Genomic DNA, 72,089 nt, shown 5'->3' with positions numbered 1-72,089 from the left:
CAACGCCGTTAGGATGGTGGGAATGTCGCAATTAACTGTCAAATTTTCGTCGGATTTGAAAACAAGACTGACAAAGAGCGAACATCCGGTGACCGAGGTACCAATAGACCCTTATAGATAGTTACGCTAGACATCAATGTACTGAATCGCGACGCTATTTGTGTGTTCCGTCGACCATACCAGGATCTGACGGTGAGAATTAGCTGAGAGTTTTGAGTCTGAGACAATAAACTTGACAGCCAAATTGTACATCCATCTGGTATGAAGCAGCGTTAGACCCTCGGAGTTAGGTCGGCTAGTGACCAATGTATTGAATCGCGACGCAATTTCTGCGTTGCATCGTCATTAGGATGGTGGGAATGTCGCAGTTAACTGTCAAATTTGCGTCGGATTCCCGAAACTTTACTCGTAGGACAACGTTCATGTGGTGACCCAGGCAGTAATAGATGCTTGGAGATAAATCTGCTGGAAGACGATGTTCTGGAAACCATCGCAGAATGTGTGTTCCATCGTAATTGAGAGTATGAGAGGACTACAATTAACTGTCAGTTTTGCGTCGGATTTGAAAACTAGACTGACAAAGCGCGACCATCCGGTGACCGAAGCACAATTAGACCCTTGTAGATAGTTACGCTAGACATCAATGTACTGAATCGCGACGATATTTGTGTGTTCCGTCGTCCATACCAGGATCTGACGGTGAGAATTAGCTGTGAGTTATGAGAGGGAGAAAACAAACTTGACTGCCAAAGAGTACGTCCATCTGGTATGAGGCAGCGATAGACCCTCGGAGATAAGTCGTCTAGTGACCAATGTATTTAATCGCGACGCAATTTCTGTGTTGCAACGTCGTTAGGATGGTGGGAATGTCGCAATTAATTGTCAAATTTGCGTCGGATTTGAAAACTAGACTGACAAAGAGAGAACATCCGGTGACCGAGGCACCAATAGACCCTTGTAGATAGTTACGCTAGACATCGATGTACTGAATCGCGACGCTATTTGCGTGTTTCATGGTCGATACCAGGATCTGACGGTAAGAATTTACTGTGAGTTACGAGTCGGAGACAAGAAACTTGACAGCCAAATTGTACATCCATCTGGTATGAGGCAGCGTTAGACCCTCGGAGATAAGTCGGCTAGTGACCAATGTATTGAATCGCGACGTAATTTCTGTGTTGCATCGTCATTAGGAAGGTGGGAATGTCTCAATTAACTGTCAAATTTGCGTCGGATTCCCGAAACTTTACTCGCAGGAGAACGATCATGTGGTGACCCAGACATGCTTGGAGATAAATCTGCTGGAAGACGATGTTCTGAAAACCATCGCAGTATGTGTGATCCATCGTAATTGAGAGTATGAGAGGAATACAATTAACTATCAGTTTTGAGTCGGATTTGAAAACTAGACTGACAAAGCGCGACCATCCGGTGACCGAGGCACCAATAGACCCTTGTAGATAGTTACGCTAGACATTGATGTATTGAATCCCGACGCCACTTTTGTGTTCCATCGTCAATACCAAGATCTGACGGTAAGAATTAACTGTGAGTTATGAGAGGGAGAAAACAAACTTGACTGCCAAAGAATACGTTCATCTGGTATGATGCAGCGATAGACCCTCGGAGATAAGTCGGCTAGTGACCAATGTATTGAATCGCGACGCAATTTCTGTGTTGCAACGTCGTTAGGATGGTGGGAATGTCGCAATTAACTGTCAAATTTGCGTCGGATTTGAAAACAAGACTGACAAAGAGCGAACATCCGGTGACCGAGGCACCAATAGACCCTTATAGATAGTTACGCTAGACATCAGTGTACTGAATCGCGACGCTATTTGTGTGTTCCGTCGTCCATACCAGAACCTGACGGTGAGAATTAGCTGAGTGTTTTGAGTCGGAGACAAGAAACTTGACAGCCAAATTGTACATCCATCTGGTATGAAGCAGCGTTAGACCCTCGGAGATAAGTCGGCTAGTGACCAATGTATTGAATCGGGACGCAATTTCTGTGTTGCAACGTCGTTAGGATGGTGGGAATGTCGCAATTAACTGTCAAATTTGCGTCGGATTACCGAAACTTTACTCGTAGGACAACGTTCATGTGGTGACCCAGGCAGTAATAGATGCTTGGAGATAAATCTGCTGGTAGACGATGTACTGAAAACCATCGCAGTATGTGTTCTATCGTCATTGAGAGGATGAGAGAAAATAAAATTAACTGTCAGTTTTGCGTCGGATTTGAAAACTAGATGACAAAACGCGACCATCCGGTGACCGAGGCACCAATAGACCCTTGTAGATAGTTACGCTGGACATCGATCTATTGAATCGCGACGCTATTTGTGTGTTCCATCGTCAATACGAGGATCTGACGGTAAGAATTAACTGTAAGTTATGAGAGGGAGAAAACAAACTTGACTGCCAAAGAGTACGTCCATCTCAAATGAGGCAGCGATAGACCCTCGGAGATAAGTCGGCTAGTGACCAATATATTTAATCGCGACGCAATTTCTGTGTTGCAACGTCGTTAGGATGGTGGGAATGTCGCAATTAATTGTCAAATTTGCGTCGGATTTGAAAACTAGACTGACAAAGAGAGAACATCCGGTGACCGAGGCACTAATAGACCCTTGTAGATAGTTACGCTAGACATCGATGTACTGAATCGCGACGCTATTTGTGTGTTGCATGGTCGATACCAGGATCTGACGGTAAGAATTAACTGTGAGTTACGAGTCGGAGACAAGAAACTTGACAGCCAAATTGTACATCCATCTGGTATGAGGTAGCGTTAGACCCTCGGAGATAAGTCGGCTAGTGACCAATGTATTGAATCGCGACGTAATTTCTGTGTTGCATCGTCATTAGGATGGTGGGAATGCCTCAATTAACTGTCAAATTTGCGTCGGATTCCCGAAACTTTACTCGCAGGAGAACGATCATGTGGTGACCCAGACATGCTTGGAGATAAATCTGCTGGAAGACGATGTTCTGAAAACCATCGCAGTATGTGTGTTCCATCGTAATTGAGAGTACTTGAGGAATAATATTAACTATCAGTTTTGCGTCGGATTTGTAAACTAGACTGACAAAGCGCGACCATCCGGTGACCGAGGCACAATAGACCTTTGTAGATAGTTACGCTAGACATTGATGTATTGAATCCCGACGCCATTTTTGTGTTCCATCGTCAATACCAAGATCTGACGGTAAGAATTAACTGTGAGTTATGAGAGGGAGAAAACAAACTTGACTGCCAAAGAATACGTCTATCTGGTATGATGCAGCGATAGACCCTCGGAGATAAGTCGGCTAGTGACCAATGTATTGAATCGCGACGCAATTTCTGTGTTGCAACGTCGTTAGGATGGTGGGAATGTCGCAATTAACTGTCAAATTTGCGTCGGATTTGAAAACAAGACTGACAAAGAGCGAACATCCGGTGACCGAGGCACCAATAGACCCTTATAGATAGTTACGCTAGACATCAGTGTACTGAATCGCGACGCTATTTGTGTGTTCCGTCGTCCATGCCAGAATCTGACGGTGAGAATTAGCTGAGCGTTTTGAGTCGGAGACAAGAAACTTGACAGCCAAATTGTACATCCATCTGGTATGAAGCAGCGTTAGACCCTCGGAGATAAGTCGGCTAGTGACCAATGTATTGAATCGGGACGCAATTTCTGTGTTGCAACGTCGTTAGGATGGTGGGAATGTCGCAATTAACTGTCAAATTTGCGTCGGATTACCGAAACTTTACTCGTAGGACAACGTTCATGTGGTGACCCAGGCAGTAATAGATGCTTGGAGATAAATCTGCTGGTAGACGATGTACTGAAAACCATCGCAGTATGTGTTCTATCGTCATTGAGAGGATGAGAGAAAATAAAATTAACTGTCAGTTTTGCGTCGGATTTGAAAACTAGATGACAAAACGCGACCATCCGGTGACCGAGGCACCAATAGACCCTTGTAGATAGTTACGCTGGACATCGATCTATTGAATCGCGACGCTATTTGTGTGTTCCATCGTCAATACGAGGATCTGACGGTAAGAATTAACTGTAAGTTATGAGAGGGAGAAAACAAACTTGACTGCCAAAGAGTACGTCCATCTCAAATGAGGCAGCGATAGACCCTCGGAGTTAAGTCGGCTAGTGACCAATATATTTAATCGCGACGCAATTTCTGTGTTGCAACGTCGTTAGGATGGTGGGAATGTCGCAATTAACTGTGAAATTTGCGTCGGATTTGAAAACAAGACTGACAAAAAGCGAACTTCCGGTGACCGAGGCACCAATAGACCCTTATAGATAGTTACGCTAGACATCGATGTATTAAATCGCGACGCTATTTGTGTGTTCAATCGTCCATACCAGGATCTGACGGTGAGAATTAGCTGAGAGTTTTGAGTCGGAGACAAGAAACTTGACAGCCAAATTGTACAACATCTGGTAGGAGGCAGCGTTAGACCCTCGGAGATAAGTCGGCTAGTGACCAATGTATTGAATCGCGACGCAATTTCTGTGTTGCATCGTCATTAGGATGGTGGGAATGTCTCAATTAACAGTCAAATTTGCGTCGGATTCCCGAAACTTTACTCGCAGGAGAACGATCATGTGGTGAACCAGGCATGCTCGGAGATAAATCTGCTGGAAGACGATGTTCTGAAAACCATCGCAGTATGTGTGTTCCATCGTCATTGAGAGGATGAGAGAACATAAATTAACTGTCAGTCTTGCGTCGGATTTGAAAACTTGATGACAAAACGCGACCATCCGGTGACCGAGGCACCAGTAGACCCTTGTAGATAGTTACGCTGGACATTGATCTATTGAATCGCGACGCTATTTGTGTGTTCCATCGTCAATACCAGGATCTGACGGTAAGAATTAACTGTGAGTTATGAGAGGGAGAAAACAAACTTGACTGCCAAAGAATACGTCCATCTGGTATGAGGCAGCGATAGACCCTCGGAGATAAGTCGGCTAGTGACCAATGTATGGAATCGGGACGCAATTTCTGTGTTGCAACGTCGTTAGGATGGTGGGAATGTGGCAATTAACTGTCAAATTTGCGTCGGATTTGAAAACAAGACTGACAAAGAGCGAACATCCGGTGACCGAGGCACCAATAGACCCTTATAGATAGTTACGCTAGACATCAGTGTACTGAATCGCGACGCTATTTGTGTGTTCCGTCGTCCATACCAGAATCTGACGGTGAGAATTAGCTGAGAGTTTTGAGTCGGAGACAAGAAACTTGACAGCCAAATTGTATATCCATCTGGTATGAAGCAGCGTTAGACCCTCGGAGATAAGTCGGCTAGTGACCAATGTATTGAATCGGGACGCAATTTCTGTGTTGCAACGTCGTTAGGATGGTGGGAATGTCGCAATTAACTGTCAAATTTGCGTCGGATTTGAAAACAAGACTGACAAAGAGCGAACATCCGGTGACCGAGGCACCAATAGACCCTTATAGATAGTTACGCTAGACATCAATGTACTGAATCGCGACGCTATTTGTGTGTTCCGTCGACCATACCAGGATCTGACGGTGAGAATTAGCTGAGAGTTTTGAGTCGGAGACAAGAAACTTGACAGCCAAATTGTACATCCATCTGGTATGAAGCAGCGTTAGACCCTCGGAGTTAGGTCGGCTAGTGACCAATGTATTGAATCGCGACGCAATTTCTGTGTTGCATCGTCATTAGGATGGTGGGAATGTCGCAATTAACTGTCAAATTTGCGTCGGATTACCGAAACTTTACTCGTAGGACAACGTTCATGTGGTGACCCAGGCAGTAATAGATGCTTGGAGATAAATCTGCTGGAAGACGATGTTCTGGAAACCATCGCAGAATGTGTGTTCCATCGTAATTGAGAGTATGCGAGGAATACAATTAACTGTCAGTTTTGCGTCGCATTTGAAAACTAGACTGACAAAGCGCGACCATCCGGTGACCGAAGCACAATTAGACCCTTGTAGATAGTTACGCTAGACATCAATGTACTGAATCGCGACGATATTTGTGTGTTCCGTCGTCCATACCAGGATCTGACGGTGAGAATTAGCTGAGAGTTTTGAGTCGGAGACAAGAAACTTGACAGCCAAATTGTACATCCATCTGGTATGAAGCAGCGTTAGACTCTCGGAGTTAGGTCGGCTAGTGACCAATGTATTGAATCGCTACGCAATTTCTGTGTTGCATCGTCATTAGGATGGTGGGAATGTCGCAATTAACTGTCAAATTTGCGTCGGATTCCCGAAACTTTACTCGTAGGACAACGTTCATGTGGTGACCCAGGCAGTAATAGATGCTTGGAGATAAATCTGCTGGTAGACGATGTACTGAAAACCATCGCAGTATGTGTTCTATCGTCATTGAGAGGATGAGAGAAAATAAAATTAACTGTCAGTTTTGCGTCGGATTTGAAAACTAGATGACAAAACGCGACCATCCGGTGACCGAGGCACCAATAGACCCTTGTAGATAGTTACGCTGGACATCGATCTATTTAATCGCGACGCTATTTGTGTGTTCCATGGTCGATACCAGGATCTGACGGTAAGAATTAACTGTGAGTTACGAGTCGGAGACAAGAAACTTGACAGCCAAATTGTACATCCATCTGGTATGAGGTAGCGTTAGACCCTCGGAGATAAGTCGGCTAGTGACCAATGTATTGAATCGCGACGTAATTTCTGTGTTGCATCGTCATTAGGATGGTGGGAATGCCTCAATTAACTGTCAAATTTGCGTCGGATTCCCGAAACTTTACTCGCAGGAGAACGATCATGTGGTGACCCAGACATGCTTGGAGATAAATCTGCTGGAAGACGATGTTCTGAAAACCATCGCAGTATGTGTGTTCCATCGTAATTGAGAGTACTTGAGGAATAAAATTAACTATCAGTTTTGCGTCGGATTTGTAAACTAGACTGACAAAGCGCGACCATCCGGTGACCGAGGCACAATAGACCTTTGTAGATAGTTACGCTAGACATTGATGTATTGAATCCCGACGCCATTTTTGTGTTCCATCGTCAATACCAAGATCTGACGGTAAGAATTAACTGTGAGTTATGAGAGGGAGAAAACAAACTTGACTGCCAAAGAATACGTCTATCTGGTATGATGCAGCGATAGACCCTCGAGATAAGTCGGCTAGTGACCAATGTATTGAATCGCGACGCAATTTCTGTGTTGCAACGTCGTTAGGATGGTGGGAATGTCGCAATTAACTGTCAAATTTGCGTCGGATTTGAAAACAAGACTGACAAAGAGCGAACATCCGGTGACCGAGGCACCAATAGACCCTTATAGATAGTTACGCTAGACATCAGTGTACTGAATCGCGACGCTATTTGTGTGTTCCGTCGTCCATGCCAGAATCTGACGGTGAGAATTAGCTGAGCGTTTTGAGTCGGAGACAAGAAACTTGACAGCCAAATTGTACATCCATCTGGTATGAAGCAGCGTTAGACCCTCGGAGATAAGTCGGCTAGTAAACAATGGATTGAATCGCGACGCAATTTCTGTGTTGCAACGTCGTTAGGATGGTGGGAATGTCGCAATTAACTGTGAAATTTGCGTCGGATTTGAAAACAAGACTGACAAAAAGCGAACTTCCGGTGACCGAGGCACCAATAGACCCTTATAGATAGTTACGCTAGACATCGATGTATTAAATCGCGACGCTATTTGTGTGTTCAATCGTCCATACCAGGATCTGACGGTGAGAATTAGCTGAGAGTTTTGAGTCGGAGACAAGAAACTTGACAGCCAAATTGTACAACATCTGGTAGGAGGCAGCGTTAGACCCTCGGAGATAAGTCGGCTAGTGACCAATGTATTGAATCGCGACGCAATTTCTGTGTTGCATCGTCATTAGGATGGTGGGAATGTCTCAATTAACAGTCAAATTTGCGTCGGATTCCCGAAACTTTACTCGCAGGAGAACGATCATGTGGTGAACCAGGCATGCTCGGAGATAAATCTGCTGGAAGACGATGTTCTGAAAACCATCGCAGTATGTGTGTTCCATCGTCATTGAGAGGATGAGAGAACATAAATTAACTGTCAGTCTTGCGTCGGATTTGAAAACTTGATGACAAAACGCGACCATCCGGTGACCGAGGCACCAGTAGACCCTTGTAGATAGTTACGCTGGACATTGATCTATTGAATCGCGACGCTATTTGTGTGTTCCATCGTCAATACCAGGATCTGACGGTAAGAATTAACTGTGAGTTATGAGAGGGAGAAAACAAACTTGACTGCCAAAGAATACGTCCATCTGGTATGAGGCAGCGATAGACCCTCGGAGATAAGTCGGCTAGTGACCAATGTATGGAATCGGGACGCAATTTCTGTGTTGCAACGTCGTTAGGATGGTGGGAATGTGGCAATTAACTGTCAAATTTGCGTCGGATTTGAAAACAAGACTGACAAAGAGCGAACATCCGGTGACCGAGGCACCAATAGACCCTTATAGATAGTTACGCTAGACATCAGTGTACTGAATCGCGACGCTATTTGTGTGTTCCGTCGTCCATACCAGAATCTGACGGTGAGAATTAGCTGAGAGTTTTGAGTCGGAGACAAGAAACTTGACAGCCAAATTGTATATCCATCTGGTATGAAGCAGCGTTAGACCCTCGGAGATAAGTCGGCTAGTGACCAATGTATTGAATCGGGACGCAATTTCTGTGTTGCAACGTCGTTAGGATGGTGGGAATGTCGCAATTAACTGTCAAATTTGCGTCGGATTTGAAAACAAGACTGACAAAGAGCGAACATCCGGTGACCGAGGCACCAATAGACCCTTATAGATAGTTACGCTAGACATCAATGTACTGAATCGCGACGCTATTTGTGTGTTCCGTCGACCATACCAGGATCTGACGGTGAGAATTAGCTGAGAGTTTTGAGTCGGAGACAAGAAACTTGACAGCCAAATTGTACATCCATCTGGTATGAAGCAGCGTTAGACCCTCGGAGTTAGGTCGGCTAGTGACCAATGTATTGAATCGCGACGCAATTTCTGTGTTGCATCGTCATTAGGATGGTGGGAATGTCGCAATTAACTGTCAAATTTGCGTCGGATTACCGAAACTTTACTCGTAGGACAACGTTCATGTGGTGACCCAGGCAGTAATAGATGCTTGGAGATAAATCTGCTGGAAGACGATGTTCTGGAAACCATCGCAGAATGTGTGTTCCATCGTAATTGAGAGTATGAGAGGAATACAATTAACTGTCAGTTTTGCGTCGCATTTGAAAACTAGACTGACAAAGCGCGACCATCCGGTGACCGAAGCACAATTAGACCCTTGTAGATAGTTACGCTAGACATCAATGTACTGAATCGCGACGATATTTGTGTGTTCCGTCGTCCATACCAGGATCTGACGGTGAGAATTAGCTGAGAGTTTTGAGTCGGAGACAAGAAACTTGACAGCCAAATTGTACATCCATCTGGTATGAAGCAGCGTTAGACTCTCGGAGTTAGGTCGGCTAGTGACCAATGTATTGAATCGCTACGCAATTTCTGTGTTGCATCGTCATTAGGATGGTGGGAATGTCGCAATTAACTGTCAAATTTGCGTCGGATTCCCGAAACTTTACTCGTAGGACAACGTTCATGTGGTGACCCAGTCAGTAATAGATGCTTGGAGATAAATCTGCTGGTAGACGATGTACTGAAAACCATCGCAGTATGTGTTCTATCGTCATTGAGAGGATGAGAGAAAATAAAATTAACTGTCAGTTTTGCGTCGGATTTGAAAACTAGATGACAAAACGCGACCATCCGGTGACCGAGGCACCAATAGACCCTTGTAGATAGTTACGCTGGACATCGATCTATTGAATCGCGACGCTATTTGTGTGTTCCATGGTCGATACCAGGATCTGACGGTAAGAATTAACTGTGAGTTACGAGTCGGAGACAAGAAACTTGACAGCCAAATTGTACATCCATCTGGTATGAGGTAGCGTTAGACCCTCGGAGATAAGTCGGCTAGTGACCAATGTATTGAATCGCGACGTAATTTCTGTGTTGCATCGTCATTAGGATGGTGGGAATGCCTCAATTAACTGTCAAATTTGCGTCGGATTCCCGAAACTTTACTCGCAGGAGAACGATCATGTGGTGACCCAGACATGCTTGGAGATAAATCTGCTGGAAGACGATGTTCTGAAAACCATCGCAGTATGTGTGTTCCATCGTAATTGAGAGTACTTGAGGAATAAAATTAACTATCAGTTTTGCGTCGGATTTGTAAACTAGACTGACAAAGCGCGACCATCCGGTGACCGAGGCACCAATAGACCTTTGTAGATAGTTACGCTAGACATTGATGTCTTGAATCCCGACGCCATTTTTGTGTTCCATCGTCAATACCAAGATCTGACGGTAAGAATTAACTGTGAGTTATGAGAGGGAGAAAACAAACTTGACTGCCAAAGAATACGTCTATCTGGTATGATGCAGCGATAGACCCTCGGAGATAAGTCGGCTAGTGACCAATGTATTGAATCGCGACGCAATTTCTGTGTTGCAACGTCGTTAGGATGGTGGGAATGTCGCAATTAACTGTCAAATTTGCGTCGGATTTGAAAACAAGACTGACAAAGAGCGAACATCCGGTGACCGAGGCACCAATAGACCCTTATAGATAGTTACGCTAGACATCAGTGTACTGAATCGCGACGCTATTTGTGTGTTCCGTCGTCCATGCCAGAATCTGACGGTGAGAATTAGCTGAGCGTTTTGAGTCGGAGACAAGAAACTTGACAGCCAAATTGTACATCCATCTGGTATGAAGCAGCGTTAGACCCTCGGAGATAAGTCAGCTAGTAAACAATGGATTGAATCGCGACGCAATTTCTGTGTTGCATCGTCATTAGGATGGTGCGAATGTCGCAATTAACTGTCAAATTTGCGTCGGATTCCCGAAACTTTACTCGTAGGACAACGATCATCAAGGCATGCTCGGAGATAAATCTGCTGGAAGACGATGTTCTGAAAACCATCGCAGTATGTGTGTTCCATCGTAATTGAGAGTATGGGAGGAATAATATTAACTGCCAATCTTGCGTCGGATTTGTAAACTAGACTGACAAAACGCGACCATCCGGTGACCGAGGCACCAATAGACCCTTGTAGATAGTTACGCTATACATCGATCTATTGAATCGCGACGCCATTTGTGTATTCCATCGTCAATACCAGGATCTGACAATAAGAATTAACTGTGAGTTATGAGAGGGAGAAAACAAACTTGACTGCCAAAGAGTACGTCCATCTGGTATGAGGCAGCGATAGACCCTCCGAGATAAGTCGGCTAGTGACCAATGTATTGAATCGCGACGCAATTTCTGTGTTGCAAAGTCGTTAGGATGGTGGGAATGTCGCAATTAACTGTGAAATTTGCGTCGGATTTGAAAACAAGACTGACAAAAAGCGAACTTCCGGTGACCGAGGCACCAATAGACCCTTATAGATAGTTACGCTAGACATCGATGTATTAAATCGCGACGCTATTTGTGTGTTCAATCGTCCATACCAGGATCTGACGGTGAGAATTAGCTGAGAGTTTTGAGTCGGAGACAAGAAACTTGACAGCCAAATTGTACAACATCTGGTAGGAGGCAGCGTTAGACCCTCGGAGATAAGTCGGCTAGTGACCAATGTATTGAATCGCGACGCAATTTCTGTGTTGCATCGTCATTAGGATGGTGGGAATGTCTCAATTAACTGTCAAATTTGCGTCGGATTCCCGAAACTTTACTCGCAGGAGAACAATCATGTGGTGAACCAGGCATGCTCGGAGATAAATCTGCTGGAAGACGATGTTCTGAAAACCATCGCAGTATGTGTGTTCCATCGTAATTGAGAGTACTTGAGGAATAAAATTAACTATCAGTTTTGCGTCGGATTTAAAAACTAGACTGACAAAGCGCGACCATCCGGTGACCGAGGCACCAGTAGACCCTTGTAGATAGTTACGCTGTACCTCGATCTATTGAATCGCGACGCTATTTGTGTGTTCCATCGTCAATACCAGGATCTGACGGTAAGAATTAACTGTGAGTTATGAGAGGGAGAAAACAAACTTGACTGCCAAAGAGTACGTCCATCTGGTATGAGGCAGCTATAGACCCTCGGAGATAAGTCGGCTAGTGACCAATGTATTTAATCGCGACGCAATTTCTGTGTTGCAACGTCGTTAGGATGGTGGGAATGTCGCAACTAATTGTCAAATTTGCGTCGGATTTGAAAACTAGACTGACAAAGATAGAACATCCGGTGACCGAGGCACCGATAGACCCTTGTAGATAGTTACGCTAGACATCGATGTACTGAATCGCGACGCTATTTGTGTGTTCCATGGTCGATACAAGGATCTGACGGTAAGAATTAACTGTGAGTTATGAGTCGGAGACAAGAAACTTGACAGCCAAATTGTACATCCATCTGGTATGAGGCAGCGTTAGACCCTCGGAGATAAGTCGGCTAGTGACCAATGTATTGAATCGCGACGCAATTTATGTGTTGCATCGTCATTAGGATGGTGCGAATGTCGCAATTAACTGTCAAATTTGCGTCGGATTCCCGAAACTTTACTCGTAGGACAACGATCATGTGGTGACCAAGGCATGCTCGGAGATAAATCTGCTGGAAGACGATGTTCTGAAAACCATCGCAGTATGTGTGTTCCATCGTAATTGAGAGTATGGGAGGAATAATATTAACTGCCAATCTTGCGTCGGATTTGTAAACTAGACTGACAAAACGCGACCATCCGGTGACCGAGGCACCAATAGACCCTTGTAGATAGTTACGCTATACATCGATCTATTGAATCTCGACGCCATTTGTGTGTTCCATCGTCAATACCAAGATCTGACAATAAGAATTAACTGTGAGTTATGAGAGGGAGAAAACAAACTCGACTGCCAAAGAGTACGTCCATCTGGTATGAGGCAGCGATAGACCCTCGGAGATAAGTCGGCTAGTGACCAATGTATTGAATCGCGACGCAATTTCTGTGATGCAACGTCGTTAGGATGGTGGGAATGTCGCAATTAACTGTCAAATTTGCGTCTGATTTGAAAACAAGACTGACCAAGAGCGAACATCCGGTGACCGAGGCACCAATAGACCCTTATAGATAGTTACGCTAGTCATCAATGTACTGAATCGCGACGCTATTTGTGTGTTCCGTCGTCCATACCAGGATCTGACGGTGAGAATTAGCTGAGAGTTTTGAGTCGGAGACAAGAAACTTGACGCCCAAATTATACACCCATCTGGTATGTGGCAGCGTTAGACCCTCGGAAATAAGTCGGCTAGTGACCAATGTATTGAATCGCGACGCAATTTCTGTGTTGCATCGTCACTAGGATGGTGGGAATGTCTCAATTAACTGTCAAATTTGCGTCGGATTCCCGAAACTTTACTCGCAGGAGAACGATCATGTGGTGAACCAGGCATGCTCGGAGATAAATCTGCTGGAAGACGATGTTCTGAAAACCATCGCTGTATGTGTGTTCCATCGTCATTGAGAGGATGAGAGAACATATAATAACTGTCAGCCTTGCGTCGGATTTGAAAACTAGATGACAAAACGCGACCATCCGGTGACCGAGGCACCAGTAGACCCTTGTAGATAGTTACGCTGGACATCGATCTATTGAATCGCGACGCTATTTGTGTGTTCCATCGTCAATACCAGGATCTGACGGTTAGAATTAGCTGAGAGTTTTGAGTCGGAGACAAGAAACTTGACAGCCAAATTGTACAACATCTGGTAGGAGGCAGCGTTAGACCCTCGGAGATAAGTCGGCTAGTGACCAATGTATTGAATCGCGACGCAATTTCTGTGTTGCATCGTCATTAGGATGTTGGGAATGTCTCAATTAACTGTCAAATTTCCGTCGGATTCCCGAAACTTTACTCGCAGGAGGACGATCATGTGGTGAACCAGGCATGCTCAGAGATAAATCTGCTGGAAGACGATGTTCTGAAAACCATCGCAGTATGTGTGTTCCATCGTAATTGAGAGTATGGGAGGAATAAAATTAACTGCCAATCTTGCATCGGATTTGTAAACTAGACTGACAAAACGCGACCATCCGCTGACCGAGGCACCAATAGACCCTTGTAGATAGTTACGCTATACATCGATCTATTGAATCGCGACGCCATTTGTGTATTCCATCGTCAATACCAGGATCTGACAATAAGAATTAACTGTGAGTTATGAGAGGGAGAAAACAAACTTGACTGCCAAAGAGTACGTCCATCTGGTATGAGGCAGCGATAGACCCTCCGAGATAAGTCGGCTAGTGACCAATGTATTGAATCGCGACGCAATTTCTGTGTTGCAAAGTCGTTAGGATGGTGGGAATGTCGCAATTAACTGTGAAATTTGCGTCGGATTTGAAAACAAGACTGACAAAAAGCGAACTTCCGGTGACCGAGGCACCAATAGACCCTTATAGATAGTTACGCTAGACATCGATGTATTAAATCGCGACGCTATTTGTGTGTTCAATCGTCCATACCAGGATCTGACGGTGAGAATTAGCTGAGAGTTTTGAGTCGGAGACAAGAAACTTGACAGCCAAATTGTACAACATCTGGTAGGAGGCAGCGTTAGACCCTCGGAGATAAGTCGGCTAGTGACCAATGTATTGAATCGCGACGCTATTTCTGTGTTGCATCGTCATTAGGATGGTGGGAATGTCTCAATTAACTGTCAAATTTGCGTCGGATTCCCGAAACTTTACTCGCAGGAGAACAATCATGTGGTGAACCAGGCATGCTCGGAGATAAATCTGCTGGAAGACGATGTTCTGAAAACCATCGCAGTATGTGTGTTCCATCGTAATTGAGAGTACTTGAGGAATAAAATTAACTATCAGTTTTGCGTCGGATTTCAAAACTAGACTGACAAAGCGCGACCATCCGGTGACCGAGGCACCAATAGACCCTTGTAGATAGTTACGCTAGACATTCATGTATTGAATCCCGACGCTATTTGTGTGTTCCATAGTAGATACCAGGATCTGACGGTAAGAATTAGCTGTGAGTTTTGAAACGGAGACAAGAAACTTGACAGCCAAATTGTACATCCATCTGGTATCAGCAGCGTAGGACCCTCGGAGATATATCGGCTAGTGACCAATGTATTGAACCGCGACGCAATTTCTGTGTTGCATCGTCATTAGGATGGTGGGAATGTCTCAATTAACTGTCAAATTTGCGTCGGATTCCCGAAACTTTACTCGCAGGAGAACGATCATGTGGTGAACCAGGCATGCTCGGAGATAAATCTGCTGGAAGACAATGTTCTGAAAACCATCGCAGTATGTGTGTTCCATCGTCATTGAGAGGATGAGAGAACATAAAATAACTGTCAGCATTGCGTCGGATTTGAAAACTAGATGACAAAACGCGACCATCCGGTGACCGAGGCACCAGTAGACCCTTGTAGATAGTTACGCTGTACCTCGATCTATTGAATCGCGACGCTATTTGTGTGTTCCATCGTCAATACCAGGATCTGACGGTAAGAATTAACTGTGAGTTATGAGAGGGAGAAAACAAACTTGACTGCCAAAGAGTACGTCCATCTGGTATGAGGCAGCTATAGACCCTCGGAGATAAGTCGGCTAGTGACCAATGTATTTAATCGCGACGCAATTTCTGTGTTGCAACGTCGTTAGGATGGTGGGAATGTCGCAACTAATTGTCAAATTTGCGTCGGATTTGAAAACTAGACTGACAAAGATAGAACATCCGGTGACCGAGGCACCGATAGACCCTTGTAGATAGTTACGCTAGACATCGATGTACTGAATCGCGACGCTATTTGTGTGTTCCATGGTCGATACAAGGATCTGACGGTAAGAATTAACTGTGAGTTATGAGTCGGAGACAAGAAACTTGACAGCCAAATTGTACATCCATCTGGTATGAGGCAGCGTTAGACCCTCGGAGATAAGTCGGCTAGTGACCAATGTATTGAATCGCGACGCAATTTATGTGTTGCATCGTCATTAGGATGGTGCGAATGTCGCAATTAACTGTCAAATTTGCGTCGGATTCCCGAAACTTTACTCGTAGGACAACGATCATGTGGTGACCAAGGCATGCTCGGAGATAAATCTGCTGGAAGACGATGTTCTGAAAACCATCGCAGTATGTGTGTTCCATCGTAATTGAGAGTATGGGAGGAATAATATTAACTGCCAATCTTGCGTCGGATTTGTAAACTAGACTGACAAAACGCGACCATCCGGTGACCGAGGCACCAATAGACCCTTGTAGATAGTTACGCTATACATCGATCTATTGAATCTCGACGCCATTTGTGTGTTCCATCGTCAATACCAAGATCTGACAATAAGAATTAACTGTGAGTTATGAGAGGGAGAAAACAAACTCGACTGCCAAAGAGTACGTCCATCTGGTATGAGGCAGCGATAGACCCTCGGAGATAAGTCGGCTAGTGACCAATGTATTGAATCGCGACGCAATTTCTGTGATGCAACGTCGTTAGGATGGTGGGAATGTCGCAATTAACTGTCAAATTTGCGTCTGATTTGAAAACAAGACTGACCAAGAGCGAACATCCGGTGACCGAGGCACCAATAGACCCTTATAGATAGTTACGCTAGTCATCAATGTACTGAATCGCGACGCTATTTGTGTGTTCCGTCGTCCATACCAGGATCTGACGGTGAGAATTAGCTGAGAGTTTTGAGTCGGAGACAAGAAACTTGACGCCCAAATTATACACCCATCTGGTATGAGGCAGCGTTAGACCCTCGGAAATAAGTCGGCTAGTGACCAATGTATTGAATCGCGACGCAATTTCTGTGTTGCATCGTCACTAGGATGGTGGGAATGTCTCAATTAACTGTCAAATTTGCGTCGGATTCCCGAAACTTTACTCGCAGGAGAACGATCATGTGGTGAACCAGGCATGCTCGGAGATAAATCTGCTGGAAGACGATGTTCTGAAAACCATCGCAGTATGTGTGTTCCATCGTCATTGAGAGGATGAGAGAACATATAATAACTGTCAGCCTTGCGTCGGATTTGAAAACTAGATGACAAAACGCGACCATCCGGTGACCGAGGCACCAGTAGACCCTTGTAGATAGTTACGCTGGACATCGATCTATTGAATCGCGACGCTATTTGTGTGTTCCATCGTCAATACCAGGATCTGACGGTAAGAATTAACTGTGAGTTATGAGAGGGAGAAAACAAACTTGACTGCCAAAGAGTACGTCCATCTGGTATGAGGCAGCGATAGTCCCTCCGAGATAAGTCGGCTAGTGACCAATGTATTGAATCGCGACGCAATTTCTGTGTTGCAACGTCCTTAGGATGGTGGGAATGTCCCAATTAACTGTCAAATTTGCGTCGGATTTGAAAACAAGACTGACAAAGAGCGAACATCCGGTGACCGAGGCACCAATAGACCCTTATAGATAGTTACGCTAGACATCGATGTATTAAATCGCGACGCTATTTGTGTGTTCAATCGTCCATACCAGGATCTGACGGTTAGAATTAGCTGAGAGTTTTGAGTCGGAGACAAGAAACTTGACAGCCAAATTGTACAACATCTGGTAGGAGGCAGCGTTAGACCCTCGGAGATAAGTCGGCTAGTGACCAATGTATTGAATCGCGACGCAATTTCTGTGTTGCATCGTCATTAGGATGGTGGGAATGTCTCAATTAACTGTCAAATTTCCGTCGGATTCCCGAAACTTTACTCGCAGGAGGACGATCATGTGGTGAACCAGGCATGCTCAGAGATAAATCTGCTGGAAGACGATGTTCTGAAAACCATCGCAGTATGTGTGTTCCATCGTAATTGAGAGTATGGGAGGAATAAAATTAACTGCCAATCTTGCATCGGATTTGTAAACTAGACTGACAAAACGCGACCATCCGCTGACCGAGGCACCAATAGACCCTTGTAGATAGTTCCGCTGGACATCGATCTATTGAATCGCGACGCCATTTTTGTGTTCCATCGTCGATACCAAGATCTGACGGTAAGAATTAACTGTGAGTTATAAGAGGGAGAAAACAAACTTGACTGCCAAAGAATACGTCCATCTGGTATGATGCAGCGATAGAACCTCGGAGATAAGTCGGCTAGTGACCAATGTATTGAATCGCGACGCAATTTCTGTGTTGCAACGTCGTTAGGATGATGGGAATGTCGCAATTAACTGTCAAATTTGCGTCTGATTTGAAAACAAGACTGACAAAGAGCGAACATCCGGTGACCGAGGCACCAATAGACCCTTATAGATAGTTACGCTAGACTTCAGTGTACTGAATCGCGACGCTCTTTGTATGTTCCGTCGTCCATACCAGGATCTGACGGTGAGAATTAGCTGAGAGTTTTGAGTCGGAGACAAGAAACTTGACAGCCAAATTGTACATCCATCTGGTATGAAGCAGCGTTAGACCCTCGGAGATAAGTCGGCTAGTGACAATGTATTGAATCGCGACGCAATTTCTGTGTTGCATCGTCATTAGGATGGTGGGAATGTCGCAACTAACTGTCAAATTTGCATCGGATTCCCGAAACTTTACTCGTAGGACAACGATCATGTGGTGACCCAGGCAGTAATAGATGTTTGGTGATAAATCTGCTGGTAGACGATGTACTGAAAACCATTGCAGTATGTGTTCTATCGTCATTGAGAGGATGAGAGAAAATAAAATTATCTGTCAGTTTTGCGTCGGATTTGAAAACTAGATGACAAAACGCGACCATCCGGTGACCGAGGCACCAATAGACCCTTGTAGATAGTTACGCTGGACATCGATCTATTGAATCGCGACGCTATTTGTGTGTTCCATCGTCAATACCAGGATCTGACGGTAAGAATTAACTGTGAGTTACGAGTCGCAGACGAGAAACTTGACAGCCAAATTGTACATCCATCTGGTATGAGGCAGCGTTAGACCCTCGGAGATAAATCGGCTAGTGACCAATGTATTGAATCGCGACGCGATTTCTGTGTTGCATCGGCATTAGGATGGTGGGATAGTCGCAATTAACTCTCAAATTTGCGTCGCATCCCCGAAACATTACTCGTAGGACAACGATCATGTGGTGACCCAGGCAGTAATAGATGTTTGGTGATAAATCTGCTGGAAGACGATGTTCTGGAAACCATCGCAGAATGTGTGTTCCATCGTCATTGAGAGTATGAGAGGAATAAAATTAACTGTCAGTTTTGCGTCGGATTTGAAAACTAGACTGACAAAGCGCGACCATCCGGTGACCGAAGCACAAATAGACTCTTCTAGATAGTTACGCTAGACATCAATGTACTGAATCGAGACGCTATTTGTGTGTTCCGTCGTCCATACCAGGATCTGACGGTGAGAATTAGCTGAGAGTTTTGAGTCGGAGACAAGAAACTTGACAGCCAAATTGTACATCCATCTGGTATGAGGCAGCGATAGACCCTCGGAGATAAGTCGACTAGTGACGAATGTATTGAATCCCGACGCAATTTCTGTGATGCAACGTCGTTAGGATGGTGGGAATGTCACAATTAACTGTCAAATTTGCGTCGGATTCCCGAAACTTTACTCGTAGGACAACGTTCATGTGGTGACCCAGGCAGTAATAGATGCTTGGAGATAAATCTGCTGGTAGACGATGTACTGAAAACCATCGCAGTATGTGTTCTATCGTTATTGAGCGGATGAGAGAAAATAAAATTAACTGTCAGTTTTGCGTCGGATTTGAAAACTAGATGACAAAACGCGACCATCCGGTGACCGAGGCACCAATTGACACTTGTAGATAGTTACGCTGGACATCGATCTATTGAATCGCGACGCTATTTGTGTGTTCCATCGTCAATACCAGGATCTGACGGTAAGAATTAACTGTGAGTTATGAGAGGGAGAAAACAAACTTGACTGCCAAAGAGTACGTCCAACTGGTATGAGGCAGCGATAGACCCTCGGAGATAAGTCGGCTAGTGACCAATGTATTTAATCGCGACGCAATTTCTGTGTTGCAACGTCGTTAGGATGGTGGGAATGTCGCAATTAATTGTCAAATTTGCGTCGGATTTGAAAACTAGACTGACAAAGAGAGAACATCCGGTGACCGAGGCACCAATAGACCATTGTAGTTAGTTACGCTAGACATCGATGTACTGAATCGCGACGCTATTTGTGTGTTCCATCGTCAATACCAGGATCTGACGGTAAGAATTAACTGTGAGTTATGAGAGGGAGAAGGGTCTATTGGTGCCTCGGTCACCGGATGTTCTCTCTTTGTCAGTCTAGTTTTCAAATCCGACGCAAATTTGACAATTAATTGCGACATTCCCACCATCCTAACGACGTTGCAACACAGAAATTGCGTCGCGATTAAATACATTGGTCACTAGCCGACTTATCTCCGAGGGTCTATCGCTGCCTCATACCAGATGGACGTACTCTTTGGCAGTCAAGTTTGTTTTCTCCCTCTCATAACTCACAGTTAATTCTTACCGTCAGATCCTGGTATTGACGATGGAACACACAAATAGCGTCGCGATTCAATACATTGGTCACTAGCCGACTTATCTCCGAGGGTCTAACGCTGCTTCATACCAGATGGATGTACAATTTGGCTGTCAAGTTTCTTGTCTCCGACTCAAAACTCTCAGCTAATTCTCACCGTCAGATCCTGGTATGGTCGACGGAACACACAAATAGCGTCGCGATTCAGTACATTGATGTCTAGCGTAACTATCTATAAGGGTCTATTGGTGCCTCGGTCACCGGATGTTCGCTCTTTGTCAGTCTTGTTTTCAAATCCGACGCAAATTTGACAGTTAATTGCGACATTCCCACCATCCTAACGACGTTGCAACACAGAAATTTCGTCCCTATTCAATACATTGGTCACTAGCCGACTTATCTCCGAGGGTCTATCGCTGCCTCATACCAGATGGACGTATTCTTTGGCAGTCAAGTTTGTTTTCTCCCTCTCATAACTCACAGTTAATTCTTACCGTCAGATCTTGGTATTGACGATGGAACACAAAAATGGCATCGCGATTCAATAGATCGATGTCCAGCGTAACTATCTACAAGGGTCTATAGGTGCCTCGGTCAAGGGATGGTCGCGTTTTGTCAGTCTAGTTTACAAATCCGACGCAAGATTGGCAGTTAATTTTATTACTCCCATACTCTCAATTACGATGGGACACACATACTGCGATGGTTTTCAGAACATCGTCTTCCAGCAGATTTATCTCCGAGCATACCTAGTTCACCACATGATCGTTCTCCTGCGAGTAAAGTTTCGGGAATCCGACGCAAATTTGACAGTTAATTGAGACATTCGTATCATCCTAATGACGATGCAACACAGAAATTGCGTCGCGATTCAATACATTGGTCACCAGCCGACTTATCTCCGAGGGTCTAACGCTGCCTCCTACCAGATGGTGTACAATTTGGCTGTCAAGTTTCTTGCCTCCGACTCAAAACTCTCAGCTAATTCTCACCGTCAGATCCTGGTATTGACGATGGAACACACAAATAGCGTCGCGATTCAATAGATCGATGTCCAGCGTAACTATCTACAAGGGTCTACTGGTGCCTCGGTCACCGGATGGTCGCGTTTAGTCATCTAGTTTTCAAATCCGACGCAAAACTGACAGTTAATTTATGTTCTCTCATCCTGATGGTTTTCAGAACATCGTCTTCCAGCAGATTTATCTCCAAGCATCTATTACTGCCTGGGTCACCACATGAACGTTCTCCTGCGAGTAAAGTTTCGGGAATCCGGCACAAATTTGACAGTTAATTACGACATTCCCACCATCCTAATGACAATGCAACACAGAAATTGCGTCGCGATTCAATACATTGGTCACTAGCCGACTAATCTCCAAGGGTCTAACGCTGCCTCATACCAGATGGATGTACAATTTGGCTGTCAAGTTTCTTGTCTCCCACTCAAAACTCACAGCTAATTCCTACCGTCAGATCTCCGTATTGACGATGGAACACACAAATAGTGGCGACATTCTATACATCGATGTCCAGCGGAACTATCTAGAAGGGTCTATTTGTGCCTCGGTCACCGGATGGTCGCGCTTTGTCAGTCTAGTTTTCAAATCCGACGCAAATTTGACAGTTAATTGCGACTGAATCGAGACGCTATTTGTGTGTTCCGTCGTCCATACCAGGATCTGACGGTGAGAATTAGCTGAGAGTTTTGAGTCGGAGACAAGAAACTTGACAGCCAAATTGTACACCATCTGGTAGAAGGCAGCGTTAGACCCTCGGAGATAAGTCGGCTAGTGACCAATGTATTGAATCACGACGCAATTTCTGTGTTGCATCGTCATTAGGATGATACGAATGTCTCAATTAACTGTCAAATTTGCGTCGGATTCCCGAAACTTTACTCGCAGGAGAACGATCATGTGGTGAACCAGGCATGCTCGGAGATAAATCTGCTGGAAAACGATGTTCTGAAAACCATCGCAGTATGTGTGTTCCATCGTAATTGAGAGTATGGGAGGAATAAAATTAACTGCCAATCTTGCGTCGGATTTGTAAACCAGACTGACAAAACGCGACCATCCGGTGACCGAGGCACCAATAGACCCTTGTAGATAGTAACGCTGGACATCGATCTATTGAATCGCGACGCCATTTTTGTATTCCATCGTCAATACCAAGATCTGACGGTAAGAATTAACTGTGAGTTATGAGAGGGAGAAAACAAACTTGACTGACAAAGAATACGTCCATCTGGTATGAGGCAGCGATAGACCCTCGGAGATAAGTCGGCTAGTCACGAATGTATTGAATCGCGACGCAATTTCTGTGTTGCAACGTCGTTAGGATGGTGGGAATGTCGCAATTAACTGTCAAATTTGCGTCGGATTCCCGAAACTTTACTCGCAGGAGAACGATCATGTGGTGACCCAGGCATGCTTGGAGATAAATCTGCTGGAAGACGATGTTCTGAAAACCATCGCAGTATGTGTGTTCCATCGTAATTGAGAGTACTTGAGGAATAATATTAACTATCGGTTTTGCGTCGGATTTGAAAACTAGACTGACAAAGCTCGACCATCCGGTGAATGAGGCACCAATAGACCCTTGTAGATAGTTACGCTAGACATCGATGTATTGAATCCCGACGCCATTTTTGTGTTCCATCGTCAATACCAAGATCTGACGGTAAGAATTAACTGTGAGTTATGAGAGGGAGAAAACAAACTTGACTGCCAAAGAATACGACCATCTGGTATGAGGCAGCGATAGACCCTCGGAGATAAGTCGGCTAGTGACCAATGTATTGATTCGCGACGCAATTTCTGTGTTGCATCGTCATTAGGATGGTGGGAATGTCGCAATTAACTGTCAAATTTGCGTCGGATTCCCGAAACTTTACTCGTAGGACAACATCATGTGGTGAACCAGGCAGTAATAGATGCTTGGAGATAAATCTGCTGGTAGACGATGTACTGAAAACCATCGCAGTATGTGTTCTATCGTCATTGAGAGGATGAGAGAAAAAAAAATTAACTGACAGTTTTGCGTCGGATTTGAAAACTAGATGACAAAACGCGACCATCCGGTGACCGAGGCACCAATAGACACTTGTAGATTGTTACGCTAGACATCGATCTAGTGAATCGCGACGCTATTTGTGTGTTCCATCGTCAATACCAGGATCTGACGGTAAGAATTAACTGTGAGTTATGAGAGGGAGAAAACAAACTTGACTGCCAAAGAGTACGTCCATCTGGTATGAGGCAGCGATAGACCCTCGGAGATAAGTCGGCTAGTGACCAATGTATTTAATCGCGAAGCAATTTATGTGTTGCAACGTCGTTAGGATGTTGGGAATGTCGCAATTAACTGACAAATTTGCGTCGGATTTGAAAACTAGACTGACCAAGAGTGAACATCCGGTGACCGAGGCACCAATAGACCCTTATAGACAGTTACGCTAGACATCAATGTACTGAATCGCGACGCTATTTGTGTGTTCCGTCGTCCATACCAGGATCTGACGGTGAGAATTAGCTGAGAGTTTTGAGTCGGAGACAAGAAACTTGACAGCCAAATTATACATCCATCTGGTATGAGCAGCGTTAGACACTCGGAGATAAGTCGGCTAGTGACCAATGTATTGAATCGCGACGCAATTTCTGTGTTGCATCGTCATTAGGATGGTGGGAATGTCTCAATTAACTGTCAAATTTGCGTGGGATTCCCGAAACTTTACTCGCAGGAGAACGATCATGTGGTGAACCAGGCATGCTCGGAGATAAATCTGCTGGAAGACGATGTTCTGAAAACCATCGCAGTATGTGTGTTCCATCGTAATTGAGAGTACTTGAGGAATTAAATTAACTATCAGTTTTGCGTCGGATTTGAAAACTAGACTGACAAAGCTCGACCATCCGGTGAATGAGGCACCAATAGACCCTTGTAGATAGTTACGCTAGACATCGATCTATTGAATCGCGACGCCATTTGTGTGTTCCATCGTCAATACCAAAATCTGACGGTAAGAATTAACTGTGAGTTATGAGAGGGAGAAAACAAACTTGACTGCCAAAGAATACGTCCATCTGGTATGAGGCAGCGATAGACCCTCGGAGATAAGTCGGCTAGTGACCAATGTATTTAATCGCGACGCAATTTCTGTGTTGCATCGTCATTAGGATGGTGGGAATGTCGTAATTAACTGTCAAATTTGCGCCGGATTCCCGAAACTTTACTCGCATTAGAACGTTCATGTGGTGACCCAGGCAGTAATATGATGGAAGACGATGTTCAGAAAACCATCGCAGAATGTGAGTTCCATCGTAATTGAGACTATGGGAGGAATAAAATTAACTGTCAGTTTTGCGTCGGATTTGAAAACAAGACTGACAAAGCGCGAACATCCGGTGACCGAGGCACAAATAGACCCTTCTAGATAGTTCCGCTGGACATCGATGTATACAATCGCGACGCTATTTGTGTGTTCCATCGTCAATACCGAGATCTACGGTAGGAATTAGCTGTGAGTTTTGAGTGGGAGACAAGAAACTTGACAGCCAAATTGTACATCCATCTGGTATGAGGCAGCGTTAGACCCTCGAAGATAAGTCGGCTAGTGACCAATGTATTGAATCGCGACGCTATTTCTGTGTTGCATCGTCATTAGGATGGTGGGAATGTCTCAATTAACTGTCAAATTTGCGTCGGATTCCCGAAACTTTACTCGTAGGACAACGTTCATGTGGTGACCCAGGCAGTAATAGATGCTTGGAGATAAATCTGCTGGAAGACGAGTTCTGGAAACCATCGCAGAATGTGTGTTCCATCGTAATTGAGAGTATGAGAGGAATACAATTAACTGTCAGTTTTGCGTCGCATTTGAAAACTAGACTGACAAAGCGCGACCATCCGGTGACCGAAGCACAATTAGACCCTTGTAGATAGTTACGCTAGACATCAATGTACTGAATCGCGACGATATTTGTGTGTTCCATCGTCCATACCAGGATCTGGCGTTGAGAATTAGCTGAGAGTTTTGAGTCGGAGACAAGAAACTTGACAGCCAAATTGTACATCCATCTGGTATGAAGCAGCGTTAGACCCTCGGAGTTAGGTCGGCTAGTGACCAATGTATTGAATCGCGACGCACTTTCTGTGTTGCATCGTCATTAGGATGGTGGGAATGTCGCAATTAACTGTCAAATTTGCGTCGGATTCCCGAAACTTTACTCGTAGGACAACGTTTATGTGGTGACCCAGGCAGTAATAGATGCTTGGAGATAAATCTGCTGGTAGACGATGTACTGAAAACCATCGCAGTATGTGTTCTATCGTCATTGAGAGGATGAGAGAAAATAAAATTAACTGTCAGTTTTGCGTCGGATTTGAAAACTAGATGACAAAACGGGACCATTCGGTGACCGAGGCACCAATAGACCCTTGTAGATAGTTACGCTGGACATCGATCTATTGAATCGCGACGCTATTTGTGTGTTCCATCGTCAATACCAGGATCTGACGGTAAGAATTAACTGTGAGTTATGGGAGGGAGAAAACAAACTTGACTGCCAAAGAGTACGTCCATCTGGTATGAGGCAGCGATAGACCCTCGGAGATAAGTCGGCTAGTGACCAATGTATTTAATCGCGACGCAATTTCAGTGTTGCAACGTCGTTAGGATGGTGGGAATGTCTCAATTAACTGTCAAATTTGCGTCGGATTCCCGAAACTTTACTCGCAGGAGAACGATCATGTGGTGAACCAGGCATGCTCAGAGATAAATCTGCTGGAAGACGATGTTCTGAAAACCAACGCAGTATGTGTGTTCCATCGTAATTGAGAGTATGGGAGGAATAAAATTAACTGCCAATCTTGCGTCGGATTTGTAAACTAGACTGACAAAACGCGACCATCCGGTGACCGAGGCACCAATAGACCCTTATAGATAGTTACGCTAGACATCAGTGTACTGAATCGCGACGCTCTTTGTATGTTCCGTCGTCCATACCAGGATCTGACGGTGAGAATTAGCTGAGAGTTTTGAGTCGGAGACAAGAAACTTGACAGCCAAATTGTACATCCATCTGGTATGAAGCAGCGTTACACCCTCGGAGACAAGTCGGCTAGTGACCAATGTATTCAATCGCGACGCAATTTCTGTGTTGCAACGTCGTTAGGATGGTGGGAATGTCGCAATTAATTGTCAAATTTGCGTCGGATTTGAAAACTAGACTGACAAAGAGAGAACATCCGGTGACCGAGGCACCAATAGACCCTTGTAGATAGTTACGCTAGACATCGATGTACTGAATCGCGACGCTATTTGTGTGTTCCATGGTCGATACCAGGATCTGACGGTAAGAATTAACTGTGAGTTACGAGTCGCAGACAAGAAACTTGACAGCCAAATTGTACATCCATCTGGTATGAGGCAGCGTTAGACCCTCGGAGATAAGTCGGCTAGTGACCAATGTATTGAATCGCGACGCGATTTCTGTGTTGCATCGGCATTAGGATGGTGGGAATGTCTCAATTAACTGTCAAATTTGCGTCGGATTCCCGAAACTTTACTCGCAGGAGAACGATCATGTGGTGACCCAGACATGCTTGGGGATAAATCTGCTGGAAGACGATGTTCTGAAAACCATCGCAGTATGTGTGTTCCATCGTAATTGAGAGTACTTGAGGAATAAAATTAACTATTAGTTTTGCGTCGGATTTGAAAACTAGACTGACAAAACGCGACCATCCGGTGACCGAGGCACCAATAGACCCTTGTAGATAGTTACGCTATACATCGATCTATTGAATCGCGACGCCATTTGTGTATTCCATCGTCAATACCAGGATCTGACAATAAGAATTAACTGTCAGTTATGAGAGGGAGAAAACAAACTTGACTGCCAAAGAGTACGTCCATCTGGTATGAGGCAGCGATAGACCCTCCGAGATAAGTCGGCTAGTGACCAATGTATTGAATCGCGACGCAATTTCTGTGTTGCAAAGTCGTTAGGATGGTGGGAATGTCGCAATTAACTGTGAAATTTGCGTCGGATTTGAAAACAAGACTGACAAAAAGCGAACTTCCGGTGACCGAGGCACCAATAGACCCTTATAGATAGTTACGCTAGACATCGATGTATTAAATCGCGACGCTATTTGTGTGTTCAATCGTCCATACCAGGATCTGACGGTGAGAATTAGCTGAGAGTTTTGAGTCGGAGACAAGAAACTTGACAGCCAAATTGTACAACATCTGGTAGGAGGCAGCGTTAGACCCTCGGAGATAAGTCGGCTAGTGACCAATGTATTGAATCGCGACGCTATTTCTGTGTTGCATCGTCATTAGGATGGTGGGAATGTCTCAATTAACTGTCAAATTTGCGTCGGATTCCCGAAACTTTACTCGCAGGAGAACAATCATGTGGTGAACCAGGCATGCTCGGAGATAAATCTGCTGGAAGACGATGTTCTGAAAACCATCGCAGTATGTGTGTTCCATCGTAATTGAGAGTACTTGAGGAATAAAATTAACTATCAGTTTTGCGTCGGATTTAAAAACTAGACTGACAAAGCGCGACCATCCGGTGACCGAGGCACCAATAGACCCTTGTAGATAGTTACGCTAGACATTCATGTATTGAATCCCGACGCTATTTGTGTGTTCCATAGTAGATACCAGGATCTGACGGTAAGAATTAGCTGTGAGTTTTGAAACGGAGACAAGAAACTTGACAGCCAAATTGTACATCCATCTGGTATCAGCAGCGTAGGACCCTCGGAGATATATCGGCTAGTGACCAATGTATTGAACCGCGACGCAATTTCTGTGTTGCATCGTCATTAGGATGGTGGGAATGTCTCAATTAACTGTCAAATTTGCGTCGGATTCCCGAAACTTTACTCGCAGGAGAACGATCATGTGGTGAACCAGGCATGCTCGGAGATAAATCTGCTGGAAGACAATGTTCTGAAAACCATCGCAGTATGTGTGTTCCATCGTCATTGAGAGGATGAGAGAACATAAAATAACTGTCAGCATTGCGTCGGATTTGAAAACTAGATGACAAAACGCGACCATCCGGTGACCGAGGCACCAGTAGACCCTTGTAGATAGTTACGCTGTACCTCGATCTATTGAATCGCGACGCTATTTGTGTGTTCCATCGTCAATACCAGGATCTGACGGTAAGAATTAACTGTGAGTTATGAGAGGGAGAAAACAAACTTGACTGCCAAAGAGTACGTCCATCTGGTATGAGGCAGCTATAGACCCTCGGAGATAAGTCGGCTAGTGACCAATGTATTTAATCGCGACGCAATTTCTGTGTTGCAACGTCGTTAGGATGGTGGGAATGTCGCAACTAATTGTCAAATTTGCGTCGGATTTGAAAACTAGACTGACAAAGATAGAACATCCGGTGACCGAGGCACCGATAGACCCTTGTAGATAGTTACGCTAGACATCGATGTACTGAATCGCGACGCTATTTGTGTGTTCCATGGTCGATACAAGGATCTGACGGTAAGAATTAACTGTGAGTTATGAGTCGGAGACAAGAAACTTGACAGCCAAATTGTACATCCATCTGGTATGAGGCAGCGTTAGACCCTCGGAGATAAGTCGGCTAGTGACCAATGTATTGAATCGCGACACAATTTATGTGTTGCATCGTCATTAGGATGGTGCGAATGTCGCAATTAACTGTCAAATTTGCGTCGGATTCCCGAAACTTTACTCGTAGGACAACGATCATGTGGTGACCAAGGCATGCTCGGAGATAAATCTGCTGGAAGACGATGTTCTGAAAACCATCGCAGTATGTGTGTTCCATCGTAATTGAGAGTATGGGAGGAATAATATTAACTGCCAATCTTGCGTCGGATTTGTAAACTAGACTGACAAAACGCGACCATCCGGTGACCGAGGCACCAATAGACCCTTGTAGATAGTTACGCTATACATCGATCTATTGAATCTCGACGCCATTTGTGTGTTCCATCGTCAATACCAAGATCTGACAATAAGAATTAACTGTGAGTTATGAGAGGGAGAAAACAAACTCGACTGCCAAAGAGTACGTCCATCTGGTATGAGGCAGCGATAGACCCTCGGAGATAAGTCGGCTAGTGACCAATGTATTGAATCGCGACGCAATTTCTGTGATGCAACGTCGTTAGGATGGTGGGAATGTCGCAATTAACTGTCAAATTTGCGTCTGATTTGAAAACAAGACTGACCAAGAGCGAACATCCGGTGACCGAGGCACCAATAGACCCTTATAGATAGTTACGCTAGTCATCAATGTACTGAATCGCGACGCTATTTGTGTGTTCCGTCGTCCATACCAGGATCTGACGGTGAGAATTAGCTGAGAGTTTTGAGTCGGAGACAAGAAACTTGACGCCCAAATTATACACCCATCTGGTATGAGGCAGCGTTAGACCCTCGGAAATAAGTCGGCTAGTGACCAATGTATTGAATCGCGACGCAATTTCTGTGTTGCATCGTCACTAGGATGGTGGGAATGTCTCAATTAACTGTCAAATTTGCGTCGGATTCCCGAAACTTTACTCGCAGGAGAACGATCATGTGGTGAACCAGGCATGCTCGGAGATAAATCTGCTGGAAGACGATGTTCTGAAAACCATCGCAGTATGTGTGTTCCATCGTCATTGAGAGGATGAGAGAACATATAATAACTGTCAGCCTTGCGTCGGATTTGAAAACTAGATGACAAAACGCGACCATCCGGTGACCGAGGCACCAGTAGACCCTTGTAGATAGTTACGCTGGACATCGATCTATTGAATCGCGACGCTATTTGTGTGTTCCATCGTCAATACCAGGATCTGACGGTAAGAATTAACTGTGAGTTATGAGAGGGAGAAAACAAACTTGACTGCCAAAGAGTACGTCCATCTGGTATGAGGCAGCGATAGTCCCTCCGAGATAAGTCGGCTAGTGACCAATGTATTGAATCGCGACGCAATTTCTGTGTTGCAACGTCCTTAGGATGGTGGGAATGTCCCAATTAACTGTCAAATTTGCGTCGGATTTGAAAACAAGACTGACAAAGAGCGAACATCCGGTGACCGAGGCACCAATAGACCCTTATAGATAGTTACGCTAGACATCGATGTATTAAATCGCGACGCTATTTGTGTGTTCAATCGTCCATACCAGGATCTGACGGTTAGAATTAGCTGAGAGTTTTGAGTCGGAGACAAGAAACTTGACAGCCAAATTGTACAACATCTGGTAGGAGGCAGCGTTAGACCCTCGGAGATAAGTCGGCTAGTGACCAATGTATTGAATCGCGACGCAATTTCTGTGTTGCATCGTCATTAGGATGGTGGGAATGTCTCAATTAACTGTCAAATTTCCGTCGGATTCCCGAAACTTTACTCGCAGGAGGACGATCATGTGGTGAACCAGGCATGCTCAGAGATAAATCTGCTGGAAGACGATGTTCTGAAAACCATCGCAGTATGTGTGTTCCATCGTAATTGAGAGTATGGGAGGAATAAAATTAACTGCCAATCTTGCATCGGATTTGTAAACTAGACTGACAAAACGCGACCATCCGCTGACCGAGGCACCAATAGACCCTTGTAGATAGTTCCGCTGGACATCGATCTATTGAATCGCGACGCCATTTTTGTGTTCCATCGTCGATACCAAGATCTGACGGTAAGAATTAACTGTGAGTTATAAGAGGGAGAAAACAAACTTGACTGCCAAAGAATACGTCCATCTGGTATGATGCAGCGATAGAACCTCGGAGATAAGTCGGCTAGTGACCAATGTATTGAATCGCGACGCAATTTCTGTGTTGCAACGTCGTTAGGATGATGGGAATGTCGCAATTAACTGTCAAATTTGCGTCTGATTTGAAAACAAGACTGACAAAGAGCGAACATCCGGTGACCGAGGCACCAATAGACCCTTATAGATAGTTACGCTAGACTTCAGTGTACTGAATCGCGACGCTCTTTGTATGTTCCGTCGTCCATACCAGGATCTGACGGTGAGAATTAGCTGAGAGTTTTGAGTCGGAGACAAGAAACTTGACAGCCAAATTGTACATCCATCTGGTATGAAGCAGCGTTAGACCCTCGGAGATAAGTCGGCTAGTGACAATGTATTGAATCGCGACGCAATTTCTGTGTTGCATCGTCATTAGGATGGTGGGAATGTCGCAACTAACTGTCAAATTTGCATCGGATTCCCGAAACTTTACTCGTAGGACAACGATCATGTGGTGACCCAGGCAGTAATAGATGTTTGGTGATAAATCTGCTGGTAGACGATGTACTGAAAACCATTGCAGTATGTGTTCTATCGTCATTGAGAGGATGAGAGAAAATAAAATTAACTGTCAGTTTTGCGTCGGATTTGAAAACTAGATGACAAAACGCGACCATCCGGTGACCGAGGCACCAATAGACCCTTGTAGATAGTTACGCTGGACATCGATCTATTGAATCGCGACGCTATTTGTGTGTTCCATCGTCAATACCAGGATCTGACGGTAAGAATTAACTGTGAGTTACGAGTCGCAGACGAGAAACTTGACAGCCAAATTGTACATCCATCTGGTATGAGGCAGCGTTAGACCCTCGGAGATAAATCGGCTAGTGACCAATGTATTGAATCGCGACGCGATTTCTGTGTTGCATCGGCATTAGGATGGTGGGATAGTCGCAATTAACTCTCAAATTTGCGTCGCATCCCCGAAACATTACTCGTAGGACAACGATCATGTGGTGACCCAGGCAGTAATAGATGTTTGGTGATAAATCTGCTGGAAGACGATGTTCTGGAAACCATCGCAGAATGTGTGTTCCATCGTCATTGAGAGTATGAGAGGAATAAAATTAACTGTCAGTTTTGCGTCGGATTTGAAAACTAGACTGACAAAGCGCGACCATCCGGTGACCGAAGCACAAATAGACTCTTCTAGATAGTTACGCTAGACATCAATGTACTGAATCGAGACGCTATTTGTGTGTTCCGTCGTCCATACCAGGATCTGACGGTGAGAATTAGCTGAGAGTTTTGAGTCGGAGACAAGAAACTTGACAGCCAAATTGTACATCCATCTGGTATGAGGCAGCGATAGACCCTCGGAGATAAGTCGACTAGTGACGAATGTATTGAATCCCGACGCAATTTCTGTGATGCAACGTCGTTAGGATGGTGGGAATGTCACAATTAACTGTCAAATTTGCGTCGGATTCCCGAAACTTTACTCGTAGGACAACGTTCATGTGGTGACCCAGGCAGTAATAGATGCTTGGAGATAAATCTGCTGGTAGACGATGTACTGAAAACCATCGCAGTATGTGTTCTATCGTTATTGAGAGGATGAGAGAAAATAAAATTAACTGTCAGTTTTGCGTCGGATTTGAAAACTAGATGACAAAACGCGACCATCCGGTGACCGAGGCACCAATTGACACTTGTAGATAGTTACGCTGGACATCGATCTATTGAATCGCGACGCTATTTGTGTGTTCCATCGTCAATACCAGGATCTGACGGTAAGAATTAACTGTGAGTTATGAGAGGGAGAAAACAAACTTGACTGCCAAAGAGTACGTCCAACTGGTATGAGGCAGCGATAGACCCTCGGAGATAAGTCGGCTAGTGACCAATGTATTTAATCGCGACGCAATTTCTGTGTTGCAACGTCGTTAGGATGGTGGGAATGTCGCAATTAATTGTCAAATTTGCGTCGGATTTGAAAACTAGACTGACAAAGAGAGAACATCCGGTGACCGAGGCACCAATAGACCATTGTAGATAGTTACGCTAGACATCGATGTACTGAATCGCGACGCTATTTGTGTGTTCCATCGTCAATACCAGGATCTGACGGTAAGAATTAACTGTGAGTTATGAGAGGGAGAAGGGTCTATTGGTGCCTCGGTCACCGGATGTTCTCTCTTTGTCAGTCTAGTTTTCAAATCCGACGCAAATTTGACAATTAATTGCGACATTCCCACCATCCTAACGACGTTGCAACACAGAAATTGCGTCGCGATTAAATACATTGGTCACTAGCCGACTTATCTCCGAGGGTCTATCGCTGCCTCATACCAGATGGACGTACTCTTTGGCAGTCAAGTTTGTTTTCTCCCTCTCATAACTCACAGTTAATTCTTACCGTCAGATCCTGGTATTGACGATGGAACACACAAATAGCGTCGCGATTCAATACATTGGTCACTAGCCGACTTATCTCCGAGGGTCTAACGCTGCTTCATACCAGATGGATGTACAATTTGGCTGTCAAGTTTCTTGTCTCCGACTCAAAACTCTCAGCTAATTCTCACCGTCAGATCCTGGTATGGTCGACGGAACACACAAATAGCGTCGCGATTCAGTACATTGATGTCTAGCGTAACTATCTATAAGGGTCTATTGGTGCCTCGGTCACCGGATGTTCGCTCTTTGTCAGTCTTGTTTTCAAATCCGACGCAAATTTGACAGTTAATTGCGACATTCCCACCATCCTAACGACGTTGCAACACAGAAATTTCGTCCCTATTCAATACATTGGTCACTAGCCGACTTATCTCCGAGGGTCTATCGCTGCCTCATACCAGATGGACGTATTCTTTGGCAGTCAAGTTTGTTTTCTCCCTCTCATAACTCACAGTTAATTCTTACCGTCAGATCTTGGTATTGACGATGGAACACAAAAATGGCATCGCGATTCAATAGATCGATGTCCAGCGTAACTATCTACAAGGGTCTATAGGTGCCTCGGTCAAGGGATGGTCGCGTTTTGTCAGTCTAGTTTACAAATCCGACGCAAGATTGGCAGTTAATTTTATTACTCCCATACTCTCAATTACGATGGGACACACATACTGCGATGGTTTTCAGAACATCGTCTTCCAGCAGATTTATCTCCGAGCATACCTAGTTCACCACATGATCGTTCTCCTGCGAGTAAAGTTTCGGGAATCCGACGCAAATTTGACAGTTAATTGAGACATTCGTATCATCCTAATGACGATGCAACACAGAAATTGCGTCGCGATTCAATACATTGGTCACCAGCCGACTTATCTCCGAGGGTCTAACGCTGCCTCCTACCAGATGGTGTACAATTTGGCTGTCAAGTTTCTTGCCTCCGACTCAAAACTCTCAGCTAATTCTCACCGTCAGATCCTGGTATTGACGATGGAACACACAAATAGCGTCGCGATTCAATAGATCGATGTCCAGCGTAACTATCTACAAGGGTCTACTGGTGCCTCGGTCACCGGATGGTCGCGTTTAGTCATCTAGTTTTCAAATCCGACGCAAAACTGACAGTTAATTTATGTTCTCTCATCCTGATGGTTTTCAGAACATCGTCTTCCAGCAGATTTATCTCCAAGCATCTATTACTGCCTGGGTCACCACATGAACGTTCTCCTGCGAGTAAAGTTTCGGGAATCCGGCACAAATTTGACAGTTAATTACGACATTCCCACCATCCTAATGACAATGCAACACAGAAATTGCGTCGCGATTCAATACATTGGTCACTAGCCGACTAATCTCCAAGGGTCTAACGCTGCCTCATACCAGATGGATGTACAATTTGGCTGTCAAGTTTCTTGTCTCCCACTCAAAACTCACAGCTAATTCCTACCGTCAGATCTCCGTATTGACGATGGAACACACAAATAGTGGCGACATTCTATACATCGATGTCCAGCGGAACTATCTAGAAGGGTCTATTTGTGCCTCGGTCACCGGATGGTCGCGCTTTGTCAGTCTAGTTTTCAAATCCGACGCAAATTTGACAGTTAATTGCGACTGAATCGAGACGCTATTTGTGTGTTCCGTCGTCCATACCAGGATCTGACGGTGAGAATTAGCTGAGAGTTTTGAGTCGGAGACAAGAAACTTGACAGCCAAATTGTACACCATCTGGTAGAAGGCAGCGTTAGACCCTCGGAGATAAGTCGGCTAGTGACCAATGTATTGAATCACGACGCAATTTCTGTGTTGCATCGTCATTAGGATGATACGAATGTCTCAATTAACTGTCAAATTTGCGTCGGATTCCCGAAACTTTACTCGCAGGAGAACGATCATGTGGTGAACCAGGCATGCTCGGAGATAAATCTGCTGGAAAACGATGTTCTGAAAACCATCGCAGTATGTGTGTTCCATCGTAATTGAGAGTATGGGAGGAATAAAATTAACTGCCAATCTTGCGTCGGATTTGTAAACCAGACTGACAAAACGCGACCATCCGGTGACCGAGGCACCAATAGACCCTTGTAGATAGTAACGCTGGACATCGATCTATTGAATCGCGACGCCATTTTTGTATTCCATCGTCAATACCAAGATCTGACGGTAAGAATTAACTGTGAGTTATGAGAGGGAGAAAACAAACTTGACTGACAAAGAATACGTCCATCTGGTATGAGGCAGCGATAGACCCTCGGAGATAAGTCGGCTAGTCACGAATGTATTGAATCGCGACGCAATTTCTGTGTTGCAACGTCGTTAGGATGGTGGGAATGTCGCAATTAACTGTCAAATTTGCGTCGGATTCCCGAAACTTTACTCGCAGGAGAACGATCATGTGGTGACCCAGGCATGCTTGGAGATAAATCTGCTGGAAGACGATGTTCTGAAAACCATCGCAGTATGTGTGTTCCATCGTAATTGAGAGTACTTGAGGAATAATATTAACTATCGGTTTTGCGTCGGATTTGAAAACTAGACTGACAAAGCTCGACCATCCGGTGAATGAGGCACCAATAGACCCTTGTAGATAGTTACGCTAGACATCGATGTATTGAATCCCGACGCCATTTTTGTGTTCCATCGTCAATACCAAGATCTGACGGTAAGAATTAACTGTGAGTTATGAGATGGAGAAAACAAACTTGACTGCCAAAGAATACGACCATCTGGTATGAGGCAGCGATAGACCCTCGGAGATAAGTCGGCTAGTGACCAATGTATTGATTCGCGACGCAATTTCTGTGTTGCATCGTCATTAGGATGGTGGGAATGTCGCAATTAACTGTCAAATTTGCGTCGGATTCCCGAAACTTTACTCGTAGGACAACATCATGTGGTGAACCAGGCAGTAATAGATGCTTGGAGCTAAATCTGCTGGTAGACGATGTACTGAAAACCATCGCAGTATGTGTTCTATCGTCATTGAGAGGATGAGAGAAAAAAAAATTAACTGACAGTTTTGCGTCGGATTTGAGAACTAGATGACAAAACGCGACCATCCGGTGACCGAGGCACCAATAGACACTTGTAGATTGTTACGCTAGACATCGATCTAGTGAATCGCGACGCTATTTGTGTGTTCCATCGTCAATACCAGGATCTGACGGTAAGAATTAACTGTGAGTTATGAGAGGGAGAAAACAAACTTGACTGCCAAAGAGTACGTCCATCTGGTATGAGGCAGCGATAGACCCTCGGAGATAAGTCGGCTAGTGACCAATGTATTTAATCGCGAAGCAATTTATGTGTTGCAACGTCGTTAGGATGTTGGGAATGTCGCAATTAACTGACAAATTTGCGTCGGATTTGAAAACTAGACTGACAAAGAGAGAACATCCGGTGACCGAGGCACCAATAGACCCTTGTAGATAGTTACGCTGGACATCGATGTATAGAATCGCGACGCTATTTGTGTGTTCCATCGACAATACCAGGATCTAACGGTAAGTATTAACTGTGAGTTATGAAAGGGAGAAGAGAAACTTGACTGCCACATTGTACATCCATCTGGTATGAGGCAGCGTTAGACCCTCGGAGATAAGTCGGCTAGTGACCAATGTATTGAATCGCGACGCAATTTCTGTGTTGCATCGTCATTAGGATGGTGCGAATGTCGCAATTAACTGTCAAATTTGCGTCGGAATCCCGAAACTTTACTCGTAGGACAACGATCATGTGGTGACCAAGGCATGCTCGGAGATAAATCTGCTGGAAGACGATGTTCTGAAAACCATCGCAGTATGTGTGTTCCATCGTAATTGAGAGTATGGGAGGAATAATATTAACTGCCAATCTTGCGTCGGATTTGTAAACTCGACTGACAAAACGCGACCATCCGGTGACCGACGCACCAATGGACCATTGTAGATAGTTACGCAGGACATCGATCTATTGAATCGCGACGCCATTTGTGTGTTCCATCGTCAATACCAGGATCTGACAATAAGAATTAACTGTGAGTTATGAGAGGGAGAAAACAAACCTGACTGCCAAAGAGTACGTCCATCTGGTATGAGGCAGCGATAGACCCTCGGAGATAAGTCGGCTAGTGACCAATGTATTGAATCGCGACGCAATTTCTGTGATGCAACGTCGTTAGGATGGTGGGAATGTCGCAATTAACTGTCAAATTTGCGTCGGATTTGAAAACAAGACTGACCAAGAGTGAACATCCGGTGACCGAGGCACCAATAGACCCTTATAGACAGTTACGCTAGACATCAATGTACTGAATCGCGACGCTATTTGTGTGTTCCGTCGTCCATACCAGGATCTGACGGTGAGAATTAGCTGAGAGTTTTGAGTCGGAGACAAGAAACTTGACAGCCAAATTATACATCCATCTGGTATGAGCAGCGTTAGACACTCGGAGATAAGTCGGCTAGTGACCAATGTATTGAATCGCGACGCAATTTCTGTGTTGCATCGTCATTAGGATGGTGGGAATGTCTCAATTAACTGTCAAATTTGCGTGGGATTCCCGAAACTTTACTCGCAGGAGAACGATCATGTGGTGAACCAGGCATGCTCGGAGATAAATCTGCTGGAAGACGATGTTCTGAAAACCATCGCAGTATGTGTGTTCCATCGTAATTGAGAGTACTTGAGGAATTAAATTAACTATCAGTTTTGCGTCGGATTTGAAAACTAGACTGACAAAGCTCGACCATCCGGTGAATGAGGCACCAATAGACCCTTGTAGATAGTTACGCTAGACATCGATCTATTGAATCGCGACGCCATTTGTGTGTTCCATCGTCAATACCAAAATCTGACGGTAAGAATTAACTGTGAGTTATGAGAGGGAGAAAACAAACTTGACTGCCAAAGAATACGTCCATCTGGTATGAGGCAGCGATAGACCCTCGGAGATAAGTCGGCTAGTGACCAATGTATTTAATCGCGACGCAATTTCTGTGTTGCATCGTCATTAGGATGGTGGGAATGTCGTAATTAACTGTCAAATTTGCGCCGGATTCCCGAAACTTTACTCGCATTAGAACGTTCATGTGGTGACCCAGGCAGTAATATGATGGAAGACGATGTTCAGAAAACCATCGCAGAATGTGAGTTCCATCGTAATTGAGACTATGGGAGGAATAAAATTAACTGTCAGTTTTGCGTCGGATTTGAAAACAAGACTGACAAAGCGCGAACATCCGGTGACCGAGGCACAAATAGACCCTTCTAGATAGTTCCGCTGGACATCGATGTATACAATCGCGACGCTATTTGTGTGTTCCATCGTCAATACCGAGATCTACGGTAGGAATTAGCTGTGAGTTTTGAGTGGGAGACAAGAAACTTGACAGCCAAATTGTACATCCATCTGGTATGAGGCAGCGTTAGACCCTCGAAGATAAGTCGGCTAGTGACCAATGTATTGAATCGCGACGCTATTTCTGTGTTGCATCGTCATTAGGATGGTGGGAATGTCTCAATTAACTGTCAAATTTGCGTCGGATTCCCGAAACTTTACTCGTAGGACAACGTTCATGTGGTGACCCAGGCAGTAATAGATGCTTGGAGATAAATCTGCTGGAAGACGAGTTCTGGAAACCATCGCAGAATGTGTGTTCCATCGTAATTGAGAGTATGAGAGGAATACAATTAACTGTCAGTTTTGCGTCGCATTTGAAAACTAGACTGACAAAGCGCGACCATCCGGTGACCGAAGCACAATTAGACCCTTGTAGATAGTTACGCTAGACATCAATGTACTGAATCGCGACGATATTTGTGTGTTCCATCGTCCATACCAGGATCTGGCGTTGAGAATTAGCTGAGAGTTTTGAGTCGGAGACAAGAAACTTGACAGCCAAATTGTACATCCATCTGGTATGAAGCAGCGTTAGACCCTCGGAGTTAGGTCGGCTAGTGACCAATGTATTGAATCGCGACGCACTTTCTGTGTTGCATCGTCATTAGGATGGTGGGAATGTCGCAATTAACTGTCAAATTTGCGTCGGATTCCCGAAACTTTACTCGTAGGACAACGTTTATGTGGTGACCCAGGCAGTAATAGATGCTTGGAGATAAATCTGCTGGTAGACGATGTACTGAAAACCATCGCAGTATGTGTTCTATCGTCATTGAGAGGATGAGAGAAAATAAAATTAACTGTCAGTTTTGCGTCGGATTTGAAAACTAGATGACAAAACGGGACCATTCGGTGACCGAGGCACCAATAGACCCTTGTAGATAGTTACGCTGGACATCGATCTATTGAATCGCGACGCTATTTGTGTGTTCCATCGTCAATACCAGGATCTGACGGTAAGAATTAACTGTGAGTTATGGGAGGGAGAAAACAAACTTGACTGCCAAAGAGTACGTCCATCTGGTATGAGGCAGCGATAGACCCTCGGAGATAAGTCGGCTAGTGACCAATGTATTTAATCGCGACGCAATTTCAGTGTTGCAACGTCGTTAGGATGGTGGGAATGTCGCAATTAATTGTCAAATTTGCGTCGGATTTGAAAACTAGACTGACAAAGAGAGAACATCCGGAGACCGAGGCAAAAATAGACCCTTGTAGATAGTTACGCTAGACATCGATGTACTGAATCGCGACGCTATTTGTGTGTTCCATGGTCGATACCAGGATCTGACGGTAAGAATTAACTGTGAGTTACGAGTCGCAGACAAGAAACTTGACAGCCAAATTGTACAACATCTGGTAGGAGGCAGCGTTAGACCCTCGGAGATAAGTCGGCTGTTGACCAATGTATTGAATCGCGACGCAATTTCTGTGTTGCATCGTCATTAGGATGGTGGGAATGTCTCAATTAACTGTCAAATTTGCGTCGGATTCCCGAAACTTTACTCGCAGGAAAACGATCATGTGGTGAACCAGGCATGCTCAGAGATAAATCTGCTGGAAGACGATGTTCTGAAAACCAACGCAGTATGTGTGTTCCATCGTAATTGAGAGTATGGGAGGAATAAAATTAACTGCCAATCTTGCGTCGGATTTGTAAACTAGACTGACAAAACGCGACCATCCGGTGACCGAGGCACCAATAGACCCTTATAGATAGTTACGCTAGACATCAGTGTACTGAATCGCGACGCTCTTTGTATGTTCCGTCGTCCATACCAGGATCTGACGGTGAGAATTAGCTGAGAGTTTTGAGTCGGAGACAAGAAACTTGACAGCCAAATTGTACATCCATCTGGTATGAAGCAGCGTTACACCCTCGGAGACAAGTCGGCTAGTGACCAATGTATTCAATCGCGACGCAATTTCTGTGTTGCAACGTCGTTAGGATGGTGGGAATGTCGCAATTAATTGTCAAATTTGCGTCGGATTTGAAAACTAGACTGACAAAGAGAGAACATCCGGTGACCGAGGCACCAATAGACCCTTGTAGATAGTTACGCTAGACATCGATGTACTGAATCGCGACGCTATTTGTGTGTTCCATGGTCGATACCAGGATCTGACGGTAAGAATTAACTGTGAGTTACGAGTCGCAGACAAGAAACTTGACAGCCAAATTGTACATCCATCTGGTATGAGGCAGCGTTAGACCCTCGGAGATAAGTCGGCTAGTGACCAATGTATTGAATCGCGACGCGATTTCTGTGTTGCATCGGCATTAGGATGGTGGGATAGTCGCAATTAACTCTCAAATTTGCGTCGGATCCCCGAAACATTACTCGTAGGACAACGATCATGTGGTGACCCAGGCAGTAATAGATGCTTGGAGATAAATCTGCTGGAAGACGATGTTCTGGAAACCATCGCAGAATGTGTGTTCCATCGTCATTGAGAGTATGAGAGGAATAAAAGTAACTGTCAGTTTTGCGTCGGATTTGAAAACTAGACTGACAAAGCGTGACCATCCGGTGACCGAAGCACAAATAGACTCTTCTAGATAGTTAAGCTAGACATCAATGTACTGAATCGAGACGCTATTTGTCTGTTCCGTCGTCCATACCAGGATCTGACGGTGAGAATTAGCTGAGAGTTTTGAGTCGGAGACAAGAAACTTGACAGCCAAATTGTACATCCATCTGGTATGAGGCAGCGTTAGACAGTCGGAGATATGTCGGCTAGTGAACAACGTATTGAATCGCGACGCAATTTCTGTGTTGCATCGTCATTAGGATGGTGCGAATGTCGCAATTAACTGTCAAATTTGCGTCGGATTCCCGAAACTTCACTCGTAGGACAACGATCATGTGGTGACCAAGGCATGCTCGGAGATAAATCTGCTGGAAGACGATGTTCTGAAAACCATCGCAGTATGTGTGTTCCATCGTAATTGAGAGTATGGGAGGAATAATATTAACTGCCAATCTTGCGTCGTATATGTAAACTAGACTGACAAAACGCGACCATCCGGTGACCGAGGCACCAATAGACCCTTGTAGATAGTTACGCTGGACATCGATGTATTGAATCGCGACGCTATTTGTGTGTTCCATCGTCAATACCAGGATCTGACGGTAAGAATTAACTGTGAGTTATGAGGGAGAAAACAAACTTGACTGCCAAAGAGTACGTCCATCTGGTATGAGGCAGCGATAGACCCTCGGAGATAAGTCGGCTAGTGACCAATGTATTGAATCGCGATGCAATTTCTGTGTTGCATCGTCATTAGGATGGTGGGAATGTCGCAATTAACTGTCAAATTTGCGTCGGATTCCCGAAACATTACTCGTAGGACAACGTTCATGTGGTGACCCAAGCAGTAATAGATGCTTGGAGATAAATCTGCTGGTAGACGATGTACTGAAAACCATCGCAGTATGTGTTCTATCGTCATTGAGAGGATTTGAAAACTAGATGACAAAACGCGACCATCCGGTGACCGAGGCACCAATTGACCCTTGTAGATAGTTACGCTGGACATCGATCTATTGAATCGCGACGCTATTTGTGTGTTCCATCGTCAATACCAGGATCTGACGGTAAGAATTAACTGTGAGTTATGAGAGGGAGAAAACAAACTTGACTGCCAAAGAGTACGTCCATCTGGTATGTGGCAGCGATAGACCCTCGGAGATAAGTCGGGTAGTGACCAATTTATTTAATCGCGACGCAATTTCTGTGTTGCAACGTCGTTAGGATGGTGGGAATGTCGCAATTAATTGTCAAATTTGCGTCGGATTTGAAAACTAGACTGACAAAGAGAGAACATCCGGTGACCGAGGCACCAATAGACCCTTGTAGATAGTTACGCTATACATCGATGTACTGAATCGCGACGCTATTTGTGTGTTCCATGGTCGATACCAGGATCTGACGGTAAGAATTAACTGTGAGTTACGAGTCGGAGACAAGAAATTTGACAGCCAAATTGTACATCCATCTGGTATGAGGCACCGTTAGACCCTCGGAAATAAGTCGGCTAGTGACCAATGTATTGAATCGCAACGCGATTTCTGTGTTGCATCGGCATTAGGATGGTGGGATAGTTGCAATTAACTCTCAAATTTGCGTCGGATCCCCGAAACTTTACTCGTAGGACAACATCATGTGGTGACCCAGGCAGTAATAGATGCTTGAAGATAAATCTGCTGGAAGACGATGCTCTGGAAACCATCGCAGAATGTGTGTTCCAACGTAATTGAGTGTATGACAGGAATACAATTAACTGTCAGTTTTGCGTCGGATTTGAAAACTAGACTGACAAAGCGCGACCATCCGGTGACCGAAGCACAAATAGACTCATCTAGATAGTTACGCTAGACATCAATGTACTGAATCGAGACGCTATTTGTGTGTTCCGTCGTCCATACCAGGATCTGACAGTATGTGTGGGAGGAATAAAATTAACTGCCAATCTTGCGTCGGATTTGTAATCTAGACTGACAAAACGCGACCATCCGGTGACCGAGGCACCAATAGACCCTTGTAGATAGTTACGCTGGACATCGATCTATTGAATCGCGACGCCATTTTTGTGTTCCATCGTCAATATCAAGATCTGACGGTAAGAATTAACTGTGAGTTATTAGAGGGAGAAAACAAACTTGACTGCCAAAGAATACGTCCAAGTGGTATGATGCAGCGATAGAACCTCGGGATAAGTCGGCTAGTGACCAATGTATTGAATCGCGACGCAATTTCTGTGTTGCAACGTCGTTAGGATGGTGGGAATGTCGCAATTAACTGTCAAATTTGCGTCTGATTTGAAAACAAGACTGACAAAGAGCGAACATCCGGTGACCGAGGCACCAATAGACCCTTATAGATAGTTACGCTAGACATCAGTGTACTGAATCGCGAAGCTCTTTGTATGTTCCGTCGTCCATACCAGGATCTGACGGTGAGAATTAACTGAGAGTTTTGAGTCGGAGACATGAAACTTGACAGCCAAATTGTACATCCATCTGGTATGAAGCAGCGTTAGACCCTCGGAGATAAGTCGGCTAGTGACCAATGTATTGAATCGCGACGCAATTTCTGTGTTGCATCGTCATTAGGATGGTGGGAATGTCGCAATTAACTGTCAAATTTGCGTCGGATTCCCGAAACTTTACTCGTAGGACAACGTTCATGTGGTGACCCAGGCAGTAATAGATGCTTGGAGATAAATCTGCTGGTAGACGATGTACTGAAAACCATCGCAGTATGTGTTCTATCGTCATTGAGAGGATGAGAGAAAATAAAATTGTCAGTTTTGCGTCGGATTTGAAAACTAGATGACAAAACGCGACCATCCGGTGACCGAGGCACCAATTGACCCTTGTAGATAGTTACGCTGGACATCGATCTATTGAATCGCGACGCTATTTGTGTGTTCCATCGTCAATACCAGGATCTGACGGTAAGAATTAACTGTGAGTTATGAGAGGGAGAAAACAAACTTGACTGCCAAAGAGTACGTCCATCTGGTATGAGGCAGCGATAGACCCTCGGAGATAAGTCGGCTAGTGACCAATGTATTTAATCGCGACGCAATTTCTGTGTTGCAACGTCGTTAGGATGGTGGGAATGTCGCAATTAATTGTCAAATTTGCGTCGGATTTGAAAACAAGACTGACAAAGAGAGAACATCCGGTGACCGAGGCACCAATAGACCCTTGTAGATAGTTACGCTAGACATCGATGTACTGAATCGCGACTCTATTTGTGTGTTCCATGGTCGATACCAGGATCTGACGGTAAGAATTAACTGTGAGTTACGAGTCGAAGACAAGAAATTTGACAGCCAAATTGTACATCCATCTGGTATGAGTCACCGTTAGACCCTCGGAAATAAGTCGGCTAGTGGCCAATGTATTGAATCGCGACGCGATTTCTGTGTTGCATCGGCATTAGGATGGTGGGATAGTCGCAATTAACTCTCAAATTTGCGTCGGATCCCCGAAACTTTACTCGTAGGACAACGATCATGTGGTGACCCAGGCAGTAATAGATGCTTGGAGATAAATCTGCTGGAAGACGATGTTCTGGAAACCATCGCAGAATGTGTGTTCCATCGTAATAGAGAGTATGAGAGGAATACAATTAACTGTCAGTATTGCGTGGGATTTGAAAACTAGACTGACAAAGCGCGACCATCCGGTGACCGAAGCACAAATAGACTCATCTAGATAGTTACGCTAGACATCAATGTACTGAATCGAGACGCTATTTGTGTGTTCCGTCGTCCATACCAGGATCTGACGGTGAGAATTAGCTGAGAGTTTTGAGTCGGAGACAAGAAACTTGACAGCCAAATTGTACATCCATCTAGTCACTAGTCGACTTATCTCCGAGGGTCAATCGCTGCCTCATACCAGATGGACGTACTCTTCGGCAGTCAAGTTTGTTTTCTCCCTCTCATAACTCACAGTTAATACTTATTGTCAGATCTTGGTATTGACGATGGAACACACAAATGGCGTCGCGATTCAATAGATCGATGTTAAGCGTAACTATCTACAAGGGTCTATTGGTGCCTCGGTCACCGGATGGTCGCGTTTTGTCAGTCTAGTTTACAAATCCGACGCAAGATTGGCAGTTAATTTTATTCCTCCCATACTCTCAATTACGATGGAACACACATACTGCGACGGTTTTCAGAAGATTGTCTTCCAGCAGATTTATCTCCGAGCATGCCTGGGTCACCACATGATCGTTGTCCTACGAGTAAAGTTTCGGGAATCCGACGCAAATTTGACAATTAATTGCGACATTCCCACCATCCTAATGACGATGCAACACAGAAATTGCGTCGCGATTCAATACATTGGTCACTAGCCGACTTATCTCCGAGGGTCTAACGCTGCTTCATACGAGATGGATGTACAATTTGGCTGTCAAGTTTCTTGTCTCCGACTCAAAACTCTCAGCTAATTCTCACCGTCAGATCCTGGTAAGGACGACGGAACACACAAATAGCGTCGCGATTCAGTACATTGATGTCTAGCGTATCTATCTATAAGGGTCTATTGGTGCCTCGGTCACCGGGTGTTCGCTCTTTGTCAGTCTTGTTTTCAAATCCGACGCAAATTTGACAGTTAATTGCGACAATCCCACCATCCTAACGACGTTGCATCACAGAAATTGCGTCGCGAAGCAATACATTGGTCACTAGTCGACTGATCTCCGAGGGTCTATCGCTGCCTCATACCAGATGGACGTACTCTTTGGAAGTCAAGTTTGTTTTCTCCCTCTCATAACTCACAGTTAATACTTACCGTCAGATCCTGGTATTGACGATGGAACACACAAATGGCGTCGCGATTCAATAGATCGATGTATAGCGTAACTATCTACAAGGGTCTATTGGTGCCTCGGTCACCGGATGGTCGCGTTTTGTCAGTCTAGTTTACATATCCGACGCAAGATTGGCAGTTAATATTATTCCTCCCATACTCTCTATTACGATGGAACACACATACTGCGATGGTTTTCAGAACATCGTCTTCCAGCAGATTTATCTCCGAGCATGCCTTGGTCACCACATGATCGTTGTCCTACGAGTAAAGTTTCGGGAATCCGACGCAAATTTGACAGTTAATTGCGACATTCGCACCATCCTAATGACGATGCAACACAGAAATTGCGTCGCGATTCAATACATTGGTCACTAGCCGACTTATCTCCGAGGGTCTAACGCTGCCTCATACCAGATGGATGTACAATTTGGCTATCAAGTTTCTTGTCTCCGACTCATAACTCACAGTTAATTCTTACCGTCAGATCCTGGTATCGACCATGGAACATACAAATAGCGTCGCGATTCAGTACATCGATGTCTAGCGTAACTATCTACAAGGGTCTATTGGTGCCTCGGTCACCGGATGTTCTCTCTTTGTCAGTCTAGTTTTCAAATCCGACGCAAATTTGACAATTAATTGCGACATTCCCACCATCCTAACGACGTTGCAACACAGAAATTGCGTCGCGATTAAATACATTGGTCACTAGCCGACTTATCTCCGAGGGTCTATCGCTGCCTCATACCAGATGGACGTACTCTTTGGCAGTCAAGTTTGTTTTTTCCCTCATAACTTACAGTTAATTCTTACCGTCAGATCCTGGTATTGACGATGGAACACACAAATAGCGTCGCGATTCAATAGATCGATGTATAGCGTAACTATCTACAAGGGTCTATTGGTGCCTCGGTCACCGGATGGTCGCGTTTTGTCAGTCTAGTTTACAAATCCGACGCAAGATTGGCAGTTAATTGTATTCCTCTCATACTCTCAATTAAGATGGAACACACATTCTGCGATGGTTTCCAGAACGTCGTCTTCCAGCAGATTTATCTCCAAGCATCTATTACTGCCTGGGTCACCACATGATGTTGTCCTACGAGTAAAGTTTCGGGGATCCGACGCAAATTTGAGAGTTAATTGCGACTATCCCACCATCCCAATGCCGATGCAACACAGAAATCGCGTCGCGATTCAATACATTGGTCACTAGCCGACTTATCTCCGAGGGTCTATCGCTGCCTCATACCAGATGGACGTACTCTTTGGCAGTCAAGTTTGTTTTCTCCCTCTCATAACTCACAGTTAATACTTACCGTCAGATCCTGGTATGGACGACGGAACACACAAATAGCGTCTCGATTCAGTACATTGATGTCTAGCGTAACTATCTAGATGAGTCTATTTGTGCTTCGGTCACCGGATGGTCGCGCTTTGTCAGTCTAGTTTTCAAATCCGACGCAAAACTGACAGTTAATTGTATTCCTCTCATACTCTCAATTACGATGGAACACACATTCTGCGATGGTTTCCAGAACATCGTCTTCCTGCAGATTTATCTCCAAGCATCTATTACTGCCTGGGTCACCACATGATGTTGTCCTACGAGTAAAGTTTCGGGGATCCGACGCAAATTTGAGAGTTAATTGCGACTAACCATCATCCTAATGCCGATGCAACAAAGAAATCGCGTCGCGATTCAATACATTGGTCACTAGCCGACTTATCTCCGAGGGTCTAACGCTGCCTCATACCAGATGGATGTACAATTTGGCTGTCAAATTTCTTGTCTCCGACTCGTAACTCACAGTTAATTCTTACCGTCAGATACTGGTATTGACGATGGAACACACAAATGGCGTCGTGATTCAATAGATCGATGTCCAGCGTAACTATCTACAAGGGTCTATTGGTGCCTCGGTCACCGGATGTTCGCTCTTTGTCAGTCTAGTTTACAAATCCGACGCAAGATTGGCAGTTAATTGTATTCCTCTCATACTCTCAATTACGATGGAACACACATTCTGCGATGGTTTCCAGAACATCGTCTACCAGCAGATTTATCTCCAAGCATTTATTACTGCCTGGGTCACCACATGAACGTTGTCCTACAAGTAAAGTTTCGGGAATCCGACGCAAATTTGACAGTTAATTGCGACATTCGCACCATCCTAATGACGATGCAACACAGAAATAGCGTCGCGATTCAATACATTGGTCACTAGCCGACTTATCTCCGAGGGTCTAACGCTGCTTCATACCAGATGGATGTACAATTTGGCTGTCAAGTTTCTTGTCTCCGACTCAAAACTCTCAGCTAATTCTCACCGTCAGATTCTGGTATGGACGACGGAACACACAAATAGCGTCGCGATTCAGTACACTGATGTCTAGCGTAACTATCTATAAGGGTCTATTGGTGCCTCGGTCACCGGATGTTCGCTCTTTGTCAGTCTTGTTTTCAAATCCGACGCAAATTTGACAGTTAATTGCGACATTCCCACCATCCTAACGACGTTGCAACACAGAAATTGCGTCGCGATTCAATACATTAGTCACTAGCCGACTTATCTCCGAGGGTCTATCGCTGCATCATACCAAATGGACGTATTCTTTGGCAGTCAAGTTTGTTTTCTCCCTCTCATAACTCACAGTTAATTCTTACCGTCAGATCTTGGTATTGACGATGGAACACAAAAATGGCGTCGGGATTCAATACATCAATGTCTAGCGTAACTATCTACAAGGGTCTATTGGTGCCTCGGTCACCGGATGGTCGCGCTTTGTCAGTCTAGTTTTCAAATCCGACGCAAAACTGATAGTTAATTTTATTCCTCAAGTACTCTCAATTACGATGGAACACACATACTGCGATGGTTTTCAGAACATCGTCTTCCAGCAGATTTATCACCAAGCATGTCTGGGTCACCACATGATCGTTCTCCTGCGAGTAAAGTTTCGGGAATCCGACGCAAATTTGACAGTTAATTGAGACATTCCCACCATCCTAATGACGATGCAACACAGAAATTGCGTCGCGATTCAATACATTGGTCACTAGCCGACTTATCTCCGAGGGTCTAACGCTGCCTCATACCAGATGGATGTACAATTTGGCTGTCAAGTTTCTTGTCTCCGACTCGTAACTCACAGTTAATTCTTACCGTCAGATCCTGGTATCGACCATGGAACACACAAATAGCGTCGCGATTCAGTACATCGATGTCTAGCGTAACTATCTACAAGGGTCTATTGGTGCTCGGTCACCGGATGTTCTCTCTTTGTCAGTCTAGTTTTCAAATCCGACGCAAGTTTGACAATTAATTGCGACATTCCCACCATCCTAACGACGTTGCAACACAGAAATTGCGTCGCGATTAAATACATTGGTCACTAGCCGACTTATCTCCGAGGGTCTATCGCTGCCTCATACCAGATGGACGTACTCTTTGGCAGTCAAGTTTGTTTTCTCCCTCTCATAACTCACAGTTAATTCTTACCGTCAGATCCTGGTATTGACGATGGAACACACAAATAGCGTCGCGATTCAATAGATCGATGTCCAGCGTAACTATCTACAAGGGTCTATTGGTGCCTCGGTCACCGGAAGGTCGCGTTTTGTCATCTAGTTTTCAAATCCGACGCAAAACTGACAGTTAATTTTATTTTCTCTCATCCTCTCAATGACGATAGAACACATACTGCGATGGTTTTCAGTACATCGTCTACCAGCAGATTTATCTCCAAGCATCTATTACTGCCTGGGTCACCACATAAACGTTGTCCTACGAGTAAAGTTTCGGGAATCCGACGCAAATTTGACAGTTAATTGCGACATTCCCACCATCCTAATGACGATGCAACACAGAAATTGCGTCGCGATTCAATACATTGGTCACTAGCCGACTTATCTCCGAGGGTCTAACGCTGCCTCATACCAGATGGATGTACAATTTGGCTGTCAAGTTTCTTGTCTCCGACTCGTAACTCACAGTTAATTCTTACCGTCAGATCCTGGTATCGACCATGGAACACACAAATAGCGTCGCGATTCAGTACATCGATGTCTAGCGTAACTATCTACAAGGGTCTATTGGTGCTCGGTCACCGGATGTTCTCTCTTTGTCAGTCTAGTTTTCAAATCCGACGCAAATTTGACAATTAATTGCGACATTCCCACCATCCTAACGACGTTGCAACACAGAAATTGCGTCGCGATTAAATACATTGGTCACTAGCCGACTTATCTCCGAGGTTCTATCGCTGCCTCATACCAGATGGACGTACTCTTTGGCAGTCAAGTTTGTTTTCTCCCTCTCATAACTCACAGTTAATTCTTACCGTCAGATCCTGGTATTGACGATGGAACACACAAATAGCGTCGCGATTCAATAGATCGATGTCCAGCGTAACTATCTACAAGGGTCTATTGGTGCCTCGGTCACCGGAAGGTCGCGTTTTGTCATCTAGTTTTCAAATCCGACGCAAAACTGACAGTTAATTTTATTTTCTCTCATCCTCTCAATGACGATAGAACACATACTGCGATGGTTTTCAGTACATCGTCTACCAGCAGATTTATCTCCAAGCATCTATTACATCCTGGGTCACCACATAAACGTTGTCCTACGAGTAAAGTTACGGGAATCCGACGCAAATTTGACAGTTAATTGCGACATTCCCACCATCCTAATGACGATGCAACACAGAAATTGCGTCGCGATTCAATACATTGGTCACTAGCCGACCTAACTCCGAGGGTCTAACGCTGCTTCATACCAGATGGATGTACAATTTGGCTGTCAAGTTTCTTGTCTCCGACTCAAAACTCTCAGCTAATTCTCACCGTCAGATCCTGGTATGGTCGACGGAACAAACAAATAGCGTCGCGATTCAGTACATTGATGTCTAGCGTAACTATCTATAAGGGTTTATTGGTGCCTCGGTCACCGGATGTTCGCTCTTTGTCAGTCTTGTTTTCAAATCCGACGCAAATTTGACAGTTGATTGCCACATTCCCACCATCCTAATGACGATGCAACACAGAAATTGCGTCGCGATTCAATACATTGGTCACTAGCCGACCTAACTCCGAGGGTCTAACGCTGCTTCATACCAGATGGATGTACAATTTGGCTGTCAAGTTTCTTGTCTCCGACTCAAAACTCTCAGCTAATTCTCACCGTCAGATCCTGGTATGGACGACGGAACACACAAATAGCGTAGCGATTCAGTACATTGATGTCTAACGTAACTATCTATAAGGGTCTATTGGTGCCTCGGTCACCGGATGTTCACTCTTGGTCAGTCTTGTTTTCAAATCCGACGCAAATTTGACAGTTAATTGCGACATTCCCACCATCCTAACGACGTTGCATCACAGAAATTGCGTCGCGATTCAATACATTGGTCACTAGCCGACTTATCTCCGAGGGTCTATCGCTGCCTCATACCAGATGGACGTACTCTTTGGCAGTCAAGTTTGTTTTCTCCCTCTCATAACTCACAGTTAATTCTTATTGTCAGATCCTGGTATTGACGATGGAACACACAAATGGCGTCGCGATTCAATAGATCGATGTATAGCGTAACTATCTACAAGGGTCTATTGGTGCCTCGGTCACCGGATGGTCGCGTTTTGTCAGTCTAGTTTACAAATCCGACGCAAGATTGGCAGTTAATATTATTCCTCCCATACTCTCAATTACGATGGAACACACATACTGCGATGGTTTTCAGAACATCGCCTTCCAGCAGATTTATCTCCGAGCATGCCTTGGTCACCACATGATCGTTGTCCTACGAGTAAAGTTTCGGGAATCCGACGCAAATTTGACAGTTAATTGCGAAATTCGCACCATCCTAATGACGATGCAACACAGAAATTGCGTCGCGATTCAATACATTGGTCACTAGCCGACTTATCTCCGAGGGTCTAACGCTGCCTCATACCAGATGGATGTATAATTTGGGCGTCAAGTTTCTTGTCTCCGAATCAAAACTCTCAGCTAATTCTCACCGTCAGATCCTGGTATGGACGACGGAACACACAAATAGCGTAGCGATTCAGTACATTGATGTCTAGCGTAACTATCTATAAGGGTCTATTGGTGCCTCGGTCACCGGATGTTCGCTCTTGGTCAGTCTTGTTTTCAAATCCGACGCAAATTTGACAGTTAATTGCGACATTCCCACCATCCTATCGACGTTGCATCACAGAAATTGCGTCGCGATTCAATACATTGGTCACTAGCCGACTTATCTCCGAGGGTCTATCGCTGCCTCATACCAGATGGACGTACTCTTTCGCAGTCAAATTTGTTTTCTCCCTCTCATAACTCACAGTTAATTCTTATTGTCAGATCCTGGTAATGACGATGGAACACACAAACGGCGTCGCGATTCAATAGATCGATGTATAGCGTAACTATCTACAAGGGTCTATTGGTGCCTCGCTCACCGGATGGTCGCGTTTTGTCAGTCTAGTTTACAAATCCGACGCAAGATTGGCAGTTAATATTATTCCTCCCATACTCTCAATTACGATGGAACACACATACTTCGATGGTTTTCAGAACATCGTCTTCCAGCAGATTTATCTCCGAGCATGCCTTGGTCACCACATGATCGTTGTCCTACGAGTAAAGTTTCGGGAATCCGACGCAAATTTGACAGTTAATTGCGAAATTCGCAATATCCTAATGACGATGCAACACAGAAATTGCGTCGCGATTCAATACATTGGTCACTAGCCGACTTATCTCCGAGGGTCTAACGCTGCCTCATACCAGATGGATGTACAATTTGGCTGTCAAGTTTCTTGTCTCCGACTCATAACTCAAGTGTCGCGATTCAGTACATCGATGTCTAGCGTAACTATCTACAAGGGTCTATTGGTGCCTCGGTCACTGGATGTTCTCTCTTTGTCAGTCTAGTTTTCAAATCCGACGCAAATTTGACAATTAATTGCGACATTCCCACCATCCTAACGACGTTGCAACACAGAAATTGCGTCGCGATTAAATACATTGGTCACTAGCCGACTTATCTCCGAGGGTCTATAGCTGCCTCATACCAGATGGACGTACTCTTTGGCAGTCAAGTTTGTTTTCTCCCTCTCATAACTCACAGTTAATTCTTACCGTCAGATCCTGGTATTGACGATGGAACACACAAATAGCGTCGCGATTCAATAGATCGATGTCCAGCGTAACTATCTACAAGGGTCTATTGGTGCCTCGGTCACCGGATGGTCGCGTTTTGTCATCTAGTTTTCAAATGCGACGCAAAACTGACAGTTAATTTTATTTTCTCTCATCCTCTCAATGACGATAGAACACATACTGCGATGGTTTTCAGTACATCGCCTACCAGCAGATTTATCTCCCAGCATTTATTACTGCCTGGGTCACCACATGAACGTTGTCCTACGAGTAAAGTTTCGGGAATCCGACGCAAATTTGACAGTTAATTGCGACATTCCCACCATCCTAATGACGATGCAACACAGAAATTGCGTCGCGATTCAATACATTGGTCACTAGCCGACTTATCTCCGAGGGTCTAACGCTGCTTCATACCAGGTGGATGTACAATTTGGCTGTCAAGTTTCTTGTCTCCGACTCAAAACTCTCAGCTAATTCTCACCGTCAGATTCTGGTATGGACGACGGAACACACAAATAGCGTCGCGATTCAGTACACTGATGTCTAGCATAACTATCTATAATGGTCTATTGGTGCCTCGGTCACCGGATGTTCGCTCTTTGTCAGTCTTGTTTTCAAATCCGACGTAAATTTGACAGTTAATTGCGACATTCCCACCATCCTTACGACGTTGCCACACAGAAATTGCGTCGCGATTCAATACATTGGTCACTAGCCGACTTATCTCCGAGGGTCTATCGCTGCATCATACCAGATGGACGTATTCTTTGGCAGTCAAGTTTGTTTTCTCCCTCTCATAACTCACAGTTAATTCTTACCGTCAGATCTTGGTATTGACGATGGAACACAAAAATGGCGTCGGGATTCAATACATCAATGTCTAGCGTAACTATCTACAAGGGTCTATTGGTGCCTCGGTCACCGGATGGTCGCGTTTTGTCAGTCTAGTTTTCAAATCCGACGCAAAACTAATAGTTAATTTTATTCCTCAAGTACTCTCAATTACGATGGAACACACATACTGCGATGGTTTTCAGAACATCGTCTTCCAGCAGATTTATCCCCAAGCATGTCTGGGTCACCACATGATCGTTCTCCTGCGAGTAAAGTTTCGGGAATCCGACGCAAATTTGACAGTTAATTGAGACATTCCCACCATCCTAATGACAATGCAACACAGAAATTGCGTCGCGATTCAATACATTGGTCACTAGCCGACTTATCTCCGAGGGTCTAACGCTGCCTCATACCAGATGGATGTACAATTTGGCTGTCAAGTTTCTTGTCTCCGACTCGTAACTCACAGTTAATTCTTACTGTCAGATCCTGGTATCGACCATGGAACACACAAATAGCATCGCGATTCAGTACATCGATGTCTAGCGTAACTATCTACAAGGGTCTATTGGTGCCTCGGTCACCGGATCTTCTCTCTTTGTCAGTCTAGTTTTCAAATCCGACGCAAATTTGACAGTTAATTGCGACATTCCCACCATCCTAATGACGATGAACACAGAAATTGCGTCGCGATTCAATACATTGGTCAGTAACCGACCTAACTCCGAGGGTCTAACGCTGCTTCATACCAGATGGATGTACAATTTGGCTGTCAAGTTTCTTGTCTCCGACTCAAAACTCTCAGCTAATTCTCACCGTCAGATCCTGGTATGGTCGACGGAACAAACAAATAGCGTCGCGATTCAGTACATTGATGTCTAGCGTAACTATCTATAAGGGTCTATTGGTGCCTCGGTCACCGGATGTTCGCTCTTTGTCAGTCTTGTTTTCAAATCCGACGCAAATTTGACAGTTAATTGCCACATTCCCACCATCCTAATGACGATGCAACACAGAATTTGCGTCGCGATTCAATACATTGGTCACTACCCGACCTAACTCCGAGGGTCTAACGCTGCTTCATACCAGATGGATGTACAATTTGGCTGTCAAGTTTCTTGTCTCCGACTCAAAACTCACAGCTAATTCTCACCGTCAGATCCTGGTATGGTCGACGGAACAAACAAATAGCGTCGCGATTCAGTACATTGATGTCTAGCGTAACTATCTATAAGGGTCTATTGGTGCCTCGGTCACCGGATGTTCGCTCTTTGTCAGTCTTGTTTTCAAATCCGACGCAAATTTGACAGTTAATTGCCACATTCCCACCATCCTAATGACGATGCAACACAGAAATTGCGTCGCGATTCAATACATTGGTCACTAGCCGACCTAACTCCGAGGGTCTAACGCTGCTTCATACCAGATGGATGTACAATTTGGCTGTCAAGTTTCTTGTCTCCGACTCAAAACTCTCAGCTAATTCTCACCGTCAGAGCCTGGTATGGACGACGGAACACACAAATAGCGTAGCGATTCAGTACATTGATGTCTAGCGTAACTATCTATAAGGGTCTATTGGTGGCTCGGTCACCGGATGTTCGCTCTTGGTCAGTCTTGTTTTCAAATCCGACGCAAATTTGACAGTTAATTGCGACATTCCCACCATCCTAACGACGTTGCATCACAGAAATTGCGTCGCGATTCAATACATTGGTCACTAGCCGACTTATCTCCGAGGGTCTATCGCTGGCTCATACCAGATGGACGTACTCTTTGGCAGTCAAGTTTGTTTTCTCCCTCTCATAACTCACAGTTAATTCTTATTGTCAGATCCTGGTATTGACGATGGAACACACAAATGGCGTCGCGATTCAATAGATCGATGTTTAGCGTAACTATCTACAAGGGTCTATTGGTGCCTCGGTCACCGGATGGTCGCGTTTTGTCAGTCTAGTTTACAAATCCGACGCAAGATTGGCAGTTAATATTATTCCTCCCATACTCTCAATTACGATGGAACACACATACTGCGATGGTTTTCAGAACATCGACTTCCAGCAGATTTATCTCCGAGCATGCTTGGTCACCACATGATCGTTGTCCTACGAGTAAAGTTTCGGGAATCCGACGCAAATTTGACAGTTAATTGCGAAATTCGCACCATCCTAATGACGATGCAACACAGAGATTGCGTCGCGATTCAATACATTGGTCACTAGCCGACTTATCTCCGAGGGTCTAACGCTGCCTCATACCAGATGGATGTATAATTTGGGCGTCAAGTTTCTTGTCTCCGAATCAAAACTCTCAGCTAATTCTCACCGTCAGATCCTGGTATGGACGACGGAACACACAAATAGCGTAGCGATTCAGTACATTGATGTCTAGCGTAACTATCTACAAGGGTCTATTGGTGCTCGGTCACCGGATGTTCTCTCTTTGTCAGTCTAGTTTTCAAATCCGACGCAAGTTTGACAATTAATTGCGACATTCCCACCATCCTAACGACGTTGCAACACAGAAATTGCGTCGCGATTAAATACATTGGTCACTAGCCGACTTATCTCCGAGGGTCTATCGCTGCCTCATACCAGATGGACGTACTCTTTGGCAGTCAAGTTTGTTTTCTCCCTCTCATAACTCACAGTTAATTCTTACCGTCAGATCCTGGTATTGACGATGGAACACACAAATAGCGTCGCGATTCAATAGATCGATGTCCAGCGTAACTATCTACAAGGGTCTATTGGTGCCTCGGTCACCGGAAGGTCGCGTTTTGTCATCTAGTTTTCAAATCCGACGCAAAACTGACAGTTAATTTTATTTTCTCTCATCCTCTCAATGACGATAGAACACATACTGCGATGGTTTTCAGTACATCGTCTACCAGCAGATTTATCTCCAAGCATCTATTACTGCCTGGGTCACCACATAAACGTTGTCCTACGAGTAAAGTTTCGGGAATCCGACGCAAATTTGACAGTTAATTGCGACATTCCCACCATCCTAATGACGATGCAACACAGAAATTGCGTCGCGATTCAATACATTGGTCACTAGCCGACTTATCTCCGAGGGTCTAACGCTGCCTCATACCAGATGGATGTACAATTTGGCTGTCAAGTTTCTTGTCTCCGACTCGTAACTCACAGTTAATTCTTACCGTCAGATCCTGGTATCGACCATGGAACACACAAATAGCGTCGCGATTCAGTACATCGATGTCTAGCGTAACTATCTACAAGGGTCTATTGGTGCTCGGTCACCGGATGTTCTCTCTTTGTCAGTCTAGTTTTCAAATCCGACGCAAATTTGACAATTAATTGCGACATTCCCACCATCCTAACGACGTTGCAACACAGAAATTGCGTCGCGATTAAATACATTGGTCACTAGCCGACTTATCTCCGAGGTTCTATCGCTGCCTCATACCAGATGGACGTACTCTTTGGCAGTCAAGTTTGTTTTCTCCCTCTCATAACTCACAGTTAATTCTTACCGTCAGATCCTGGTATTGACGATGGAACACACAAATAGCGTCGCGATTCAATAGATCGATGTCCAGCGTAACTATCAACAAGGGTCTATTGGTGCCTCGGTCACCGGAAGGTCGCGTTTTGTCATCTAGTTTTCAAATCCGACGCAAAACTGACAGTTAATTTTATTTTCTCTCATCCTCTCAATGACGATAGAACACATACTGCGATGGTTTTCAGTACATCGTCTACCAGCAGATTTATCTCCAAGCATCTATTACATCCTGGGTCACCACATAAACGTTGTCCTACGAGTAAAGTTACGGGAATCCGACGCAAATTTGACAGTTAATTGCGACATTCCCACCATCCTAATGACGATGCAACACAGAAATTGCGTCGCGATTCAATACATTGGTCACTAGCCGACCTAACTCCGAGGGTCTAACGCTGCTTCATACCAGATGGATGTACAATTTGGCTGTCAAGTTTCTTGTCTCCGACTCAAAACTCTCAGCTAATTCTCACCGTCAGATCCTGGTATGGTCGACGGAACAAACAAATAGCGTCGCGATTCAGTACATTGATGTCTAGCGTAACTATCTATAAGGGTTTATTGGTGCCTCGGTCACCGGATGTTCGCTCTTTGTCAGTCTTGTTTTCAAATCCGACGCAAATTTGACAGTTGATTGCCACATTCCCACCATCCTAATGACGATGCAACACAGAAATTGCGTCGCGATTCAATACATTGGTCACTAGCCGACCTAACTCCGAGGGTCTAACGCTGCTTCATACCAGATGGATGTACAATTTGGCTGTCAAGTTTCTTGTCTCCGACTCAAAACTCTCAGCTAATTCTCACCGTCAGATCCTGGTATGGACGACGGAACACACAAATAGCGTAGCGATTCAGTACATTGATGTCTAACGTAACTATCTATAAGGGTCTATTGGTGCCTCGGTCACCGGATGTTCACTCTTGGTCAGTCTTGTTTTCAAATCCGACGCAAATTTGACAGTTAATTGCGACATTCCCACCATCCTAACGACGTTGCATCACAGAAATTGCGTCGCGATTCAATACATTGGTCACTAGCCGACTTATCTCCGAGGGTCTATCGCTGCCTCATACCAGATGGACGTACTCTTTGGCAGTCAAGTTTGTTTTCTCCCTCTCATAACTCACAGTTAATTCTTATTGTCAGATCCTGGTATTGACGATGGAACACACAAATGGCGTCGCGATTCAATAGATCGATGTATAGCGTACCTATCTACAAGGGTCTATTGGTGCCTCGGTCACCGGATGGTCGCGTTTTGTCAGTCTAGTTTACAAATCCGACGCAAGATTGGCAGTTAATATTATTCCTCCCATACTCTCAATTACGATGGAACACACATACTGCGATGGTTTTCAGAACATCGTCTTCCAGCAGATTTATCTCCGAGCATGCCTTGGTCACCACATGATCGTTGTCCTACGAGTAAAGTTTCGGGAATCCGACGCAAATTTGACAGTTAATTGCGAAATTCGCACCATCCTAATGACGATGCAACACAGAAATTGCGTCGCGATTCAATACATTGGTCACTAGCCGACTTATCTCCGAGGGTCTAACGCTGCCTCATACCAGATGGATGTATAATTTGGGCGTCAAGTTTCTTGTCTCCGAATCAAAACTCTCAGCTAATTCTCACCGTCAGATCCTGGTATGGACGACGGAACACACAAATAGCGTAGCGATTCAGTACATTGATGTCTAGCGTAACTATCTATAAGGGTCTATTGGTGCCTCGGTCACCGGATGTTCGCTCTTGGTCAGTCTTGTTTTCAAATCCGACGCAAATTTGACAGTTAATTGCGACATTCCCACCATCCTATCGACGTTGCATCACAGAAATTGCGTCGCGATTCAATACATTGGTCACTAGCCGACTTATCTCCGAGGGTCTATCGCTGCCTCATACCAGATGGACGTACTCTTTGGCAGTCAAGTTTGTTTTCTCCCTCTCATAACTCACAGTTAATTCTTACCGTCAGATCCTGGTATTGACGATGGAACACACAAATAGCGTCGCGATTCAATAGATCGATGTCCAGCGTAACTATCTACAAGGGTCTATTGGTGCCTCGGTCACCGGAAGGTCGCGTTTTGTCATCTAGTTTTCAAATCCGACGCAAAACTGACAGTTAATTTTATTTTCTCTCATCCTCTCAATGACGATAGAACACATACTGCGATGGTTTTCAGTACATCGTCTACCAGCAGATTTATCTCCAAGCATCTATTACTGCCTGGGTCACCACATAAACGTTGTCCTACGAGTAAAGTTTCGGGAATCCGACGCAAATTTGACAGTTAATTGCGACATTCCCACCATCCTAATGACGATGCAACACAGAAATTGCGTCGCGATTCAATACATTGGTCACTAGCCGACTTATCTCCGAGGGTCTAACGCTGCCTCATACCAGATGGATGTACAATTTGGCTGTCAAGTTTCTTGTCTCCGACTCGTAACTCACAGTTAATTCTTACCGTCAGATCCTGGTATCGACCATGGAACACACAAATAGCGTCGCGATTCAGTACATCGATGTCTAGCGTAACTATCTACAAGGGTCTATTGGTGCTCGGTCACCGGATGTTCTCTCTTTGTCAGTCTAGTTTTCAAATCCGACGCAAATTTGACAATTAATTGCGACATTCCCACCATCCTAACGACGTTGCAACACAGAAATTGCGTCGCGATTAAATACATTGGTCACTAGCCGACTTATCTCCGAGGTTCTATCGCTGCCTCATACCAGATGGACGTACTCTTTGGCAGTCAAGTTTGTTTTCTCCCTCTCATAACTCACAGTTAATTCTTACCGTCAGATCCTGGTATTGACGATGGAACACACAAATAGCGTCGCGATTCAATAGATCGATGTCCAGCGTAACTATCTACAAGGGTCTATTGGTGCCTCGGTCACCGGAAGGTCGCGTTTTGTCATCTAGTTTTCAAATCCGACGCAAAACTGACAGTTAATTTTATTTTCTCTCATCCTCTCAATGACGATAGAACACATACTGCGATGGTTTTCAGTACATCGTCTACCAGCAGATTTATCTCCAAGCATCTATTACATCCTGGGTCACCACATAAACGTTGTCCTACGAGTAAAGTTACGGGAATCCGACGCAAATTTGACAGTTAATTGCGACATTCCCACCATCCTAATGACGATGCAACACAGAAATTGCGTCGCGATTCAATACATTGGTCACTAGCCGACCTAACTCCGAGGGTCTAACGCTGCTTCATACCAGATGGATGTACAATTTGGCTGTCAAGTTTCTTGTCTCCGACTCAAAACTCTCAGCTAATTCTCACCGTCAGATCCTGGTATGGTCGACGGAACAAACAAATAGCGTCGCGATTCAGTACATTGATGTCTAGCGTAACTATCTATAAGGGTTTATTGGTGCCTCGGTCACCGGATGTTCGCTCTTTGTCAGTCTTGTTTTCAAATCCGACGCAAATTTGACAGTTGATTGCCACATTCCCACCATCCTAATGACGATGCAACACAGAAATTGCGTCGCGATTCAATACATTGGTCACTAGCCGACCTAACTCCGAGGGTCTAACGCTGCTTCATACCAGATGGATGTACAATTTGGCTGTCAAGTTTCTTGTCTCCGACTCAAAACTCTCAGCTAATTCTCACCGTCAGATCCTGGTATGGACGACGGAACACACAAATAGCGTAGCGATTCAGTACATTGATGTCTAACGTAACTATCTATAAGGGTCTATTGGTGCCTCGGTCACCGGATGTTCACTCTTGGTCAGTCTTGTTTTCAAATCCGACGCAAATTTGACAGTTAATTGCGACATTCCCACCATCCTAACGACGTTGCATCACAGAAATTGCGTCGCGATTCAATACATTGGTCACTAGCCGACTTATCTCCGAGGGTCTATCGCTGCCTCATACCAGATGGACGTACTCTTTGGCAGTCAAGTTTGTTTTCTCCCTCTCATAACTCACAGTTAATTCTTATTGTCAGATCCTGGTATTGACGATGGAACACACAAATGGCGTCGCGATTCAATAGATCGATGTATAGCGTAACTATCTAAAAGGGTCTATTGGTGCCTCGGTCACCGGATGGTCGCGTTTTGTCAGTCTAGTTTACAAATCCGACGCAAGATTGGCAGTTAATATTATTCCTCCCATACTCTCAATTACGATGGAACACACATACTGCGATGGTTTTCAGAACATCGTCTTCCAGCAGATTTATCTCCGAGCATGCCTTGGTCACCACATGATCGTTGTCCTACGAGTAAAGTTTCGGGAATCCGACGCAAATTTGACAGTTAATTGCGAAATTCGCACCATCCTAATGACGATGCAACACAGAAATTGCGTCGCGATTCAATACATTGGTCACTAGCCGACTTATCTCCGAGGGTCTAACGCTGCCTCATACCAGATGGATGTATAATTTGGGCGTCAAGTTTCTTGTCTCCGAATCAAAACTCTCAGCTAATTCTCACCGTCAGATCCTGGTATGGACGACGGAACACACAAATAGCGTAGCGATTCAGTACATTGATGTCTAGCGTAACTATCTATAAGGGTCTATTGGTGCCTCGGTCACCGGATGTTCGCTCTTGGTCAGTCTTGTTTTCAAATCCGACGCAAATTTGACAGTTAATTGCGACATTCCCACCATCCTATCGACGTTGCATCACAGAAATTGCGTCGCGATTCAATACATTGGTCACTAGCCGACTTATCTCCGAGGGTCTATCGCTGCCTCATACCAGATGGACGTACTCTTTCGCAGTCAAATTTGTTTTCTCCCTCTCATAACTCACAGTTAATTCTTATTGTCAGATCCTGGTAATGACGATGGAACACACAAACGGCGTCGCGATTCAATAGATCGATGTATAGCGTAACTATCTACAAGGGTCTATTGGTGCCTCGCTCACCGGATGGTCGCGTTTTGTCAGTCTAGTTTACAAATCCGACGCAAGATTGGCAGTTAATATTATTCCTCCCATACTCTCAATTACGATGGAACACACATACTGCGATGGTTTTCAGAACATCGTCTTCCAGCAGATTTATCTCCGAGCATGCCTTGGTCACCACATGATCGTTGTCCTACGAGTAAAGTTTCGGGAATCCGACGCAAATTTGACAGTTAATTGCGAAATTCGCAATATCCTAATGACGATGCAACACAGAAATTGCGTCGCGATTCAATACATTGGTCACTAGCCGACTTATCTCCGAGGGTCTAACGCTGCCTCATACCAGATGGATGTACAATTTGGCTGTCAAGTTTCTTGTCTCCGACTCATAACTCAAGTGTCGCGATTCAGTACATCGATGTCTAGCGTAACTATCTACAAGGGTCTATTGGTGCCTCGGTCACTGGATGTTCTCTCTTTGTCAGTCTAGTTTTCAAATCCGACGCAAATTTGACAATTAATTGCGACATTCCCACCATCCTAACGACGTTGCAACACAGAAATTGCGTCGCGATTAAATACATTGGTCACTAGCCGACTTATCTCCGAGGGTCTATAGCTGCCTCATACCAGATGGACGTACTCTTTGGCAGTCAAGTTTGTTTTCTCCCTCTCATAACTCACAGTTAATTCTTACCGTCAGATCCTGGTATTGACGATGGAACACACAAATAGCGTCGCGATTCAATAGATCGATGTCCAGCGTAACTATCTACAAGGGTCTATTGGTGCCTCGGTCACCGGATGGTCGCGTTTTGTCATCTAGTTTTCAAATGCGACGCAAAACTGACAGTTAATTTTATTTTCTCTCATCCTCTCAATGACGATAGAACACATACTGCGATGGTTTTCAGTACATCGCCTACCAGCAGATTTATCTCCCAGCATTTATTACTGCCTGGGTCACCACATGAACGTTGTCCTACGAGTAAAGTTTCGGGAATCCGACGCAAATTTGACAGTTAATTGCGACATTCCCACCATCCTAATGACGATGCAACACAGAAATTGCGTCGCGATTCAATACATTGGTCACTAGCCGACTTATCTCCGAGGGTCTAACGCTGCTTCATACCAGGTGGATGTACAATTTGGCTGTCAAGTTTCTTGTCTCCGACTCAAAACTCTCAGCTAATTCTCACCGTCAGATTCTGGTATGGACGACGGAACACACAAATAGCGTCGCGATTCAGTACACTGATGTCTAGCATAACTATCTATAATGGTCTATTGGTGCCTCGGTCACCGGATGTTCGCTCTTTGTCAGTCTTGTTTTCAAATCCGACGCAAATTTGACAGTTAATTGCGACATTCCCACCATCCTTACGACGTTGCCACACAGAAATTGCGTCGCGATTCAATACATTGGTCACTAGCCGACTTATCTCCGAGGGTCTATCGCTGCATCATACCAGATGGACGTATTCTTTGGCAGTCAAGTTTGTTTTCTCCCTCTCATAACTCACAGTTAATTCTTACCGTCAGATCTTGGTATTGACGATGGAACATAAAAATGGCGTCGGGATTCAATACATCAATGTCTAGCGTAACTATCTACAAGGGTCTATTGGTGCCTCGGTCACCGGATGGTCGCGCTTTGTCAGTCTAGTTTTCAAATCCGACGCAAAACTAATAGTTAATTTTATTCCTCAAGTACTCTCAATTACGATGGAACACACATACTGCGATGGTTTTCAGAACATCGTCTTCCAGCAGATTTATCCCCAAGCATGTCTGGGTCACCACATGATCGTTCTCCTGCCAGTAAAGTTTCGGGAATCCGACGCAAATTTGACAGTTAATTGAGACATTCCCACCATCCTAATGACAATGCAACACAGAAATTGCGTCGCGATTCAATACATTGGTCACTAGCCGACTTATCTCCGAGGGTCTAACGCTGCCTCATACCAGATGGATGTACAATTTGGCTGTCAAGTTTCTTGTCTCCGACTCGTAACTCACAGTTAATTCTTACTGTCAGATCCTGGTATCGACCATGGAACACACAAATAGCATCGCGATTCAGTACATCGATGTCTAGCGTAACTATCTACAAGGGTCTATTGGTGCCTCGGTCACCGGATGTTCTCTCTTTGTCAGTCTAGTTTTCAAATCCGACGCAAATTTGACAGTTAATTGCGACATTCCCACCATCCTAATGACGATGAACACAGAAATTGCGTCGCGATTCAATACATTGGTCAGTAACCGACCTAACTCCGAGGGTCTAACGCTGCTTCATACCAGATGGATGTACAATTTGGCTGTCAAGTTTCTTGTCTCCGACTCAAAACTCTCAGCTAATTCTCACCGTCAGATCCTGGTATGGTCGACGGAACAAACAAATAGCGTCGCGATTCAGTACATTGATGTCTAGCGTAACTATCTATAAGGGTCTATTGGTGCCTCGGTCACCGGATGTTCGCTCTTTGTCAGTCTTGTTTTCAAATCCGACGCAAATTTGACAGTTAATTGCCACATTCCCACCATCCTAATGACGATGCAACACAGAATTTGCGTCGCGATTCAATACATTGGTCACTACCCGACCTAACTCCGAGGGTCTAACGCTGCTTCATACCAGATGGATGTACAATTTGGCTGTCAAGTTTCTTGTCTCCGACTCAAAACTCACAGCTAATTCTCACCGTCAGATCCTGGTATGGTCGACGGAACAAACAAATAGCGTCGCGATTCAGTACATTGATGTCTAGCGTAACTATCTATAAGGGTCTATTGGTGCCTCGGTCACCGGATGTTCGCTCTTTGTCAGTCTTGTTTTCAAATCCGACGCAAATTTGACAGTTAATTGCCACATTCCCACCATCCTAATGACGATGCAACACAGAAATTGCGTCGCGATTCAATACATTGGTCACTAGCCGACCTAACTCCGAGGGTCTAACGCTGCTTCATACCAGATGGATGTACAATTTGGCTGTCAAGTTTCTTGTCTCCGACTCAAAACTCTCAGCTAATTCTCACCGTCAGAGCCTGGTATGGACGACGGAACACACAAATAGCGTAGCGATTCAGTACATTGATGTCTAGCGTAACTATCTATAAGGGTCTATTGGTGGCTCGGTCACCGGATGTTCGCTCTTGGTCAGTCTTGTTTTCAAATCCGACGCAAATTTGACAGTTAATTGCGACATTCCCACCATCCTAACGACGTTGCATCACAGAAATTGCGTCGCGATTCAATACATTGGTCACTAGCCGACTTATCTCCGAGGGTCTATCGCTGGCTCATACCAGATGGACGTACTCTTTGGCAGTCAAGTTTGTTTTCTCCCTCTCATAACTCACAGTTAATTCTTATTGTCAGATCCTGGTATTGACGATGGAACACACAAATGGCGTCGCGATTCAATAGATCGATGTTTAGCGTAACTATCTACAAGGGTCTATTGGTGCCTCGGTCACCGGATGGTCGCGTTTTGTCAGTCTAGTTTACAAATCCGACGCAAGATTGGCAGTTAATATTATTCCTCCCATACTCTCAATTACGATGGAACACACATACTGCGATGGTTTTCAGAACATCGACTTCCAGCAGATTTATCTCCGAGCATGCTTGGTCACCACATGATCGTTGTCCTACGAGTAAAGTTTCGGGAATCCGACGCAAATTTGACAGTTAATTGCGAAATTCGCACCATCCTAATGACGATGCAACACAGAGATTGCGTCGCGATTCAATACATTGGTCACTAGCCGACTTATCTCCGAGGGTCTAACGCTGCCTCATACCAGATGGATGTATAATTTGGGCGTCAAGTTTCTTGTCTCCGAATCAAAACTCTCAGCTAATTCTCACCGTCAGATCCTGGTATGGACGACGGAACACACAAATAGCGTAGCGATTCAGTACATTGATGTCTAGCGTAAATATCTATAAGGGTCTATTGGTGCCTCGGTCACCGGATGTTCGCTCTTGGTCAGTCTTGTTTTCAAATCCGACGCAAATTTGACAGTTAATTGCGACATTCCCACCATCCTATCGACGTTGCATCACAGAAATTGCGTCGCGATTCAATACATTGGTCACTAGCCGACTTATCTCCGAGGGTCTATCGCTGCCTCATACCAGATGGACGTACTCTTTGGCAGTCAAGTTTGTTTTCTCCCTCTCATAACTCACAGTTAATTCTTATTGTCAGATCCTGGTAATGACGATGGAACACACAAATGGCGTCGCGATTCAATAGATCGATGTATAGCGTAACTATCTACAAGGGTCTATTGGTGCCTCGGTCACCGGATGGTCGCGTTTTGTCAGTCTAGTTTACAAATCCGACGCAAGATTGGCAGTTAATATTATTCCTCCCATACTCTCAATTACGATGGAACACACATACTGCGATGGTTTTCAGAACATCGTCTTCCAGCATATTTATCTCCGAGCATGCCTTGGTCACCACATGATCGTTGTCCTACGAGTAAAGTTTCGGGAATACGACGCAAATTTGACAGTTAATTGCGAAATTCGCACCATCCTAATGACGATGCAACACAGAAATTGCGTCGCGATTCAATACATTGGTCACTAGCCGACTTATCTCCGAGGGTCTAACGCTGCCTCATACCAGATGGATGTACAATTTGGCTGTCAAGTTTCTTGTCTCCGACTCATAACTCACAGTTAATTCTTACCGTCAGATCCTGGTATCGACCATGGAACACACAAATAGTGTCGCGATTCAGTACATCGATGTCTAGCGTAACTATCTACAAGGGTCTATTGGTGCCTCGGTCACTGGATGTTCTCTCTTTGTCAGTCTAGTTTTCAAATCCGACGCAAATTTGACAATTAATTGCGACATTCCCACCATCCTAACGACGTTGCAACACAGAAATTGCGTCGCGATTAAATACATTGGTCACTAGCCGACTTATCTCCGAGGGTCTATAGCTGCCTCATACCAGATGGACGTACTCTTTGGCAGTCAAGTTTGTTTTCTCCCTCTCATAACTCACAGTTAATTCTTACCGTCAGATCCTGGTATTGACGATGGAACACACAAATAGCGTCGCGATTCAATAGATCGATGTCCAGCGTAGTTATCTACAAGGGTCTATTGGTGACGCGGTCACCGGATGGTCGCGTTTTGTCATCTAGTTTTCAAATCCGACGCAAAACTGACAGTTAATTTTCTTTTCTCTCATCCTCTCAATGACGATAGAACACATACTGCGATGGTTTTCAGTACATCGTCTACCAGCAGATTTATCTCCCCGCATTTATTACTGCCTGGGTCACCACATGAACGTTGTCCTACGAGTAAAGTTTCGGGAATCCGACGCAAATTTGACAGTTAATTGCGACTTTCCCACCATCCTAATGACGATGCAACACAGAAATTGCGTCGCGATTCAATATATTGGTCACTAGCCGACTTATCTCCGAGGGTCTAACGCTGCTTCATACCAGGTGGATGTACAATTTGGCTGTCAAGTTTCTTGTCTCCGACTCAAAACTCTCAGCTAATTCTCACCGTCAGATTCTGGTATGGACGACGGAACACACAAATATCGTCGCGATTCAGTACATTGATGTCTAGCGTAACTATCTATAAGGGTCTATTGGTGCCTCGGTCACCGGATGTTCGCTCTTTGTCAGTCTTGTTTTCAAATTTGACGCAAATTTGACAGTTAATTGCGACATTCCCAACATCATAACGACGTTGCAACACAGAAATTGCGTCGCGATTCAATACATTGGTCACTAGCCGACTTATCTCCGAGGGTCTATCGCTGCCTCATACCAGATGGACGTACTCTTTGGCAGTCAAGTTTGTTTTCTCCCTCTCATAACTCACAGTTAATTCTTACCGTCAGATCCTGGTATTGACGATGGAACACACAAATAGCGTCGCGATTCAATAGATCGATGTCCAGCGTAACTATCTACAAGGGTCTATTGGTGCCTCGGTCACCGGATGGTATCGTTTTGTCATCTAGTTTTCGAATCCGACGCAAAACTGACAGTTAATTTTATTTTCTCTCATCCTCTCAATGACGATAGAACACATACTGCGATGGTTTTCAGTACATCGTCTACCAGCAGATTTATCTCCAAGCATCTATTACTGCCTGGGTCACTACATGAACGTTGTCCTACGAGTAAAGTTTCGGGAATCCGACGCAAATTTGACAGTTAATTGCGACATTCCCACCATCCTAATGACGATGCAACACAGAAATTGCGTCGCGATTCAATACATTGGTCACTAGCCGACTTATCTCCGAGGGTCTAACGCTGCTTCATACCAGATGGATGTACAATTTGGCTGTCAAGTTTCTTGTCTCCGACTCAAAACGCTCAGCTAATTCTCACCGTCAGATCCTGGTATAGACGACGGAACACACAAATAGCGTCGCGATTCAGTACGTGATGTCTAGCGTAACTATCTATAAGGGTCTATTGGTGCCTCGGTCACCGGATGTTCGCTCTTTGTCAGTCTTGTTTTCAAATCCAACGCAAATTTGACAGTTAATTGCGACATTCCCACCATCCCAACGACGTTGCAACACAGAAATTGCGTCGCGATTCAATACATTGGTCACTAGCCGACTTATCTCCGAGGGTCTATCGCTGCCTCATACCAGATGGACGTATTCTTTGGCAGTGAAGTTCGTTTTCTCCCTCTCATAACTCACAGTTAATTCTTACCGTCAGATCTTGGTATTGACGATGGAACACAAAAATGGCGTCGGGAATCAATACATCAATGTCTAGCGTAACTATCTACAGGGGTCTATTGGTGCCTCATTCACCGGATGGTCGAGCTTTGTCAGTCTAGTTTTCAAATCCGACGCAAAACTGATAGTTAATTTTATTCCTCAAGTACTCTCAATTACGATGGAACACACATACTGCGATGGCTTTCAGAACATCGTCTTCCAGCAGATTTATCTCCGAGCATGCCTGGTTCACCACATGATCGTTCTCCTGCGAGTAAAGTTTCGGGAATCCGACGCAAATTTGACAGTTAATTGAGACATTCCCACCATCCTAATGACGATGCAACACAGAAATTGCGTCGCGATTCAATACATTGGTCACTAGCCGACTTATCTCCGAGGTTCTAACGCTGCCTCCTACCAGATGGATTTACAATTTGGCTGTCAAGTTTCTTGTCTCCGACTCAAAACGCTCAGCTAATTCTCACCGTCAGATCCTGGTATGGACGACGGAACACACAAATAGCGTCGCGATTCAGTACATTGATGTCTAGCGTAACTATCTATAAGGGTCTATTGGTGCCTCGGTCACGGGGTGTTCGCTCTTTGTCAGTCTTGTTTTCAAATCCGACGCAAATTTGACAGTTAATTGCGACATTCCCACCATCCTAACGACGTTGCAACACAGAAATTGCGTCGCGATTCAATACTTTGGTCACTAGCCGACTTATCTCCGAAGGTCTATCGCTGCCTCATACCAGATGGACGTATTCTTTGGCAGTCAAGTTTGTTTTCTCCCTCTCATAACTCACAGTTAATTCTTACCGTCAGATCTTGAAATTGACGATGGAACACAAAAATGGCGTCGCGATTCAATAGATCGATGTCCAGCGTAACTATCTACAAGGGTCTACTGGTGCCTCGGTCACCGGATGGTCGCGTTTTGTCATCTAGTTTTCAAATCCGACGCAAAACTGACAGTTAATTTATGTTCTCTCATCCTCACAATGACGATGGAACACACATACTGCGATGGTTTTCAGAACATCGTCTTCCAGCAGATTTATCTCCGAGCATGCCTGGTTTTCCACATGATCGATCTCCTGCGAGTAAAGTTTCGGGAATCCGACGCAAATTTGACAGTTAATTGAGACATTCCCACCATCCTAATGACGATGCAACACAGAAATTGCGTCGCGATTCAATACATTGGTCACTAGCCGACTTATCTCCGAGGGTCTAACGCTGCTCATACCAGATGGATGTACAATTTGGCTGTCATGTTTCTTGTCTCCGTCTCAAAACTCACAGTTAATTCTTACCGTCAGATCCTGGTATCTACTATGGAACACACAAATAGCGTCGGGATTCAATACATCAATGTCTAGCGTAACTATCTACAAGGGTCTATTGGTGCCTCGGTCACCGGATGGTCGCGCTTTGTCAGTCTAGTTTTCAAATCCGACGCAAAACTGATAGTTAATTTTATTCCACAAGAACTCTCAATTACGATGGAACACACATACTGCGATGGTTTTCAGAACATCGTCTTCCAGCAGATTTATCTCCTAGCATGCCTGGGTCACCACATGATCGTTCTCCTGCGAGTAAATTTTCGGGAATCCGACGCAAATTTGACAGTTAATTGCGACATTCCCACCATCCTAACGACGTTGCATCACAGAAATTGCGTCGCGATTCAATACATTGGTCACTAGCCGACTTATCTCCGAGGGTCTAACGCTGCTCATACCAGATGGATGTACAATTTGGCTGTCATGTTTCTTGTCTCCGTCTCAAAACTCACAGTTAATTCTTACCGTCAGATCTTGAAATTGACGATGGAACACAAAAATGGCGTCGCGATTCAATAGTTCGATGTCCTGCGTAACTATCTACAAGGGTCTATTGGTGCGTTGGTCACCGGATGGTCGCGTTTTGTCAGTCTAGTTTACAAATCCGACGCAAGATTGGCAGTTAATTTTATTCCTCCCATACTCTCAATTACGATGGAACACACATACTGCGATGGTTTTCAGAACATCGTCTTCCAGCAGATTTATCTCCGAGCATGCCTGGTTCACCACATGATCGTTCTCCTGCGAGTAATGTTTCGGGAATCCGACGCAAATTTGACAGTTAATTGAGACATTCGTATCATCCTAATGACGATGAAACACAGAAATTGCGTCGCGATTCAATACATTGGTCACTAGCCGACTTATCTCCGAGGGTCTAACGCTGCCTCCTACCAGATGGTGTACAATTTGGCTGTCAAGTTTCTTGTCTCCGACTCAAAACTCTCAGCTAAGTCTCACCGTCAGATCCTGGTATGGACGACGGAAACACACAA

This window comes from Schistocerca gregaria, unplaced genomic scaffold (genome assembly GCF_023897955.1).
Source record: "Schistocerca gregaria isolate iqSchGreg1 unplaced genomic scaffold, iqSchGreg1.2 ptg000481l, whole genome shotgun sequence".
NCBI lineage: Eukaryota > Metazoa > Arthropoda > Insecta > Orthoptera > Acrididae > Schistocerca > Schistocerca gregaria.
The sequence above is the reverse complement of the archived record's forward strand: the minus strand, read 5'-3'. Positions refer to the sequence as shown.